The sequence below is a fragment of the Conger conger genome, chromosome 5, assembly GCF_963514075.1.
Source record: "Conger conger chromosome 5, fConCon1.1, whole genome shotgun sequence".
Lineage (NCBI taxonomy): Eukaryota > Metazoa > Chordata > Actinopteri > Anguilliformes > Congridae > Conger > Conger conger.
This window is the reverse complement of record NC_083764.1, coordinates 15184395-15239308: the sequence shown is the minus strand read 5'-3', so window position 1 is coordinate 15239308 and position 54914 is coordinate 15184395. Positions and strand designations below refer to the sequence as shown.

Here is a 54914-nt window from a genome sequence, read left to right as displayed (position 1 = left end):
GTTAGCAATTGCCTACAATATTTTCTGAGAACTTGTGATAATTCGTTAAACTGTTCAACCTGGTGTTTAAACCACTTGACCACCAAGTGCAGGCCTAAAGACCTACTCGCTGGTGAAACTTCCTCTTAATGACATTTCAGTTAAGGAAACCAATGGTTCGGAATGGCATGTAGCCCATTTAGAAAAATATCTTACAATTTCGATGAAAAACAGAATAGGAATTAAAGTTAACATCATTTATACGTATATTCTGTCCGTGTGGTTTGGTTTATGGCGCAAGCATTCCACACCAAATACAAAAAAATACTTTGTATTGCAGTAACTGTACTGTTCAAGATCGTGTCGGTTCATGTAATATTCATATAATATGTATGCATATATTAGCTGGGTGCATGCAGGTCCAGGTTAGGCTACTATGAATTGGTACAGGTCACCAACCACACCACCTAACTTGTTTACAAATCCACCGCCCCCCTACAGGAATATATCTGACAATTCAATTGGCTCCGCGCCTTGTCAGTTACGCCATTGGTCCCGTTAGTTTCATTGTGGATCTGCAGCAGCTACGCCATCGTCTGTTACGCTCAGCAGCAAGGGCGAGGAACCAGTGGAAGCTTTATTATAGCCTAAGCGAATCTGTAAAATATTGCAAACTTGAAATAATATCCATGCAGAAGTATTTACGATGGAATACCTATGCCTAATGTATTAGACGGCTTCGGTTCGGGTAAGCGGCTGTTTTGTCAATTAAACTAGCCAGTTTTGCAACCTGTGCTTCATTTGATGTGTTTGTTTGCTGGCCAGCAAGCCAAATCAGTCAATGTCTTTAGGGTGAATCCAATATATTATATAGCTAATGGTTTTCAATGAAAGATTGCTTAATGAGCCTACTGTCTCACGTAGCCCAAATATTAGCCTTGATGCAGGCTATCCCGTCAACGCTGTGATGTTCTCTTGCGTGCTGAGATTTCTTTGAACGCGGCTTTATTGCAGTTATGCTTGTGCTGAAGATGGAATATATCGCGTAAAATTCATGACATTTGGGACTTGAAGGAAAAAAACGCTATCGAAAGACCGTCTTCGTCTCAGTAGCCAAGGAGATGTGTTGGTGCACTGTCTGCAAACGCAGAGCAATGAAACATGTAGGCTAGCACACCGCATTCAGCTATTTAGCTAGCTAGTGCTGGGATTGTTGATCAGCAGTTCGCTCCCATTGTCGTAAACTTGGTCGCTAGGCTATTTATTTCAGACATGTAGGCTATTCTATTGCTGTCTCGCTGGGCTTTTTTTCCTCAGTTGGTTAAATCACGATGTGCGCCTTTTTAAAGTGTGATTCTCTAATGGGTCAACTGATGGTTAATTAATGCTCAAGCCAGCCAGCCAGCCAGCCAGCTAGCTAGCTAACTCTGCGTAGGAGACACATTCTTAGATGCTGTAGCCTGATGACATTCCCCAGCCCACCCTTGTCCCATTAGACAATAGTCTACAGTTTGTTAGTTTGTGTCCTTAACAGCATCCTTATTGTATTCAAGGCGGTGGAACTTGCATGCGCACACCCGGCCAGGCCGTTGTGGGAATTTAAAAACACTGCTATGCCAGTTCAATTGACCGTCTTTCATTAATATACAATGAATATTGTTCATATTAATATTGTTTTCCGGTTAGCGAAATTATCTAGAATCGGACTACGCATCACTTATGTCTATTGATCACAGTGGCACATGACATAATATTTCAAAACATTTTCATGTCAATTTATGTGGGCAATAGTAACCGCTGGCATATGTAAATGTTCAATAGACATAAGATAAGGCTCCCATAATGTAGGCCATATGAAAGTTGCACTTCACCTCCAGATTTGTAAACCGATGATGCGTTTCTGTTCCCATATCTAAAGTAGCTATATGTTACACTGTTTCTAATGGTTTCCAAAGTTCAAACGCTCCCTCGTCGAAATAATTTGTAACAATATATTTGTCTGTAACGTTAGGCGTCTGGTAGATTATATTTGGTTTTATACCTTCTATATATTAACGCTTGTCGCACGAAATATGAATGTATATTTTCTTGGTTGTTGGATAATACTGTAAGTGGAAGTGTGAGTGCACAGGGTGTCAGCTTCCTTTTTTAAGATCGGCATTCCTCTTGTAATTGGGGTCAATTGAGATGGCAGGCCCTCGCATCCTCCTTTCCAGCATACATCCTTCCTTTTCCAGCCTTGATGAACATTTAGAAGGTCACTTTCTCATAGCTTATGCCTTTGAGATGTTGTTTCATCGTGTGTATTGCTTTTCCCAATGAGCAAAATAGAATATAGAGAGAAACTGAACGAAATGCAGAGAATAATAGGCTACCCTACGGTTTTTTTTTGTATTTCATATTAAGTTTATGCTGACGCTGCAAATATTGCACTTGAAAGTCGGATAGCCAAATTTTCTGGATAGGCTACTGGGTGCCAATTTTGTAATTGGTGAATAATTGACCTTAGCAGTCAGTTGTCGTGCCTATTACCTAAAATTACCTTTATTTTTTACCTGTTTGAGTGACTTTCTGCAAGGGAAGAGATTTCAGAAGTGATATCTTGTCTCTGGCCTGTGGATTTCCGCTTGCTGTATCTGCAGCTCCTCACAAACAGTTTACATGTGTCATGGTATTTTACTTTTGCTAGTGTGCTTGAGAAAAAGTCACAATGATGCCTGCAGTTAATTCTTCACTGGCTTATAGGGTTCGCATAAAGCCCCTCAATATTTAGATAATATCTTTCAGTTCTGAACTCAATTGTTTTACTTGAGTTTTACCCACAATTGTGAACCCCTTTGCATTATACTACACTTTGGAATGGATATTTGATGACGGATGTTCAAGTTCCATGTACGGATGTTGTATTGCAGTATGTAAAGCTGTCCAGTGTGGCATCTGTATGTGGTATACAAAGGTAACCAAGGGAACCTTTAACTTCATTCTTTGGCGTCGCCTTACAAAGCTCTCCACAGACGCACTTCTGCAAGTTCAATGTTGGCACTCAAAGTTACAATCCTGACACATGAGACCGAATGTGGAGTATAGCATTTAAACTCATTTAGGTAACATCATTTCACCAGGTTGCTTGGTCAGTGATCTATGTTTAGTGTGCTAGTGTGCTTAGTGTGCACCTCTACAGTCGTAGTAGGCCTGCTTTGACCCAAGCTAATATACAAATGGAGGCATTCAAACTTATGCTACAAAAAGTGAATTTGGCTTTTAAGTACTGCTGTTGTACCCTTGAGCAAGGTGCTTAAGCTGAATTTCTTCAGTATTGGCAATACCAAGCAGTATAAAGTCTATAAATGTATAATGTGAAAAAATGTAAAATTGCCGCTTAAGGCAAAAATTCTGCTCAGAGTGTCTGCTCAATGGCAGTAATGTAATGTGTTGTAATTATTAGTTTAAATCATGCTGTGTGTGTGACCACTGAAGTGTCTCTTTATACAGTATAAAGTATACGGGCAGCCTGTAGCATAGTGGTTAAGGTACGTGCCTGGGACCTGCAAGGTTGTGGCTAATCAACTGTAAGTTGCTTTAGATAAAAAGCATCAGACATGTAATGCAATAAAGGGACAGTGCCTTTCTGAATGTTATTGCTATTTAAGACGGTGATGCATGTATCACTTGCATCTTATTGTTGGAAATCCTAGGAGAAATTTTAAGAAACCTTAAACATTTAGATTTGTTGTTAACCTCACAGGAACTTGTATTCTTATTAGAAGAACTAGTTTGATTATATTACAACAAGAGCAATGTCTACTGCATGTAAATGAGCTTGTATTACACACTATTTGTGCCCCAACTGTATTGTATTTAAATTAAATGTATTCTGTGCAGTAGAAAATGGTTATCTTCAGTACTCACTTAAAAGGTAACCTTTTGGAGCTTGTTTTTTTTTTTTCCCATGTGGTCTCTGTCTGGTTTGGGTTGTTTGGCTCGAAAATTAGACATTCAAATCTAGCTATATGAAAATGAGTTTTAATTGACACCAGAAGTGATAATTTGAAGTTTTCCATTATTCCATTTAGTTGAAATGCCACTATTCATTAAACAAACCTGTGGCAATGTCCAGAAAGCTATCAGTTTGGAAATGGATGTAGGAAATGAATACACAGTATGAATATTCAGATCCCTTCTGAGCTTTCTTTCACTCAATAAATGGTAAATCTGTGTCCTCTCGTTTCTCGAATGTGACCTTTTGTGGCACTGTTTTAACGCTGGAGTTGTACTTGGAGAGATGTCAGGCTCAATATTTCTGCCTAAATGCGTGTGTTCCACATACACTTTTTCCTGCGGAGAAAAGAGCTTTTCTTTCTCACTGATTTAAGCATGAGCTGTGAGTCCCTGCAGCATTGATTCACTATCTGCACCCCGAGCTCAGTCAAGAAGGGGGTAGTTAGAGCAGATCCTGTCTGCCCCATTGGTTGCCCCATAACCCGCAGTGTTCCTGCACACCATTTAGTCCATGAGCGCAAGTTCACATTCCATGCTCCTGAGAACGGTAAAACACGGAGGCAGGCGCTTCGCTGCCATGGCTGCTTATTGTCTCGTGAGCCGGCCTCATTCCTGACAGCAGTTCACAGCTTTCCCATATCGCCGGACGAGCTGCTCCGCCTCTTCCCTGTTCTTGGCAGCCGCGTGCGGCTTTCCCGTGCCCCCGGATCGAATGGCAAACCTGGGCGGACGCTTTGAACGGAGCAGAGACGCGCACCCGGGTTCAACGCTGGTCTGCGAAATGGGGAAGGTTCCGGAGTGCCGTAAGCTGTGATGAAGCTGCCCACCTCCACTCTGCTGAAGGGGTCATTGTGATGTCATCAGCGTGGGCCCTCGGCCTTGTCACCCGTTCCACCCACTGAGCCTGCTCCCTCCCACACTGCCTCTCTGTAGCACTCCTTTGTACTGCCGCCTCCCCGTTACTATTGTGACCTCTCTCTGAACGCGCGCGCCGACAGAGGCCCGTTTCTCACTGCGTTCGCATCACTTCGCTATGGTGCAGCGCGAATGGAACTCGATTCGATTTGCTGTTTCTTGCATACGTCTCCGGCTGAACCGCAGACAGGGGGGCCTAAATATCAGTGCGGCGGATGATTAATAAGGTAACTTGAATATCAAGTAGTTTAACCCACATTTATGGAGTGTAGGCTGTTGGCAGGGGGCTGGGGTTGATCATGGAGCGTGTGGCGCGGCCTCGTAACTCCTCTCCCGGGCCCCGGCTTCTGAGGACACGGGTCATCTGAGCTTCAGCCACGTTTACATAAGGCCGACAGGCACTGAGTTTTTACGCGAGGTTACTACGCTCTTCTGACTAACACAGAGGATACATCTTATGGTTTCCTGTGTTCTCTTGTGGCAGGAGGCGTAAGAACGGAAGCATGGTGTGAGCGCTCGATTTCTCGTCCAGAAGAACAACATTTGCGTTTCTGCTCCACCTTTTGCAGTGCAGGAAGCACGATGCTTTTATAACCGTGCCACTTTTTTTTGCATGCGCTTCACGCACACGCTGAAAACGAATGCGCACTGCGCTTCAGTCTGGGACACGCAGTTCGTATGTCCCGAAACTACCTGCGCCCCCGATTAGAATACCAGGTGTCCCATCTGCTTCTGTGATGCAACCAGAGAAATGTATCAACATGGCTCCTGGTGTTCTATAATCCCGCCCACAGTGTGGCCTGTACAAGCCAGTGGCTAGTGCTGATGTAATAGCTCTGTGGCTTGCCCTCACGTTCACTTGGGTCATACTGTACAGACACGGGCTTTTCTGACGGCCTTTTCATTCAATGGCACTCTAGCGCTTGGCAGCAGGGAGTCTGAACAATGCCTTCTTTGAGGGCTCTTCTGGTGGGGATGCGTAATGTGTATGTGTGTGTTGCTGGTGGTGCACTGAGCAATTTGATTAAGCTCATGGATGGGCAAATATCATGCTGATATGGGGATTGGGAAACCCAAAGGCCTATGTCTGATATTGGAAGCAAATTTGCATTTCTTATGGTATGCCTTCAGGAAAATTCCTCATGTAATACAATATAAGTTTGTTGTTGTTGAATATTACAAAATGTATCGGAAAAAGTCCACTATCCATTCATCAGGAATAGGAAATGCCTGCTAGGTCACTAATATTGTGGAATCGGTTACTGTGTAACTGATATGTTTGCATGAAGGCCTGTCAAAATGAGCCATCGTCTATGGCCACCTCGGGAATAGTCTTTCAGTGGGATTCAATTAAGCAGAACAGTTTGTTTCCGTCAGGACCCCCTGAGCAACGGTCAGATTGCACCACGGCAATTGGGTCTTATCAGACCACCATTTTCATTGGGAGAGAATGTGAGAAGACACGTGTGGTTGAACATTACTCTGGGGAACAGGGGGGAACAAAGCATCTTTACCATTTTTATATAATTAAAAAATAAAAAATTTAATGGGCTTGAACACGTTGCAGTCGGCTTGCAAGATGGAGACTGGTGCTGTTATGGGATGTGTGGATGCCACTTCCATTACAACCCGAGCAGAAATGTTAAATTACTTATTTAAAATCTTTGTAATGATTCACTTTGATACAAGTTTGAATGATTAAGACTGTTAGAATATCACCTTTGTGTGGTGCTGGCAATAAAATTACACCATAATCTCATTCAGAATTCTTGACAATTAGTTGATTGCTGCTCTAATTCAGAATGTGACTCTCGTATCAAGCACAATAATCAGAATTTTATCCATTAGGTAGGCTACATGTTCAACACCACCAAATTCTTTTTAAACAATCTGTGTTTTCAAAGAGGGCATAGCTGAACTTAAAATAGCCTGATCCTTAAAAAGTGTTGCAAATATCACAATGAGGAAAATGCTCAGTATATTATATCTAGGATTAGGATCATTATTTTGATGATATTTGAGACAGTTTTAGCGTCTGAACATTTCAAATAATTAAGCCTCAGTTTTCCACATATAGTGAGGTTCTCCAGAAAAGAAAGGTATAAATACATGGTTAGCTGTAGTCTTGGCCCCAGATATGCCTACTACTGCTGAACTACTGAAATAACAACTGTTGGTTCCTGAGGTAGCTTTCCACTAAATGCTGTTGCTATTCTACTTTGTATTGCTCCTGTGAGTATGTAGAATAAGGTGCAAGGTGTGGTTAATTTCAGTCAGACTTATAATTTGCTACTCACACTTTGTTCAGACTATTTCTTCCTAAATTTTTCACAAAGAGAGTAAAGAATAGATAATGGTTATCTGACAGTGGTGAAAATCTACTCCTTAATACATTTATAACATTTATATTTTATTCATAAAAGAGACCTATACCAAAGGGGTAGTTGGCCAAAACCTCTCAAGCTTCTTAATGGCAATTTTTGTGGGTAAAATTAAAAAGAATACTGAGGCTGTTGCAGAAACTAAGCCATGTGCGATTTTAAATAAGGTTTTTTTGTGGTTTTGTAAGACTTTGTAGCCGCTATTTAGCATTCGCAACTCAATGTGTATTGCAGTCCCTTCAGACATTTTCTATGCTATGTTCCCCGGGCACTGCCGCAGCATGTTATGTGTTAATTTCTCTTTTTAAAGAAAAAAACAAAAACAAACAGTCTTCATGTGTGTTCCTCTAGAGACATTCATACATGTTTAATCTCGTGACTTTGTTTGTTTTGTTTAACGTTGTGTGTACATTTGTGCCACTGTTACTGCGTTGGCATAGCAGTGTACCAGACGGCTGTGAGCACTGACAGAATGTTACAGAATGGGGAAAAAAAACGCTAGCGTGGTGGTCTCTCTAACTTCAGACTACTGTAACCACAGCAGTAAGCTATGGGTAGCGGTAACCTCAAAGGCCTGCACTGCCCCCTGTCACCCTTACGACCGCTCTGTTGCCATAGAGTCCGTTCTGATTATTTCTGAGCCCATGCGCAGTGCTGGGTAACTTATCCCACAACCACAATTGCATTTTGCTCTTCCTTACAGCCGCATCGATACGGCTGGTCGCGGTAGCGTGCGTCTTTCAACAAAACACATTTATGAAGGCTTAGTGAGTATTTAGTTCCATGCAGAATCTATGTCTGAGTGACTGAGAGCCTCAGGCACCTCACTGTCTGGACCTCGGTGAATTAAGGGTATCCGGGACCAGATGGAAGCTCAGGGCCGCTCTCCGTTCTCTCCCCAAGATTACCTGAGAATCTCCCGACGTTTTTCCATCAATTCCTATTGCACCGGATAAAACCACCGAACTGGAGATTGGATAGAGAGTACCGTTTAGCCTGTAGCCTACACTGTGCCTATGGCTTATTCCATACCTGTTGGACTGCAGTTACAGAAGGTGGGGTGGAAGTGAGGTGGAAACTGAGAGAAAAGATTATTGGTAAAGATTGCCAGTAATAACCTGTAAGAAGCTATATAGGCTTATATAATTGCCGGAGCCGGGCCTGGGTGCCCTCTATGCTAAATAGGCTGACTCTCTTGACTCCTGAATGTAATTTCAGGACTGATGCAGCTGTCCCAGGCTGACAAAGCGGACGATTGCTCGCCCTGCCGTTGAAATCCTGGCACACACACAGCTTAAGCCTTCAACTTCCCCCACATTAAAATTCTTCAGCGATATCGCAGGATAAAGAAATATTGACCGCCTCTACCTTTCGGAATTTTGTTGAATGTCAGTGAAGATTATTCATTTTAACGCCACCTATTAATTGCTCCATGTCCAAGGCCGTTATATTATGCAAGTGCCGGCACAAGAATTTAACAAAACATTTTTCTATCACATCATTATTGTTACATTTGTATTTAGTGAAAAGAAGCCTATTGCACACATGGACACTCTTGATGGATTGCAGTGCAGTAGTGATGCAAGCATTTATAAAGGTGATATTCCACTAACAGAAAAACATGAAAAATTGTGGCATTCACGGTCCTATTCTGAATACAGATACTTGTAAGTTTTTTGTTCTATGAATTATTTATGTTCTTCGGTCATATTGGAGCAGAATCCCATTCATAATGACTGTGGCTTCCAGTAAGGTCAGTGTGACCTATTTTTCAAGAATAGCTATTGCCTCTAATCTTTTTTTATTTTTATTTGAATATTTGTCATTTCCATTAACAGTTTCAGTGCGGTGCATATATTAGGTGGATTATATCATTGAGTGTCACTGCCCACTTTCAATCTGTAGTGAATGCAGACCTGCGTTCAAGTAGTATTTGTTTTGGATTCAAATACATTTCTGCATTTGACTAAGCTTGCCTGGTTCATTGGAACGAATTAAGTGATCCTGAAAGTGTAAAACCCAGTAATCTCTGTTGGGCGATCTCTTGCTTCTGCGTTCTGTAGCTGCTCGTAACAGATCAAAGATCCTGGCGCCCAACCCTGCCAAGCGTAGGAGAGGGATGCGCACAGTATTGAAAATGGAGGATTGAGGCATTCTATCATCAAACGGCATGCCGTTTTATTCACCTGCCCAGAATTCACTTTAAATTCAGCAGTCCTTGCTATTAGCGTGTAGCAGTTCCTCTTTGCCGGGGTCTGTGTGAACCCTGAATGCAGGTAGGGAACAGGGAAGCCATGTAGCCTTGTGGCTAAAGTGCATAACTGGGACCTGGAAGGTTGGTGGTTCAAGCCTTGGTGTAACCACAGTAAGATTTGCATAAAATCCCCCCTTGAGGCCCCATTGCTCCAGGGGGGATTGTCCCCTGCATAGTCTAATCAATTGTAAATTGCTTTGGATTAAATAGTCTTATTGTAATTATTATTATTATTATTATTATTATTATTATTACTATTATTATTGGGTTGGGGCGAGCCAAGGCAAAGAGCCAGGGGACAGAATGGGGATAGGACCCCTCCCAGACTGAGACTGTAGGGAGAGGAGCAGGGGTACCTCTCCCAGGCTGATATTGTCAGCAGAGGAGCAAGGATACCCCTCCCAGGCTGATATTGTCAGCAGAGGAGCAGGGATACCCCTCCCAGGCTGATATTGTCAGCAGAGGAGCAGGGATACCCCTCCCAGGCTGAGGCTGGAGCAGGCTGTGTACTGTACTGTGGAGCTCACAGTGCAGTCTCTGTGCCAGTGCCACATGCTAGCTTTGTCTCCCCAGCAGGCGTTCTGGGGACTGTTCATCTGGGCCCAGTAAATGGCAATAATAATATCACTGCACTCATTGTGCCAAAGGGGTGATGTGACCAACCCCCCACCCCCACGTGTCACTATACGACTCTTCCCACACAGCTCTCACCCATTATCTTTTATTGGGGGGGCCACAGATGAAAGGGAACATGGTGTTGCCCCCGGGTTCCCCTCACGATGAGCAAAGCCTTCTGGGAGTTTCTAGTTTGAGGAAGAAGGCCCAATAGTAGTGATATTTGGGATAGCTAACTGCCCATTTTCTGCTTTCAGTGGGCAGAAAATCATGTTGCCCTGGTTTATACCCGATGAGTATGTTGCAATTATTGTTCCTCCACACAGTTTCATCCAGAAATGTGGGAAAATAAGCAAATAAAGATATATTATCATCACTTCTGCTCACCTTTAATAATGTGTTTTCGTTTTAAAATGATGCCTTTCAGAGTGTTTACGCCGCTGTGAATGGTGCAGACAAATTACGGCCATTTTCCCTTAATAGGATTTCAGGGGTTATTTTATGAATGATGCAGCTTGCGCTACAGACAGTTTCTGTTTTCTTGTTTGTGATTCTAATCAGATTTTGCTACCACCTCTTCAAATTGAACAGCCTGTCTTGTTCAATAGATGCAATGAACACACTGCATTGTGAAGGCGAACAGATTATGTGTCTTAATTTCTGCTACGGCAGAGTATCTTTGTCATTTTTATAGCATCTGTTGGTAAAGTATGACCTCACTTTACAGGTCAATGGAGAGATTACTTTTGATTTACCTTTTAACGTATTTAATATTTATAATATTATAATTAATTTCCACCATTATTTTTTATGAAGGGCATTGTGAATTCATATTTAATTGTTTGTCTGTGTGCTTTTGTTTGGGGCTGCACCAGCCTTGGATATTTGAGTTTGGTGGCATTTGCTTGGCATTATTCGTTTATGCATAGATTCTGAAGTCATTTCACTAAAGGCTGCATCAGTACAAAAATGCTAATACAGATTGAAGTAGTGAAGTTTGTCCCTATGCGGCAAGCTTGTGGAGAATGCATGAGTATTGGTTACTAACATATTTGGATTTGTGGACACTGACACTCTTGATTAAAAGTTTTGCTTATGTTTATTTCTCACTTTCACTTTCAACCGAGCCTGACCGTAAACAGCTGCAGCTCTGGATTACCAAATTTCTACCTTTCATTCCTTCACTTCAAAGTTAGTCATTTCTTTGATCATTGATTTTGCATTACAGGACAATTTCCTCAAGCAGAAAGAAGTCTCGCTGCAACGGTGTCACTTACTGCGGCCTAACCAGCTTTGTCTGAATGAGCTGTCATAGACTTGTCCAAGCCTGCTCTCTCTCTGACCAGCACCGTGTCTTCAGTATACTGGGTGTGATGTTCCTTTGGCTTATTTTAGCTCAAACTTGGCATGTGACGTTCCACTGTGGTTTGGGAAATGGGTTTGTGAGTATTCGTGCTGTACACGCTTTGTCAGTATGTGTGATGTGCACATTGAAAATGTACACACAAAATGGTTGTGTTGTATTTTATTGTTAGCTGTTTTGGTCTTCTTATTTAGAAGTGTCATTTTCAGCTTAAAGCCTGATGTGGATGAAATGTGGATGAAACTTCTGTTATCTTAACCGTTTCCTTATTGCCCGCTTTGATTTCCCTGGCCCTCAGCCCTCAGCACTCACTCAGTTGGTTGCTTGATGTGACAGACTAGCTGCAACCAGCAATTAAAGTCAGTATAATTCCATGTGTCCAGGATTGGCAGGAAACTCCATTAAATACAAAGTGTTGATTTTGGTGTGCTATTTATGAATTAAGTACCCCCGTTTCCTCAGACTAGAGAATGTGATTTTAGGCCTGAGTGAAGGATGGGGTTGGATACTTGACCAAAGAACATACCATTATCCTTATCACTCCATTTGATGTTGATGATTTGAGTCTAGGTCTTGGTTTTCACCTGGTTTACATTTAAGCTTTGGACACCAAAAAATGTCTTTCTGTATCCATTCCACGAGTTCCTGGAATAAATGTGAACCATCTGAAGAGCTTTCTCTTGATCTCGACATAGCCCTGCCTGCCAAAAAACGAACAAATCCAATCTGGGACCAAGGTGCGTAAGCGCCCACAACACACGAGGCCATTGCGTGTAGTTCTTTACTGTGGTTTAGCCTGGCACGTTACTCAAACCCGTTTGCAACCTGTTGTTTACAAAGCCATGCGCATTGAGGTCACTGTTGAGCAGAACCACTCCGCGTGTCCCGAACACCATCGGTATTATAGTCGGGCAAAAGTAAACGGCGAGAACCATTTTCGGAGCGGAGCGCGAAATGGCTTTCGCTAGCGCGTGGTTCATATTCATGTTTTATTGAATGCGCCGATGAATAATTAAAGTTTTTCTTCTTTTCCCCCCTGCAGGGCCTCTGTTTTTGCTGTACACAAAGCGATGTGGAGCAAATAAAGATCCTGATACGCTGAAACAAGAGGTAAGCACCGCCACTTTAATTACCGCTCGCGCGCCAGATGGGCTCCTGTAGGGTTCATCACAGGCCGGCCGCGTTTTAACGGCTGCAAACCAGGACCGAGAGCTACCATCTATTAACAAGATAGTCACACTTGGCCAAGTCTAATTGAACGCCACATTAGACAGGAAGTTTTTTTTCATGGTAGGGAAAGTGGATTATGGTGTTGCTGGGAAAGGATGTTCCAGTTTCGTAAGTATCCCTGTTCTGGGAGCAGCCTTTTCCTTCTTCGAAGAAATCTATTCCGCAGCTGTGCGGGTTAGAAATGTATGGCAGTTAAAAAAAGTGGATGTGAGAAGGGCCTCAGGTGTAAGTCATGTGCCCTGTGACGATGGGAGGGGTCCGGCAGTAATAACCTGAGGCTGAGAGCGGCTTCTCCCCTTCATTCGTGGCCTGATTTATCTCTGTAGCTCTTTGTTCCTGCAGTACGCATCTGATCCTCCGTGCCCCGGGCCACAGGCATTCTCTTCCCAGAGCGACCGTGACAAAGCTAACTGGTTTCTTTGCGGGGGAAAATAATCAAACCTATATGCGCGTACTGTACCTGCAAACACTCCCAGCTCTCACCCTGCTGCACAGACACATAAAAATACGTGTCAGTCACTGGAATAAGTGCAATAAATTGCCCTGGACAAGAACATCTGCTGTAAGCCAGCAATATAATGCATAATGAATGAGCTTATTTTTAGGTTTCCCGTTTCTAGCCTGTCATTCTTTTTTAAAAATATATATACCCAAAGAAGAGCAATATAACATTTGTTTTTCTAAACACAAGTTGTCGTTCGACAGTGGTTGTATATTTGCGAACGTGAACGTGCATAGTTGTGAACCTGAGTGTATGTTTTTAAAGTGTGGGGGAGACGTGTTGCACACTCCATAGGGCAGCTAACTCTCAAGCCATATGTGAAGCCCCCTGTATGGGCAGGGATTCGGTTCCCCCTTCCCCTCTACCATGGCACCTCTTGAGCTACCATCCTTTCTCTAAATGTCACTCTGCTTTCCCCCCATACCAAATAAAAAAAATGAAATGAAAGTAAGTGAAAGATTTGAACAAATGTGGTGCTTAGTCACAAGGCAGGTGTTAAGGCGAGACACGCATGTTTGCAAGTTTTCACGCCCTGCAAGAGGTAGACGGGCCACGTTGGGCCAGCCGTTACCATGCGACTGTTTAACACTTACTGTGCGTGGTACTTATGGGCTTGTCGTACAGATGCATCTCATAACATTTATTTTGAGTCATTTAACATTCATTTTGTGCATGATGAATATTGAAAAGTGATCTTTCGCCTCCAGGGAGAGACATAAATTGAAAAAGAAGCCAATAGATGTACTTTCAAAAAGAAAAATTTGTGTGTTTCGTGTCATTGAATGGGGTTCTTTTTTCCAGCTCATTAAAAGTTACTGCACGGCTGCCATCTTGCATTTTGCCAATGTGAAGTCATTTGCTTTCATGGTTCTGTCTTGTTCTCCGTTTTGGAAAATAAACTCTGGAGTCTCCCTTTCCTGTTTCAAGCTGCTTGTGCAAACCATTGACAGTCGGAAAGGCCCACTGCGGGTAGTCCTATGTAGACGTGTAAAAATGCTCTAAATGGAAATTATTTTTTTTTTAAAGGAATTTTGTTTCAGCATTCGCAGCACAGAGGGACATCTTCTCAGACAATGCCTAAGAAAAGGCAGTTATGCTGTCCCAATGCTTGTACTGTACATACTATGTTCCATTTTAGTGAGCAGGTTGTGTTGTACTGGGATTCTTGTCCAAAACAAACATGAAAGGGTACTGAGGTTGATCATAATGGACAGGCACTGGTGACCAGGGCACGGTGCCGGACAGACTGGAAAATCTGATTTTGATTCACTGACGGTATGTGTGGGGGAAATGAAAATGTGACGCTCTGACGCAGCCCATTCAGAGAGGAAGTGCGGGGTCGCGACGCGGGGTTAGTCATGTCATGTTGAAATTATTACGACCCGTGGCGGTGTGACCGCTCGCTGGAAACCGGCCCACCGCCTGTTACGCGTTCAGGGGGAAGAAGTCTGAAAATGATAAAATGACTCACTCATTCCAGGCAGTTTGCTGGATGCCGAGACCTCCTGCCACCACCCCAGGCTTCCACAAGCTCCCCAAAGGCTCCTGCTCGCTATTAAACACAGCTAAAGCCCTCATATTTACATCCCAGCACTTGTATATGGGTCGCCGCTGCAGATTAAGACACAGGGCTAATGCGTTCTGAAAACACCGCTGACCTCGGTTTGCGTTCTCATCCTGACTACTTAAAACAATGGCAGGCCACAGCGTTCATCCCCCCTCGGTCGGTGGGGGGAGAGAGAAGCGAGATTCGCGTTTCATTTCCAAATGGCGAGCGGACTTTGGGCTTTACTGGTGCTTTTAAATTGCAGCGTTTACTTTCCGTCGAGCGGCGGGCGGCTCCCTCCCCCGCTCCGGGATTAGAGGAGATGCGCCGATGGCAGAGGGCGGCCCGTTTTAGCTGCGGCTCTCTCGGTCGTCACATCTGTTTGCGTTCTTCATCCGCACGCGCCCTCCGTCCGCCCAGTTATTTTAACGAGGGAGTTTGTTACTGAGCAGGAAGAGACAAAGGTTGCCAGTTATGTCCCTGCTCCCCCTCGGGGCTTCTCCTGACCCGGAGCATGACTGTGCAGGAGAAGTGCACCTCAGTAACAGTTCTGTCCCTGGGTGCACGCCGGGACCAAACTGCTACGTACCTCCTCTCCTGCGAGAGACTTTGTGGCCTACAGAGACCACTCTCTATGGGATTTAGTGCAGAGGGTCTCTACAAGAGAGTTTTCCTGCATGCCCTACCCCCACGGTCTTCCCCACATTTTTGAATGGCCATTGAGGGGTATTTGCGGCAGACAGTGTTCTGATGACTTTTTTTTAGTCTTTTTTTCTTCTTTTTTATTACCTTTAAATGTTTACAAGTAGCCAGCCGAACAGAGGTCTGTTGTCAGCCATTTTGTGGGATTGTGTTGTGTTGTCTGTGTGGGATTTAGTGCCCTGGGTCCCTCCAAGAATATCCCATTTTCCTGCAACCCCCAACCCCTGGGGTCTTCCCCGCATTTTTGAGTGGCCGCCAGGTGAGAAAAGGAGCCAGCGAGGAGTATTTGCGGCAGACAAGTTGTTATGATGTAATTCTTTATCAATTCGCAAACTTTAATTGTATGTCTAAAAGTAGCCGGCTGAACAGAGGGTTGTTGTCGGCCATTTTGTTCACCACCGGCACTTGGGAAGCTCCTTGCACCCCCCCCAAAGCCCAACCCGTGCCCTCGCTTCCTCTTACTGCGGGGGAACTTTTGACAGCTCCCAGCCGACGTGACTGTCGCAGTGCCGAGGGAAAAATAGGGAACAAGACGGCGGCGAATAAAAGCTCTGGCGCACATCAGCCGGTGGGAGGCATGGGCTCTGGGGAAGATCAAAGGCCCTGCCGCCTTGGCTTTCAGGAGCCGAACCCGCTGACATGAGAAGTGCCTTCGCCATCTAAGGAGCGTTCGGGGGTCTTAAAGGGAGTAATCGATACCCGCGACACCCGCCGCAGCTTGTTAGGCTGAGCCAGAAAGCAGCCCTCCAACCTCGGGGCGGACCGCATTCGGACAGGGCAGGAAACGAGGGGGTCCAGTGAAGGATTGTGCCCGTGGTGATGATCGCTGTAATCCTGTCCTGGACCAGAGAGAAGTGGGTCTCTGCCTCACCCCCCCCCCCCCCCCCCCCATCCCTCCTTCCTGACACTTTTACAGTGCCGAGTAGAGTCCTGTTTTATGTTGTGTTTTTCTGAGAGGCGAACGTGGGCGATCTGTTGTTTTATTTGTTTGTTGTAATTGGGGAATACATAACGGCCTCGGGCTGAAGCTCTGTGGTATCACAGCCTGTGTGTTACCTGTGTGCGTGCGTGCGTGCGTGTGTGTGTGTGTGTGTGTGTGTGCGCGCTTGCCTGTGCGTGTGTGCTTGCCTGTGTGCTTGCCTGCGTGCGTGCGTGCGTGCGAGCGTGCGTGTGTACATGGTTGTCTGTGTGTGTGCATTTGCCTGTGTGTGTGTGTGTGTGTGTGTGTGTGTGTGTGTGAGTGATAGATCATTCAGTCCAACTCTGTAGGTAGAGAATGCAGAATGTAAAGCGGAATGAGTCAGCCATATTGGTTCTGTCCAGTCCATTGAAACCTTCCTACCGTATGCAGTGTTTACACATACGGCTCTCACACGACTTTTCACTCGCAGAAAACAACATTCTACAAATGTTTACTTTTGTACTCTGGAAGTCTGCAAGAGAATGCTGTTATCTAAAATGCTTCCCAGAGTGCATTTCTTCATGTGTTATTGGAGCACAGAGCTGAATAACAGGCACTGGTTACAGTGGAGCATCACTCTGCAGTCGTTTTATTGGCCAGCGTGAGAAGGCTTTTTTGTAGACATCTGAGTCGGGCACAATGGGAACTGCCTGGTTCCTTTGTGGGGCATAGACTTACTGCACACCCTGGTGAGAGGCCTGATAGGTATATTGTCTGAAGTATTCAGTGCAGGCTTTAAACTGGCCCAGGCAGACTAATGGCTTTACACATCGATGGACTTATTCTGAAACGAGGGAGGGTAGTGACAATCGTTTCTTTCACTCGCCCGGGACTCGACTGACACCCTCGCATGGTTCACTGACGGGCTCCAAATTAGCCTCTAATCTGTACGATGCTCAAAATGGCCGCCCATTGTAAAACCACTAGAAGCAAAGCACGTTTAAGGTAATAATTCCACTGTAATATCAGCAGAAAGGGATTAGGGAGACTTTAACGATGACCCGATTCACTGTTGTTGTGTCTGCTTTGTCTTAGAGAACAACATTTGTGCATAATGGCTCACTGGAAAATACCAAACTAATTTTCCCTCCCCTTTAATATAGTATTGATCCATATTCAATTGTGTTTTTGTACTTAAAACAACACAAAGTAATTTGCCCTCTTTTTGTAGGTTTTCATCGGACATAACCAGACTAAACTTCCTTGATCCACCTCCCATTCTCTGCACAAAATCAAAATACATACTGCAAACACTTGTGTGACACTCTGTTTGTTATCTTTTTAAAATGCATCAATTTTTTTTTTTTTTTTAACAAATTGCTTTAGTGTTTTTGAAAGGCCATATTACATTGGAGCTCATATAGAGATTGGGCAAAAAAAATGACTAGCTGCAGGAAATTAATAATGTATTGCCGTGTCATAATGTATTCCTTTATCACACGTTAATGGTAAAAACAAGTTCATTGTTTTGAAATATGCTTGTATTCTAAACTAAAAACTAAAAAACATGTCCCCATTTAAACGATGAATGAAATTACACTTTGAGATAGATTAAACTATAACTGCTGTTATTATTGTAGCTCAGTCAGATAAAACCGTGCTGTTGGGAACAGTTTGCAGATGAGATCATTAGTGTCGCATTTGTGTCAACCTTAAATTAAGGCCTTGAGAGGGGGGCGGGGGGGGGGAATCTATGTTGGTTGCTTGATTGAACCCGTTCAGTTGAAAACAGTATAGTTTACCTTTGAACCGCCAATCAAATAAAACCTCTCCCTGGTATAATGGCTGATTACATCAGCCCATTTCTGCAGCCATAAAGTTGATGTACAGCACGCTTCTTCCGGCTGAGTGTGGAAGGCCGGGAATCAATCTCCTAAATGAGCAGTAACTCACGGGTTCTGAGGAGTACAGATGAAGTGAATTTCACAGCAAAGTAACAACAGCAGCAGCAGGAGAAGCGCCACAGGGTGTGTGCGTTCTCCTTCAGCCCCGGTGCTCCTGACGCAATCGGAAACAAACCTGCCATTCGCGTGTGAAGCAGGGAACGCGCTAAAACCGTAGCACCAGTGGTGCGGTTGTGGCGAGATGGGCTAGTGACAGGGGTCCGCTCATATGTTTCGTTCATGCACTGTTAGCGCGCTAGGCTATCGATTTAACAGGGAGCAGTGTGGGATTTCGGACGGCCGCCCCCCTGCACAAGTGTTGAGTCTGGCTGGAGAACCAACCCCCCCCCCCCCCACCAGCTGACTCAGAATGGTTCTTGCATGCCGACCAAAATGGAATGGAAATTTCCATTGGAAGTTCTCAGTCGGGGGAACCCTGGGTGTATTTGGGCCCCCCCCCGCCTATAAAACTGCGACAACCTGTAAATCACTTTCGGAGACCGCAAACATTTTTTTCAGGTAATGATTTAATGGCGCTCGTCTTAGCCATATATGTTTGTGCAATGATAAAGAAACGTGTGCGCACCATTGGTATGTTTTTATCACTGTTGATAATTAATTAAGAAATTAGTACATAATGCACTAAACCAGGAGAAGGAAACTCAACTCCTTTGTTTCCATTAGCTTTTTGTGCATTTTTATTATTGAATTTTTATTGGTTGGTAACCTCATCACTTGTTGGGTGCACTATACAGCAATAATTAAGAATCGTAATTGAACTTATTAAACTTTAGTATGTGGGGCAGATTGCTGTAATCTAATGTCTAATTTATTTACTCATCTTTAAAAGAACGGAGAGGGTAAGTAGCCAAACTTGTGCGTCACTGTATTGATTTTCCCTTAATGAGTTGGAAAATAGCACTCTGTCGTTAAAAGCAGTGTCCCATGGATATTTGGTAAAGAACGGGGTCAACAAAGTCCTCTTTGTTATATTACGTAAGCAACCTTCATCATACTATCATGCGCATTTCCACATCAGATTTTTGTTACATTTTTGATCACTTCTAGGAGTTTAAAGCAGGCTTGTGTCGGATTAGGTCATATGTGATGGGAATGTAACACGCACACACACACACACACACACACACACACACACACACACAGCAGCCTGTAGCGTAGTGGTTAAGGTACATGACTGGTTGGTGGTTCAATCCCTGGTGTAGCCACGATAAGCTCCGCACAGCTGTTGGGCCCAAGAACAAGGCTCTTAGCCCTGCATTGCTTCAGGGGGCATCAACTGTAAGTTGCTTGGGATAAAAGTGTCAGCCAAATAACATGTAATGTAATACACATACACACACACAATTGTTCCTTCAGCTTTCAAATTGTTCTAGTCCTGTTTGCAGCATGTTGTATGTGTTCATTTGAACACATTCCAGTGCTGGTGTGTTTGAACCACATTGGAACTATTTTGTTGTGTTAAATAATGGATAACAAGTATCTGTGGTCCAGCTTTCCTTTCCGGGAGCAATTGTGGAATTGAGGGAGGAGGAATGTGCGGTCCGCTCTCAGCAGCTGCCTGAAAACAACAGCTGCCCGAGTCTGCTTCATCATAACATTTATGGAGCGTTTTGTATCTCGCCGTGCCAGATCTCTGTGTGTCCGAGTACACACAGAAGAGAGGAAGGAGGAGGCCTTTACCTGAAATGAAAGAAAATGTAAGCCCTAGCATGCAGTGGACATCACTGGGGCCTCATGCAGATGCTCAAATGCCGGGGCCTAAGGGACTCTGAGGTGCAGCCACACGTGGCAGTGCCCAGGACTAAGATGGCTTCTGGAATGATCTTTGAAAGGAAACCCGTTATTAAATCTCCAGCCTGTCTCGAGCCAATGAGGGGTGTCTTGGCCTCGAACAGAAGGCTTGGAGAAGCATAATTTTTGATGCACGCCCTCCGTTTCCATAAAAATAAGCTGTTTTAAATCCAGAATCATTTCTGTAGCTACATCTGTCCAGGACCTTTTTCAATAAAGTAAACTATGCTTTTGTCTTCTTTCAAAATTCTTAAATTAGCCCGTATCGGAAACTGGCTACAGATAAATCAATTTTTGACATACAATGTGTCTGTGACATTCTAAGATTGAATTCTGACCCTTGATTGACCTTTTTCTGTAACAAAAGGTTTGTAAGATTGGGTTGTTCAAGCTGTTCAAAACTTATAGACACACAATAAAGTAATTGATTAATTAGATTTTTGGAGTGTATGAATCATTCACATTTCGGAAAAGTTTGTACTACAGTTAATTTTGTTACATGACTGGTATGTCACTTACATATGTGTGTGGGTGGGTGTGTGTGTGCATGTAGGTATGCGTGTGTTCACATGTATGCATGTTCACACGCATACATATTGACAGGAATTTCTTTATATATGGCTGGATATTTATTGTTTTCGGCTAAATGGCATCCATCCTATGTCTCTGAATTCAAGCCATTAGATAACTCACATTATTATTTGCAGGCTATGATATCTGAAGTGGTATTGAAGGTAAAAGAGGCGAAGTTCAAACATTTCATTGTCATTATAGGTCAATGATGATGAACTAATCTACATGTTGATCCATTATATTTTTCTGCTCCACACTCAGTGACCACTTTATTAGGTAGACCTGTACACCAGCTTGTGAATGCAAATATTTAATCAGCCAATTATGTGAGAGCAACTAAATGCATAAAAGCATGCAGATGTGGTAAAGAGATTTAGCTGTTTTTCAGACCAAATGTCAGAATAGGGAAGAGATCTGTGATGTAAAGTGTAAAGTGATCTAAGTGACTTTGACAGTGGAATGATTGTTGGTGCCAGACAGGGTGGTTTGAGTATCTCAGAAATTGGTGAATGGTGTGAAAAACAAAAAACAAAAGACATCCAGTTAGCAGCAGTTCTCCGTAAAAAAATGTGTTCTTAATGAGAGAGGCCAGTGGAGAAGACAGGACAGTGATGCAAATAACCACGCATTACAACAGTGGTGTGCAGAAGAGCATCTCTGAACACACAATGTCAAACCTCTAAGTGGATAGGCTACAGCAGCACCAATACGTCTAAAAAATAAGTCTTATAAATGCCTAATAAAGTGCTCACTGAGTGTATATACAGTACATTAATCAACCCCTAAACAGCAAATCATTCTTTTTTTTTTTTCTTTTTTTTTTCGGTAAAGTATGTGAGAGGCACATTCCTCCAGAGAGGCTGATGTCAGCTTGGTGACATTTGCATGCTGTAGGTGTGCAGAAGAGGTGTAAAATGTGGTTTTTTCCCCTCTGTGCATCTCAAACAATGGTGTTAAAGCTGGCACATCTAGCTACCGTTTGACTTTTTACCATGGTCCCTGTGTGAAAGAATCGACTGAATTTTGTTTCACGTTTTCTTTCTTTTTTCCGATATGATCTCACATAAGTTGTGTATGTTAGGGGTACAGCATGATGATTGCAACAGTGTCTAGAACATACAGCTGGCACCTCATAAAAGAACAGCTTGCTCCTCAGTCTGCTGGAGGATTTGTAAATGGCTCTGTGAAAAGAAGGTAAGAACATAAGAAAATAATCCTGTCTGTAGAGTGTCTTGCACTGTGTCAAGCCTGGTCTTGAATACTCCCAAGTCTGTGATTCTTTCATATGACCTGGCAGCATTAACAATAATCTATCCAAAAAATACTTTCTCAGATGGCCTTTTAAAATTGTATACAGACTCTCTTTTTATATATCTGTTTCATATTTTAGTAACATATTTCTTTATTATTTTTAGCGTTATACATAGGGCTGTTTTTTACATGTCAGGAAGACAAGGTATAACATCACCTACTGATAATGTTTAAAAATACTTTTTAAACTAAATGAAAGTAAATCATTTTGAACACTACACTCCCTCTGCTTGTCTGCTCATATAGTGTGTGTATATTTGTGTGTGTGTGTGTGTGTGTGTGTGTGTGTGTGTGTGTGTGTGTGTGAGAGTGTGCATGCAGCATCGATCAATGACCCAGTTTGCAGGCTTTTCCTCCCATTTCAGCTGAACCAAAGAGTGGCCTAAAATAAAAACATCCACATCCACGAACCGTGCCCTGTGTGTCGAGGACCACTGAAGGGGCTGCATCGTGCTGTTGCCGGCCATTTTAGCTGACAGAGGTGATCCCCTAGATTGATAATCACATTTGCTAATGTCTCCTTGTGCAGAAACCTAATTCGTAAACAGAAATGACTGCGTCTGATAAGCATGCAAGCGTTGCATCTCTTCTCAAGCTTTGCAACTGGGTCATGGCGGTAACTCAACTGGTTTGTTTATTTGGGGGGATTTTTTTTTAATGCGCATACAGGAATTGTCTGCTGTCTATTGAGCGGTGCAGTGTAGCACATGGTGGTTAGGGGGGGGGGGGGGGATTGAACACGCCCATCGTGGGCTGCAGTTGTCTCTGGTCTTCTCAGGCCCTGCAGTGGCCCTGTACTCTGCCGCACAGCTGTCGCTGTCCCTGGGCCTCTACTACGTCTCGCCACTGAAAGCCGTAACGGTTCTGCTGGGAGGAGTACCTGGTGCAGTGGAATTCCGTAACCTGGCAACAGAGCTAGAGTGGCAGATGTTGCCGTTAGTCGGTGGAGGGAGGGAGGGGGCAGAACATGCTCCAAGCCTGAAATGTCTGCCTTTAGTGAAGCAGGTACAATGCATAACATTACGTGCAGTGCATTGATGTCTATTTCTGTAGGTATGGGAACGGTCTTAGGTTCAGGAGATCAAATATTTCCTGTCCACTATGGGTAGAAATGAGGCCGGGGATATGATGCTTTAGTGAAATTTTATTTTCTTAAAAAAACATATAGGGAATGAAACTTTATATATTTATGTTTTTAATTATTTCATTTTATTTATTTTTTTACACTTTGTTGCCAAATAAAAACCTTTGGAATATATTCACCTGAAAGAATGGGTCAGCTTCCTCTGTATTAAGCTGGTAGTCATTTGGCTAACGTTATGCAAACTGTAGGATAAAAGGCTAATTCACACTAGTTACTGTTACCCGTGTTGTCGAATCTTTTCCATTTCTCCAAAAGTGGTTCAATGATCATGTGAAGATGCTAGGTAGAATGCTTTTCTGTCGTCTGGTGGGGAACCATGTTATGTAGCACAACTTGCATCCCCTTTTATTTTTGTAGATGCTATTCACAGAAAAGCAAATGGAAAGTAATTGGAATGTGGCCAGCACGTGAAGGTTAACCACATCCACCCTGCAGCCTAATCGTTTCTGTAAAGAGACGATGATTGCAGAGATAGACAAAGCTTGCTCATTTTGTACCAAACATAGGTAAAAAAAGAAGGCTGAATGGTGTTTCAGCGAGGAAACATAGATTCCATTAACCTTCGTGATCAACACAGACCTAACATGAGTAAAATAAGATGCTGTTTAAATGCAGTGTGGTTGTCACCGGTTGCTCTTTTCTTTTTTACACGGTTCGTTTTCATATGTCTTGCGTTGTTTTCGTTTCTTTTTATAGCTCAAATACGTGGTGAAATGGGAAGCATTAAAAAAGATGATGTTAATGCCGATTAACCTAGTTAATATCCCCTCGCTCTATATCCTGCCCAGCCTAATGTGCCGTTTCTTCTTTTAAAAAACACTCGCAACGGGTTCCAGGGTTCAATTAATCGCATTGAAATCGCAGCCCACATAGCGACAGAAAAATAAACCGGGTTCAGCTGCATCGTTAGTTTTCTCCTGGCTGGTTAACGGTGTCTTTCTAATGTACGCTTTTGCTTGTCAGACTATCCAAGAGTCCTCTTTTAAAGCCGTTTCCATTACCGTGTGACACTGGAGTTCGATGTTTTCTCACACGGGTGTTTACCTGTGGCTACGTTGCTTGACTACAGGGCATGATTACGGATTTCTTTCAAAGAAGGAAAGTCTCTTGCTGATGTGCTGTCACAACATCGTACAGTATCACTAGCTTCCTCTCTCCTCTCTCCTCTCTTCACAAAGTGCTCTCTCACTCTCCCTCCCTCTTTTGCTCTCTCCCTCCTACACCGTAGCCTGTCTCCTTCCTCTCTCCTATCAAACTATAGTCTCTCTCCCCTCCTACACTTGTCTCTCTCTCCCTCCTCCTACAGTGTAGTCTGTTTCTCCCTCTCATCTCAAACTATTCTCTCCCACTCCTCCTACACTGGTCTGTCTCTCCTCCTCTCCTCTCAAACTACAGTCTCTCTCTCCCTCTATTCACATACAGGCTTTTCTTTAGAACAAAGTTACAAGATGGTATCGATGAAATGGTTGGCTATAATTGGAAATGCTTTTCACTTGCTCATTTTTTCAGAAGAATAAGCGTATTAAGGTATTCTGGTATTCTTGAAATACAATTGCCTGGTTTTTCCTTCATTCACAAAGATGGTTGAATGCTTGTAATAGGTTCTTAACTGTGGGAAGATAAGACTCAAATCATGACTTTTATGGGAAGAAAATCTGTACAGTGACTCTGCTGCGGAGATTAAATCTGCCTTAACAATCCTCCTTCACTAGAACTTTACTCATTTAGAAAGATTTCTGTTTCCTTGTCTTGCTCCATTTTGATCTACGAAAGCTTGCAGACTAACAGCACTCCAAAATAATGTTACCGCTTTCGAAAGTATGGAAATACCCATGCCAATGGGTACCTTTTTTAATTTCTTTTTTTCAACTGTCTCATGGTCGCATATCTGGAGGAGGCTGAGTCATTTCTGGTAAAGCATCATTTTTAGTTTTCATGAGAATTTCATTAATAGATTCTCCAGGAAATATTTGAGAGGGTCATAAGTTTAAGTTAGGCGGCACGGATGGTGCAGTGGGTAGCACTGCCGCCTCACAGCAAGGAGGTCCTGGGTTCGAATCCCCGTCGGCCGGGGCCTCTCTGTGTGGAGTTTGCATGTTCTCCCCGTGTCTGCGTGGGTTTCCTCCGGGTACTCCGGTTTCCTCCCACAGTCCAAAGACATGCACGTTAGGCTGATTGGAGAGTCTAAATTGCCCGTAGGTATGAGTGTGTGAGTGAATGGTGTGTGTGCCCTGCGATAGACTGGCGACCTGTCCAGGGTGTATTCCTGCCTTTCGCCCAATGTATGCTGGGATAGGCTCCAGCCCCCTGCGACCCTGATCAGGATAAGCGGGTTCAGATAATGGATGGATGGATGGATGGATAAGTTTAAGTTGCAGATATATACAGTCAGGTCCATAAATATTGGGACATCGACACAATTCTCCTCTTTTTCTGCAGTTAAAGCACATTTTGTTCGTTTCATTTCAAATCCATTGTGGTGATGTATAGAGCCAAAAAGATGAGAATTGTCGATGTCCCAATATTTATGGACCAGACTGTATATATATATTTTTTAATGGAAATTGGCCCGTATCTTTTTAAACTGTGAATGTGCATTTGAGGTGTTGGGTCTATTTCATGAAACGTATCTTTCTTCATGATTTATGTTTAAATAGTTTTGATAACTTTATTTACCGTTAGTTGAAAAGGGCATAGGGTAAATTAATTTCAAATTAAACAATATTATACAACAGGGAAGAGAGTGACTTCCAGTACGGTAGGCTAATCCTCTTCCATTAACTGTGTGTGTGCTCGTGTTTGTGGTTGTGTATTTGTGTGTGAAATACGTATTTGTGCCATATTTAACTTGAACTTGTGACACCGCCCTCTTTGTGTCACCTCTTCGTTTAGAGGAAAGGAAGAGAAGGGAAATTCCATTGGAGAAGTCCCCCGCGTTGTTTCCTGTGCTGTTTTTCTGTCTCTCCAGTGGTCCCACAGGTTTAATAAAAACCTGATTCTCGGGCGCAGCTAACACACAGCCGTCATCCAGGCCACAGAAATGGACAGGGCTCGTTAGTCACGCTCTCCACTGACTTACACGTTTTGGTTATTACAATGTGTCCTGTACATGCAACAGATATCACTTCCTTACACTGAGTGTCTCATTGGACCTGCTTACTCATCCTAATACAGAGGTATAGCCTGCCTAGCATCTCATACAAAATGGCCGCTTTCCAATGGTATCATAATGAAGGATTCACTTATGGTGCATGAGTTAGGCTCATCCTCCATTTGCCCTCTTGTATCAGTCATGCCTGGGTCAAATATACATTTCTTTTGATTCATTTACTTTTCTAAGCTTCACTGAGCTTGTCTGGTGTATTGAAACCCATGAAATGCTATCTAAAAGTGCAAAACTTGCCTTCTGGTTGTCTTGGTTTGCTTAATTGCACCAGGCAAAATATTTGAATTCAAAACAGTTAGGTATTTGACCGAGGTCAGGTGTCAATGTTAAGATATTCACTGAAACTTCCCCCTCCCTCTCTCTTTCTCACGAACAAAAAGACCGGTCATTCACACAACACTCCATAAATAATTCAACCTCGCATCCGTGCCCACCTCGTCCTCCATAATGAGTCCAGACCTTCAATTTTGTTCTGGTCCATTTTTCATCCTTGGAAAGTTTCAACTTGAAGGAGGTGAGAAAAGTTAGCCATAGCTGAATTTGAAATGAAGTGGAAATTCTGAGATGTGCCACCTGCTGTTTGGCCCCAGATGTGAATTAGCAGGCGATTGTGAATAGGCATACCCTATTATAGGTAACGGAGCAGAAGGGTGGGCAGTAAATCATTAATTGCTGCGATTTGCTTTGCACCGCGACATCCGTCCGTTTTATGACCTCAGGCTTGAATTTAAAGGTAGTTTAGCCTGTGAGGAGAGGACATTTTGGCCTGAAAAGTAATAAATATTTCATTCTGCTGGGCAGCTTTGATTTGTGCGGTGTCTGATTTATATGGCGTCCTGCGGGATTTTGAATGCGTAGGTTTAGAGGTCAAGCCCAGGCCACGGCTGTATTGTGAATACAAGGTCACCCTTTCTCTCTCTCTAGCTCAGAATTAGAAAAGTTGGCTCTGCGAGCAGTTTGACACAAAATGGCGCCCTTTTATGACCCGCGTGGGGTCATTGTGCATGAGAGAGACCCACTTATGCGTACGTTTGTGTGAATGTTTTTTATGCCTTTCCGATCTGTGACTTAATTGTGTTTGCTGATATTGTACAATACCAGGTTTCAAATTCAGAGAGAACTCCCAATTCTGAGGAGCCCTTAAAAAGCTATGAAGCTTGACACTGAGATCCAAAGAGTTGTAAGTCAATTGAACACGCGCACACAGAAACTTGTGCAAGCTCTCACACACACACACAGAAACACACATGTACAAGCAACACACACCTACATGCATTTTATGCATATCCAAACACATGTACACGCTTATTTACACACACACACTCTCTCTCACACACTCACACACACACACACACACACACACACACACACACAGACAAATCATTTGTTGTCTCCCACAGTCCCCCTGCACTCTCTTTTGGTTGGGGGCTGCCATCACCAGCATTGATGTTGAGTCGCTGTGACATAATGGTGCCAGTGCAGAATGGACCGCACGGAGAGCCCTTCCCCACAGTGGCATCCTTCCTGCCGGGGCAGCGGAGGAGGAGGTCGGCCCAGTGTTGTGATCCCTGCTCAGGCAGTGGAAGCGATGCGAAGGAACGTGCGTCCAATCGGCACTCTCCAGGGATTGCGCCTAGCTAATGGGGCCACTATCGACCTGCCGACTGCACCCAGCCCTCCCAACCACAGGGGGCGCTGCAGCCCAGAGCGCGAATGTGCGGTTAAACAGCGGCTCAGCGTAAACAAGGCCCTTCAACTCAGAAAGAAAGCGACTGCACCGTTACTCGAGAGAGACAATCTCCCCAGTGTTACTCGGAGAGAGACAATCAGGCGCATGAAGGGCCTCTTATGGTGTCCATGGGGAAGAGCATTAGAGAGCGAAAGGGTTTGTTGTAGGGAATGGGACGGTCCCTGCCTACTATTTAATTAAAGAATCTGAAGTGTCTCAGAGAACCATGTAGCGGGAAGGTACGGAGTCCCATATACAAGATAATTGAGAACGAGGGAGGGAGGAAAGGGTGATTCTCATCTTCTGACGGTCTCGAAAGACGACGGTCGAAGGAAACCATGTTCATTCTCCTGTGGGTCAACGTTAGCAGAGGCCTCAAGCGTCCAGCTTGTGATTCCCGATCCAAAAGGGATTGTTGTTAGGACGTTACAATACCACGTTTCTTTTTTCACCACTTTTCCCCTCCGTTCATTTTGCTTTCTCCCCCTATCCCGAGTTCCGACAGGGAGTGAGACTAATCCGCTGCTTCACGCGGGCCCTCAAAAGGCGAGGGAAGCGCAGCATGCTATTTCTTCCTCCTTCCCTTTCGGCCCGGAGCCGGTCTTGGGAAAATAGAAAATAAAAACGGGGGGAGTGAGGGTGACGGTGAGGGCGGGGACAGGCCGAGCACTCCCCCTTGTGGACTGCAGGAGAGGAGGGGCGAGTGCTCCCTTCTTTCAGACGCCCCAGCAGCGGGGTGGTTTTGATTACGCCCCGCTCAAGCGCCGGCATTGTGCGCCAGTGTTTCCCTCCAGCAGTGCCAGGCGACCCCCGCGACCTCCCGGCAGTGGGCCAGTCCTGACAGAACAACTGGCCCTCAGAAAGAGAGAGACAGCCAGCGCAGTCAATCCCGGAAGGGCCGCTAGCTCCCGCTTCCTCTGAGCCCACAATGAATAAAATTAAACCAGGCCATTTACAAGCCACGAAGGGGGTGGGGGGGTGGCTGGAGGTAGTGGCGCAGGGAGGGGGGGTCGTTAAGCTTAACATGTGAGAAATGACTGCAAACATGGTCAGGTTTCAAAATTCTTATCCGCACGTCTGATCGAGAAACAACCGCCCAGCTCTCAGTCTGGACGTTGCCACGGCGATGCGTCGACAGATACGCAGCTTGCAGGGAATTGGACAGTGCGCTAATTGCTTTCGCTCTGTTATTGTCTTTGTTGTTGTTGTCGTTTGGTCGGACTTGTTTGTTTTTCGTGGGAGCGGGCGGTCCGGGCATTGTTTGACACGAATGCGGGGGGAGGCTGAGCGTCGGTGTGATGGCGTGACGCAGAGCGGGTTGTGACTGCGTGACAGGGTGTCGCAGGGTGTGGTGGGCTGATCATCCCGCTGCTCTGTGCAATGTACGGTGCAGCAAGGAGGGGAGGCAGACTCACACTGCTCTCCAGCTGCAGACGGGCGTTGTCTGTTCAGCGGCGATCTATCTGTCACATCCCTCTTCTTCTCCTTTGCCTCTCTCTCTCCCTTACCCTCTCTCTCTGTTTCTCTCTGCCTTATCCAGTTACCTCATCTCCCCTCGTTTTCTCTCCTTTCCTGTTCTCTCTGCGGTTTCTCCATCATCCCGTCTGTCTAAAAGAGCTCCTGAAAGGTATCGCCTGGACGTGGAGTCTGCCCCAGCTGTAGCCGGGCCTACGGGAGACCAGAGAGCTACGCTCAGCACACTCCCATCACGTGTCCCGCGTCTCAAATTAGCGTCCATCTTGTCCACTTCTCCTTCCATTACTCCAGTGGTGTCCCTCGTGTCAAATGTGCGTCCACGGCCATCTTGTCCACACCTCCTTCCAACACCCCAACATGTGTCCCCGTCTGAAACATGCGTCCACAGCCATCTTGTCTGCTTCTCCTTCTAACACTCTCAAGAGTTGTCTGTGTCTCAAACCTGCATCTACAGCCATCTTGTCTGCTTCTGTTTCCAACACCCCAACAGTTGTACTGCGTCTTAAACCTGTGTCTACAGCAATGTTGTCTGCTCCTCTTCCTATCACACGAACACGTGTCCCCATCTCAAACATACATCTACGCCCATCTTGTCCGCTCCTCCTTCCCTGATGTGTCCTATTCAGAGACGGCCCCGAGGAGGAAGGCGAAAAGATGGTCTGGGCCCCCAGGGGCCTCTTGTTTAACCGACGCTGCACCTGTGATCTGGCCATGAAATATAGATGCATTCTGGGAGCTTTTAACAGCTTGTCCCAGTGTGGTGGCATACCTTCAGGTTTGAGCAACTGTTCCATGAATAATTCAGGAGTGTGTGCGTGCGTGTATGTGTTTGTGTGCGTGTATGTGTGTGTGTGTGTTTGTGTTTTCCTGCTTTTCTGCTGTTTTGTGTCAGTAACTGGTTGTGGTATAATGGCTTGCTACTATGGGCTCTATTGGAGCATTGATGTTTTTAGGTTACATTGAGTATTTTAAGCATCTTAATGCAGTTATCAGTGAGGGATCTTTCTGGATCTTTGCTTTGAGCTGTCTTACGGAGTATAATTATGTTTTGATAATATTATTAGCTAGTGTAATAATTCAACAAATATTAACAGTAGCAAATATAATCAAGTAACCATAACCTTTCAAATCTGTGGTATAGACTTCAGAATGCAAAACATTCTGCATCCATTCTTTTCTTTCCAATCGTAAATATCCACGGTCGCCTAACTGGCTGAAAGCCCACTTCCTCTTCCTGTTGAGCGTGGGTGACAGATGGGCTGCTCGGTTCTCGTAAAACCGACCGGAGAAACCGACGGCTTTGTGTCTGAATGAATGCACCACAACAAAGTCGCGAAGAGGAGCGCTGACTGTGAAAGGTTACACTGCAGAGGTCAAAATGTTCCGGAACAAAACATAATCCGCGCCAGCTAAATTCTTGTGGTGCTCCTTCTGGGTGCCTTACTTTGCGTGTTTGTGAGAGATGAAATTTGGTGTGTGTTTGTCCGCAGCGAAAACCACCTGCGCACAGGTGAGGGGGGGCTCGATGCATCAAAAAAAGGAGGGGGTAAATAATCGTGGAGAGAGATGGAAGGGGAGAGAGATGAAAGGGGGCCGAGTCCATGTATAGTTCAAACGAAATATTGACTCAGCTCGTTCCCATCTTGCAGTAGTCCCAAGGGCCTGTTGCCTTGATCCTGATGTAGTACCTGTTGCATTTTTCGGCAACCCTCTTCGCATCCAGCCACCTCCCCGCCCGAAATGGCGCGGCTCCCCCACAGCGGTCCCAGCGGGGTCCGTAATCTACGCTCCGCTCCCGCACGGTGGGGCTGGAGTCTACCGCCCAGGAAGCCGTCACGGTTTATCCCTCGTCCTTGCCCCCTACGACGAGAAATGACCGTGCGTGAAAAAATAAACCTCCCGCTTCAACCTCTTAACGCTCCAAGTAACCGTTTTTTCACATTGGTAATGACGTTAAGTCCCCGAAAGCCATTTCCTGGCGCTTCGGAGTCATGAGTCGTCTCTCGGGAATGGGTTGAGGGTATTTGAGCATTTCGATCGAGCTTTGGGCCGAGATTCACCCAGATTCTGTATGCGGGTCCACTCCGGCCAACAAGTGCTATTAGCCAAAGAGCTGATGCTGCTGTACCGTCCTGACTGCTGAGTTATACAGTGTCAGAGATGCTGTAATGCTACAGGCCTGGTCTAGGTGCGGTTCGTACTGTTGTGTATGACTGTTATTTCAGAAGCATACTATGGGCCCATGTGCAGTGGCCATGCACAGCTAGCACAAAACATTGTCACAATGTTTCTGCAATGTAATGGTAGTCTTATAACATTGTCAAAGCATTCCAAATAGCATTGTGAGAACATTTTGCTTTAGCTGGCTCTGCCTACAGCTTTTCCGCCACCTGGAGAGAGCCGGCCATACACACCGCAGGGGAGCTCTCTATAATTATAATTTGTTATTTAGCCGACACTTTTATCCAAAGCGACTTGCTTTTGATTAGACTAAGCAGGGGATAATCCCCCTTGGAGCAATATGGGGTTAAGGGCCTTGCTCAAGGGTCCAACAGCTGCATGGATCTTGGCTATACCAGGGCTTGAACCACCAACGTTCCAGGTCTCAGTCAAGACATGCTGCCCTGCCCTCTGAGAGAAGCCCTCTCCAATTAGCATAAAGAACTAAAATTACTTGCCCCACACACACTCCCCCCAGTCACAATTACCAAAGCGGTGTCACCTCAAGCCAGATATGTGCAGGTAAAACCACCTCTCCCACCTCATGCTTTGTCCCACGGAGTGACACACTTCTGCCGTGGGCCACGCCGGATTCTTCTTTTTCCGGCGGTGTGTTAATTTAAGCTATGAAAAAAAAACATTAGTCTCCGACTTGGTTGCTTTGCTGTGCATCAGAGGCAAGGGTAAGTCTCGATCGCTTGGTAGCGCTCCACCGCCTTTAATGCCGCTAAACCAATCACATTCAAGGGGGTGTGGTTAGCAGTTTATTAACATTTGTGCAGATATGATAAAGAGCTTATTTGTTAATGGGGTTTTTTTTTTTTTTTTTTTTTTTTTTGGGCTTGATTGACACTTGTTTTCCTCCTGGGCGTTGGGTCAGGAGGTGATGTCAGAGGAGAGGGCCGGGCGGTACGGGTGGTCATTGTCTCCCAGTCAGACCGCAGCCATACTGTTGATTAACAGAGTTAATTTTTTTTTTTTTTCTCCCTGTTTTCACGTTGTGTTGCGGCGAGGAGGGGGGAATTTCTTCCTCTCTGCGTGTGTCTTTGGTTCTGCTGCTTCCTGCTCCTCTCGGGCCGTAGCCGGGAGAGAGTGAAAGAGAAAATCTGTCATTGAAAAGAACTGCGAGTGGCATATCTGGGATTGTGCGCAATTTCTGTTTAGCCCTTCAGGGTCTTTCTGTCCTCCCGTAATTTGGGGATTTATACCAAGCGTATCACCGCTGTGATGCACTGCGCAAGCAGCTATGCGCCCTTTTTATTGGAAGAGCAGCGGTTTGATGACGCCGTTTTCCCAATGCGCAGTCACACCGCCCGGTGTTTATCTCCGTCTCCAATGACAACGGGTGATCAATAGCAGAGCCCTGCTGAGCAGAATAGAGCAGCCTAGTATTTACCAGCGAACGTGGCCACACGAAAACCGACTTTTTAGCAGGACCGGCGAGAATGATGTTACCGCGTAACTAATATGAATGTTTCACTCTTCACGTTGTTCACGCGGTTCTTATTTATGGACCGCCATTCACGCCAGTAAAAGCAGCTTTGCAGGCTGAACGCAGGACGCGTGAATGAATCGACAGTGATAAGATTACGATCTGGTGCCCAGTGGGAAACGGGCAGGGTCTTTTTCTCTGAAAGCGCTGCTGCACATGAGCGGTCATCGCTGAGATCTGCCTTCTGCCTTTATTGCGTACAAGAGGGTCGATGCCAGCGATGCAATCATGGAATAATCAATGAGTAAACATCGCTCTCCTTTGGTTGTGCAACCGGCTTGGTGCGCGGATGCAGTGTGTGAAAAGGTTTTTTTTATTTTTTTATTATAATTTTTCTGTTCGCAATTTGCAGACAACACCCCATGTTGTTTCAGAGTGCTGTTAAAATCACGCACACACACAAACACACACACTTGCACACACCAGTGACCCACTGTTGCGTTTTTTTCTCTCCTACATAATATAATTGCCTTAGTTTTCTCCTCCATAACATAATTGCTTTAGTTCTCTACTCTAAAGCATAATTGCCTTTCATGCCACTTTTTTAGCTGCAGTCATCAGCTTGGAATTATTCTCGCTAAAGTGATGATGTAATATTTTAGTCAAGGTTAATAATACATATTAAATACATGTTATGAGTACAGCTGTATCGGATGAAATTTCAGTGCAAAAAAGAATATCACTGCATCATTGTTTTGATGTTAATACCATCACTTGTTGAGTGATACCAACCCTCATGTTTGTAATTATTGGGTTGTCTAATGTTTCTAAGCTTATAATAATACACATTTTGTCACTATGGCAAATTCATTTGTCAGTTAGTCTACACTTTAGATATTCTGCATTAGCATTGCTAAGACATTGCCAAAGCGCATTTGTTAAAAGATAAACAGAAATATTACAACAAGGAATGAGTAGTAGCAGTAATAAATTGGCAAAAAATAGCAGCAGTAATATTGTGAATGTTGAAACGGTTTGCTGTAGATCCTGACATTGATCGACGTGTCCCCTGTCTGTCTCCCTGCAGAACATAGATAATGGGCTGTGTGCAATGCAGGGATAAGGAGGCCTCGAAACTGACGGACGACAGAGACACCAGCATCTCGCAGAGCGCGGGCTACCGATATGGGGCCGACCCCACGCCACAGCACTACCCCAACTTCGGGGTCACCGCCATCCCCAACTTCAACAACTTCCACGCGCCCGGGGGCCAGGGGATGACCGTCTTCGGCGGGGTCAACTCGTCCTCCCACACGGGCACCCTGCGGTCCCGCGGCGGAACAGGTGGGGTAACCCCGTCGCTCCTCTCCCCGCCCCCCCCGCCCGCCCGCCGCCCTGCGGAATGTCCGGTCAGCGGCGGGGCTTTGAACCCCCCGGCTTTGTGTTGGCAGAGGGAGCGCGCGGTACTCAGGAAATCCTCCTTGTTTTTTACGGCCCTGCCCCAACGAGCCAGAAAACAACCCCAGAGCTTAATGACCACGGTATTGACCCTTTCAGTCCCAAGCCCAGTATGAAGTGGCTATTCCACCCAAATCCCAAGAGGTTCTGGCTTTGGTCGATGTTTTAATAGATGTTCAAAACAATAGTATAGCGGTCATTTTGATTGGTATAAAAGGTCGGGGGTGCCATGTTGCACTCAGGATTTTATGGTACTGGGACTGAAAGGGTTAAAGCCCCACTCAGTTATTTCCTTAGAGGTTTTGGGTGCTGTAACCTGAAAATAATACATTTTATTTATATTACATTCATACATATACACGTTTTAAATTATATCGACATTTTTTGTGAATACTAATGTAGTGGGTGTAGCAATGCACAGTGAAATGCAGTAAAGCGAATGCCTAACAGGTCACTGTGATGGCACACAACACAATTGATTCAAATTGATGTGGCTGCCCTTGGCTAGGGACGCCTTTTGTCTGTCTGGTAACGCTTTTGCCTATGAAATCTTTGGACGACTGAGAGGCCGACTCATTGCACTAATAAAAATTTGACAGAGGAGCAATTATTTAAAGCGAACCCTAAATTGATATCAGAGGACACAGGGGTCGTGGTTGTTAATTCACACTCTCCGGTTCTTTGTGGGCGGGACCGGAGTGTTGTGCGCGAACAGGCTCTTTGCAGGAGAAGACGAGCTCAGCCAATAAGAGCGCGTCTCCGAAACGCCCCCGCCCGTCTCCGCCGCTCGACACCGTGTCAGAGGTGTCTCCGCTCCGGAGCTTAACGAGCTCCCGCTCTCAGCGTCGACTGCGCTTCCTCGCCCCGGGTCCGAGGCCCTTTGAAGTCACCTGTGTGAAGCAGTGCATGCTGGATCCTGCCCAGGAGGAGGCCCTGCTCCGGCTGCATCTCACCTCTCATCAGCTGTCTTCTCTCTCTTTTATCTCTCCCTCTCTTACTCCCTCTTTCTATCTCTTTCGCTGTCCTAATCTCTCTCCCTCTCCCTATCCTTCTCTCTCCCTCTCTCCTTCTTAAAAGTCAATACTCTCCCTCCCTCTCTCTCTTCCGCCCTAGATCTCTCCCTCTCTGTCTCTGTCTCATGAGTATAGGAGAAGGCTGCCTGATCGTATTCACTGCTTGTAGTTTCATGTGTGGTGAGAGGCTATTGTATACTGAAGCAAAGCAGCTCCCTGATTTTACTTATGTACTTTTCCCCTCTCTGATATTAGGTAGCAGTGGGGTGGGAGGCAAGATGTCACCTGGTTAACCCTGTCAACAACAGCCTGTTATGGGTTGTCGGGCTCTATGTCATTCTTCCCTGGTTCTAAACTTGGATGCATTTGCCTTTCAGAGCAGTTTTATGTTAAAATAGTGGCGTGTGTTGTGTGTTTCTTTTTTCCACCAGAAAAAAACCCAGCGTGGGTGACATTTCTGTACTTTCCGCAGATAAGGTGTCTGCCGCTCCATTTCAGTATTCTGACTGCGGTCGGTAACAAGCAGCATAAAATCCAAAAAGTCTGGCTTTGGCTCCCCCTCAATCTACAGTCCCCCCCCCCCCCCCCCCTTCTCTTCTGAGGGGAGACTAAGCTTACGCCACTCTCTCAGTACATCCAGGGTGCAGTCTGACTTTGTGGCTAATTTGTTCCTAATTGTCGGCGTGCTGACTGCTGCTCTTTCTCTGCCCCTCCCCTGTTCCGCAGGAGTCACACTCTTCGTGGCGCTTTACGACTACGAGGCCAGGACTGAGGACGACCTCACCTTCAGGAAAGGCGAGAAGTTCCAGATTCTCAACAGCACGTAAGTGTGGCTATGCAGCTAACAAGCCAGTGTCCTCAACATCTATGGTTCCTCTGGTTCCAGTTCTTCACTTTCAAAGATGTCAGTATTTACACATGTATCACTGTCGAATAGGGAGTGTTCCGGGATGTGGCATAAGTGGCGACATGGCTCAGGCAGTAAGAGCAGTCGTCTGGCAGTCGGAGGGTTGCCGGTTCGATCTCCTGCCCGGGCTATGTCGAAGTGTCCCTGAGCAAGACACCTAACCCCTAAATGCTCCTGACGAGCTGGACCTTGCGTGGCAGCCAATCGCCTTTGGTGTGTGAGTGTGTGTATGAAAGGGTAAATGAGAAGCATCAATTGTACAGTGCTTTGGATAAAGGCGCTATATAAATGCCAACCATTTACCATAGTTCTGTAACCCAGCGTTATTTACCCTGGTGTAAAATACCAGCTACCAGCTGTTTCAAAACCTAGCTTGAGCTGTTTTTGTCAGCAGGTTAAACCTTCATTTAGACAGTAGTGGCAGGCTTATTATAGCTGGTTATTGTACATATGTACAATGTGCTTTTGTGTAGTAGGATTTCAGCTGTCCGGATGCTGACTGGATGTGTGTTCCTGTTGCAGAAGTTTTCAGTGTAAATTCTACCTTGTCGAGAGTTGCTGTGTGGTGACTTGTCTGTTCCACGTGGGGTTCAGGTCTGCATTATGCTTTTGAGAAGCTGACTGAGCTGAGTGTGCTCTCTCTTTCTCTCATTCTCTCGATGGCTCACTCCCACGCAACAAGCGAGCGGTGAGGCGCTGCGTTGTTTTTGAGCCCTCTGCTTTTAACCATGACAGGAAGTGCCACCGCCTCATTTCCTGCCCCTGCCGCAGCCTTGGGTACCATTACCCTTTGTCAGCAGTATTTGCCGACCCTGGCTCTACATTAGGAGGCCACGGAGGGCCAAGGCCCACGGACAGCTCCGGAACATTCTCCTCAGAACACATGTCGAGACGTAGACTGCACAGGCAGATAAATCAGATGGGGAGGGACGAGACTAAACCTCAGAGTAGGAGCAGCATATGCTTGTATATGCACTTTCTGTTAAACCCAAACACTCCCTGTGTGCTGTTTATTTTACCTCCTGGCATGCTCTCAATTCCTCAGGCTGCAGGTTAGGTTCTGGGGTTTTGGCTGATGGTCTGTGAATACAGGTTTTAAACTGGTAGCTGTGTGTCTGTAGGCTGCAGCCCCAACCCCCCTCCCCCCACTCCCCACTCACGAGGAGCAAGAGCCCCCTCTGCTTGTCTCTTTCTGTCGTGACAGGAAGCTCACCAGGCAAGTGAAATACCTGTGTTTACAGGAGGGGGAGGGGGAGGGGGCTAGCATTAATCATTAGCATTAGCCCTGTTTCTCGTGTCACGTTCATCGAGGGCTGGTTGAAACACCTGGTTTTCCACCCTCCTTTTACCCGGTAGTCAGGTGTGTCAGACAGTCTGACCAAACGGTAGCGCTAATTGTTGAGTTACTTACCCGGGAGGAGAGAAAACCAGGATTTGGATTTGAGGGCCAGATATGAGTATCCCCGCATTAGAGCATTCTTCCTTCACACGGGCCAGACAGAACAGCATCTCCAGCCCTCTCTCCTGCTCCTCGTGTGGGCCCTGCAGGGGAAGAGAGGAATAGCAGGCACACAGCCCTCCTCAGCATCACCCGCCTCCCCTCGCCCTCTCTCCTGGGAGCCTGGCGAACGCGACATCACAGACGCCGCCCGCGTCCGGCGGTCACATGACGGGCAGGAGGTGATGTCGCTGCGGAGCTACAGAAGGGAAGGATAGAGTAGCACCAGCATCCCACAGAAGTTTCCGGTAACGTTCGATAGACGTTTTATTTTACGCAATTATAAATGAGCTCCTCGCAGGAAAAGCGCTAAATCGCCCGCGGTTCGATAAACGGTTTAGCGAGGTGCTTCTCTCCGGGCATTTGCAGATACGGGGTCGTGGATGGTTCAGCAGAACTGAAAAAAAGAAAGCCTTCCTGCTTTACTGATTTTATTTAAGCTCTGGGCATCTGTGATCAAATCATCAGAACAAGGCAGTGTTCGCCCCATAGTATTTCCTTTGACAGTATAAGTGTTAAGTAATACACAGACTCCCAATGCACAGATTGCTAATCTCCTCCCTTCCAGTGAGACGGATTAGCTTTTTCGTGACCGGTTTTTCTTTAGTTTAGCACCCCACCGCTGCCTCGTGTTGAATACAGCACATCTCCAGCGGAAAGCCAGAATGTTCTTCTGTGTGCTGTTTATGGGGGCCAGTAGCCACTCTGCCCCAATGGTGCCATTTTGTGTCCAGAAGTTTATCTGTTGTGTTTGACGAGACCCTCTGTTCTTATTTATCGGCGCTAATGAGGATCTCCTAGAGGGAGATGGAGTCGGCCTGTGTTTAATGCTGTTCTGGTCCTTGTGAAGCCGGGGTAGATTAAGGGGTTTGTTTAAGGCAGGAAGCTCGTAAAAACGGGGACCGTGGGGGTCGGAGCCCCCTTCCACCGCAGAGGCTCCCCATAAACTGGGCAGCTGAGCAGCAGGCTGGAGCCTTTCTGTCCTTTTTTTCTGATGTTCCTCCAGAACCAAAGGGTATAAAATCACATTCACATCTTCAGACTGCGCAGCTTGTTTTGCTGTTGAAATGAAAGGGTGGATATGGCTCCCTCCTGCCTCTCATCACAGCCCGTATAGCCTTCTGCTTTCTGCCCCCAGAAGGAGCTCTGGCGTGTTGGTGAATGATGCAGCGTGATGCTACTTACAGGGTGGAGTGCCTGGGGGCTGTGGTGTGTCTGTCCGTGCGTGTGTGTGTGTGTGCGTGCATGAGTGTGCGCGCGTGTGTGTGTGTGTGTGTGAGAGCGTGTGGGTCCATGTGTTTGTGTGGGTGTGACTGCATGTGTGTCTGTTTGTGTGTGTGTGTGTGTGTGTGTGTGTGTGTGTGTGTGTGTGTGTGTGTGTGTGTGTGTGTGTGTGTGTGAGAGCGTGTGGGTCCGTGTGTTTGTGTGGGTGTGACTGCATGTGTGTCTGTTTGTGTGTGTGTGTGTGTGTGTGTGTGTGTGTTTGTGAATGTGACTGCTTGTGGGTGTGTGTGTTTTTGTGAGTGTGTGCGCGTGTGTGTGTGTGAGAGCGTGTTGGGCCATGTGTTTGTCTCTGCATGTGTGTCTGTTTGTGTGTGCGTGTGTGTTTGTGAATGCGACTGCGTGTGGGTGTGTGTGTTTTTGTGAGCGTGTGAGCGTGTGTGCGTGTGTGTGTGTACACCAGCACATAGTTGAGTGCTCCCGTCACTCATTCAGCCTGTGACTCATTCGCATGCCGAGCCGAGGAGGAGAGGGAGGTGAAGAGTGGGAGAGAGGGTGAGAAAAGAAGGAGATGATAGAGGAGGAAGGGAGAGAAGAGCGCGGGAGGCAGGAGGGGAGCGGAGAGGGGAGAGGGGACTCAGGGAGCGGGATTCAGACCTGTCAGTAATGGACAGGCGGCCATGTCGCGACCTTCTTCAGTCAGCCCTGGACAGGAGAGCCACTCCCCTCTGCAGCAAGAGCACAGCCTTGCTCACGTTCAGCTACTCCAGCATCACGCAGCTGTCCCTGCTGATTCTGCGTGAAACGAGCACAGGGTGTTGTGCCTTTAATATTCAAATGTGAGATAAATAATTGAATTGTGCTGTATGTAGCATACAGACGAGGGCCTCCATAATGCATGAGCGAATGCACAGGGCTCTCATCCTACAGCTTGCCCTTGGTTCTCAGGACTGACTGTGTTGAGCAGAACGAACGCTCATGGGATTTTTTGTTTTCTTCGGTGCATTTAAGAGGTTAATCACATTCTCTCTCCCTGTTCCTGTCTTTCCTCTTTCCTTCAACTCTCATTCTCTGACCACGTGTTGATCTCTACTCATCTCCCGTATTCTCATGGTCCTGATTCCCTTCCCTTGATTTCACTTCTCACCTTACTTCTGTCCTTTCATCTCATCGCAAACTAATTATCACTGCTCTCTCTCTCTCCCCTCTCTCTCTCTCCCTCTCTCTTGCTCCCTCTTTCCCTCTCTCCCTCTCCCTTTCTCCCTCTCTCCCTCTCTCTCTCTCTCTCTCTCTCTCTCTCTCACACACATTCTCTCCTTCCCTCTCTCTCTCTCTCTCTCTCACACACATTCTCTCCTTCCCTCTCTCTCTCTCTCTCTCTCTCTCTCTCTCTCAGTGAGGGGGACTGGTGGGAGGCTCGCTCACTCACCACCGGTGGGTCCGGCTACATCCCCAGCAACTACGTGGCTCCGGTGGACTCCATCCAGGCCGAAGAGTGAGTACTCTCTCCTCAGCCTGCACACACACACTCACACACACACACACACATGCACACACACCTCCACTTACACACACACACACACACACACACACACACACATTTACAGGGCGGAGAAGCTTATAGCTCTGGTTGGGAGCAGCACAAACATTTGCCGGTTTTCAGAGAGCGCGGTTAATGGGGTAGGACGTCTGTAAAAAGAAATGAAATTACAAAGTGATTTATGCCTCTGGACCGCCTGCAGAGGCGTGTGCCTGCTAATGTGTATTTTATTCGACACGGTTACCTTAAAATTGGGTTAAATGCAGGATGTTCAGGATGTAAAGTATGGTACAACATGCGCCGGGCCCTTCCCTGCATGACTGTACAGCCTGGTGCGGTCACGTGATCCAAGGAGTTACTGCCTGCCCAGCTACCCCTCGCCGGCTCCAGCACTCCCGCAGATGATTAATGATGCGGCCATTTTATTGGTACACAGCGCGACAGCTCATTATGCACACGGTATAGCTGGCTGAGAGTAACCGCGGGCTGGAGGGTGGGGATGATGCAATTTCCAAACGAACAAAGGGCTGTCGGGCACGTGGGAGACGTGTCGCGCCTCTTGAGGGTTCCGTTCACTGTTAACGGTGGCTGTCATAACAAGCGTTACTCTCAATTAGAAAATATGAGCTTGTTTTAAGTTGATGTTTGCTTGACAAGTGAAATTTTCTTATTCCCATGCCAAATCTTGAAATGAGTCAAACTGTCTTTCCTCAGTACAATGTTTGTCTTTTGTAGCGTAATGGTAAAAGAAATAAGATTTTAAGTCTTAATATAAGACTAAAATGCTTGTTTGTTTTTTGGGTTTTGTAGTGTTTATTACCCGTCTGTATTTTAGATTCAGTGTGGGCGTGCCTTTGGCGAATAGTAATTTTGTCCCTTTCGTGTGGTGTTGCCATGTAAATTTAGCAAGCCTCAGTCTCTCAAAGAAAACAAAATAATGGCCTAGGCTGTCCCAGTGTATGTTGGGACGTGGGTCTTCCCGCTCAGAGAGTGTTGCTGCTTCCCCATTGCTTTGCGCTGTGCACGGCCCCCTTAAATGGAGCCGTAATGGCCGTCTCTGCTTCCCATAGCTGGTACTTTGGGAAACTTGGCCGGAAGGATGCGGAGAGGCAGCTGCTGTCGAACGGCAACCCCCGAGGCACCTTCCTCATCCGGGAGAGTGAAACCACCAAAGGTAACCATGACGCCACACTCGGGCCGCACACCCGAGTGGCTCTTGTGCCATTGTCTACAGAGAATGAGGGACCAGGCAGTGAGGCACTAAGCAGAATAAATGAAAACTCACCGCATCAGGAAGTACATTTTTTAGACACGCTGCCAGATGCGCTTTTGAATGAAACGGGCCGAAGCTAAGAATGCGATCAAAGCTTGTGACGGCCAGCTTCCCAGTTTTCATTGTTGGAGTAAATCACTGAATGAAAAAGCCAGAACTGATGATGTATTGTGGTTTGTACCCTGTAGCCCGATCAAACTGATGCAATATTACAGTTCTGCTACCAGAACCGGTGATTTTTCTAAAGAATATATAGTTTTTGTATCGGATCCACTGGTAGTGATTATGGTAGTTGTATGTAGTTGGAAGAAATTGGCAAAATGCCGCACAAGACCGGAATTTATTCAAAGAACAGCTGTGCGCGTGTGTGGTTGCCTGCATGTTTGTGTGCATGTGTGTGCGTGTGTATGTGAGCATGCATTTGTATTTGTCCATCTGTTAGCATCCACTATCAAATCAGGTCAAATTTCTTGATTTGTTATTGCTCTAATGCTTCATTTCAATATGTTTCATTGGCTTTTGAAGCTCTGAATTGCAGAATGTCCCAAAAGTGTGCATTAAAGTGCACCTCATTGATCAAATATTCTTATCGACCTGCGTTTCATATAAAATTTCATACCAATGGAGTTATATTTACTCTGAGGGGAAACTGCTATTGGGTGTTCTGGTATGTAGTGGCAGACATCCGGGTGAAATGTAGACATTGCTGCGTCACTGTTTCCTGTACACAGGGGCATCACAGTGGGGGGGCAATAATGGAACTGACTACCCAGGGCCCAGGCAGGAAGGGGGCTTGGGGGGCTAAAAAGGGAAGGAAGACCACAGAGACCATGTTAGCCCAGGGTCTAGAATTTTGTGCTGCACCCCTGGCTGTACAGTATCTACTGTACCCAGCCTGGTTCTAAAATGGCTGCCCCTCAGTGTCCTCTCCTCTCTTCCAGGCGCCTTCTCCTTATCCATACGAGACTGGGACGACGTGAAAGGAGACCACGTCAAACATTATAAGATCCGCAAGCTGGACAGCGGAGGGTATTACATAACCACCAGGGCCCAGTTCGACACACTGCAGCAGCTAGTGCAGCACTACTCAGGTGAGACTGGGAAGAGGCCACCATGACCCTGTTCAGCTGTGGTGTTATGTCATATGTTATGTCAGTTATGACTCGGACAGATACTGCTACCGTTCCACCAATGATGTCATCGTTAAATAAAGGGCTGTGGGCTGTGTTCGAAACCGCATTCTACTTAAGTGATTTTCATTGAAATGCAGTACGAGTAATACGCTTAGTATGAGGTTTCGAACACAACCAAAAAGTGTAACTTCCCGTACAGGCTCAGATTTGGACATATACTGCTATTTAGGTCTTTTTCTTATGTGTATGTAGCTCCAGCAGTTTACCTGGTCACCATTTTGTCTATCTGTTTTATCGTGCTGAGCAGATAATGTAACAGGGGTCTACTGGGACCTTTTCAAATGGCACAAATTTTAAGTAAAATGAACAGCAGAAGCCATATTTCCGTGGAGTTCAGTGCCCAGACAGACAGGGTGGGAAGATGGTAATCAGTCTTGTTCCACGGGGCATGAATTCAGCAGTAAATCACAAGGAACAAAATCAGCACTCTTTAATGTCCTATAATGTCATATGCAGAACATGTAAACAGTCGTATTTGCTAACGATAGTCCCTCATACGTATCCTTGTTTTGTGTAGGCCAGGAACTAGCGGAAGCTGCTGGCTGGACCATCACTATGATATGTCAGCAGACTGCGTTTGTGGTCACGTCTGTAATATTAGAGAGCTCTTTCTCTCCCTCGGTCTCTGTGACACAAAATGGCGTGGTATTTTTTTTCAGCACGCTCCAGTTAGCACATTGACATATTGATGTTTTAATGCTTTGAAAATGAACGCCATGGATTTTTTTGTTCGCTGTGCATTGTAAAGCGCATTCTGTCGCTTATCAGCCAGCGTCTACGCACCGTCGCTTTTGTGTTTCTTTGAACGCCCTTCGCTTGGGTTCGGTAGTTTCTCAGCCGTTCCACGAGAGTTACTTCATCTCGCAAGCTTTCTTTCTCTCCATCTCCGGTCTTTGTCCATGTGTTGTGTGGCTTCTCACTGTATACTGTGTTTTACATTGTTACACATACAAAGCTTATGCGTACAAATTTCTCTTCTTGTTGTGTACCCAGCTTTTCATTTCAACCTGGAAGTATGACCTCACTGTTTGTTGTACATGGAGCATTTCCACAACCCCCCAAGTCAATATTCCTGTTCAGACCTGGGAGATAGAGAAAAGTGGGGGTCACTATGTGTACCTAGACGGCGATAACTGGAGACATCCTGCCTTTTTTCGCTGCGTTCATGCAACCCACTTAGCCTCCCCGATCCATCTTATCGACAAGTTTTATTACAGAAGATGAGACATGAAGTGCAGCATCGATGCCCACGTCTGCTCTCCGGCCCCCGAGCACAGATGGGTCTAATTGCGGAGGTGTAAACCGGCCGAGAGAACGCCGGCCTTATCTGGGGTTTTTACAGCCCGGAGCAAACAGCTCCATCCATCCTCCCAGGTCCGCTTGGTCGAGGAGGAACACACGTTTTGGTTAAATGCCAGGGTGGAAAACCAGTGAACACCAGGGGGTAAAACCTGTAAATGTCACCCGGAGCGGGGCAGTTGGCTTGCAAGCCCCAAACAGGTGTTTCAGTAAAGCCAAAGGGAGACATTTTTGGGCACCATTTTGATGCAGAAGCACAAGATTGAGTTCTGATTCCAGGGAAAAGAAACAACTGACATGTGGGTCAAGGTGTGGAGTGCGCAGCAGCTAAAATGGATGTTCTAGTTGTTACACGCCATTGTCCCTGACCTGAATAAAATAGATTTATCGTGTTTTCTTTATTCTCCAAATCGCATAAGCAGTTATGTGCTTGTCGAAGTTTTATGCCCACATCTGTATAATGTGACGTTAATTGCAATACGCAGTGGACCGTAAGCAGAAGATGGTGGGCGTTAACATGACACATTTTTTCTGTCATAGTCCGGAGCAGCAGTCAGTGTTAAGACAAGGCTTTAAGTCATGAATGTCGTAAAAGAAATTTAGCCCGTGTTTGCTGACATTGGTCCATCTTAATAAACCGTTATGTTGTTATGTCCGGTCTCATAAATGTTTAAATGTTCAGCGCGAATCATGACATGAGTTTGAGCGGCTTTGTTTTCGCTGAGATTACGAGTAGAGATTAATCTCCCTCGTCCAGATTAAGACTCTGTTACCTGGCAGAGCACCTGCAGTCGAATGGAAATTAAAGGCATGATTAAATCTGTTGTATGTTTGTAACCAGCGGAAATGAAACCACAGAACAGTGTTCAGCCTCGAGTCGATGTAGTCAGCAATGGTGTTAATACACTGCAGCTTTGAGCAAGGCTTGCTGTGTTGGGCTTTGCTGGCGAGAGTGCTGTCACTCTGCCTTTCCCTCTTTCCATCTTTCTTTCCCTCTTTCAATCTCCCTTTCCTTCTCCATTTCCATGTCCCCCTCCCCCTCCTTTTTTACCTCCCTCTCTCTTCCTCTGTCTATCTTTCCCCCTTTCCCTCTCTTTCTACCTCCCTCACGGTTTTTTCTGTCATTATCTTTATATTCCTTTCTCTCTACCTCTACTCTCTCTTTCTACCTCTCTCCCTCATCCTGTTTCTCTCTACTTCTCTCTGCCACTCCCTTTCAGCGTGTTTCCCTTCATTCCGTATGTCTTTTCCTCTCCGTCTTCCTGTCTCTAGTTCTCTGTGCCCCTCCCCTTCTGCATCTTCTCCCTTCATTTCTTACATTACTCTCTCTTCCTTTCTCCTGTAACTCCCTCCCTCATTCCTGCTGTATCTCTGTGCTTCTCTCTCACCCTCTCCTGTCTCTCCTCTGTAACTCTCTCCCTCTCTCTCTATCTCTGTGCATCTTTCTCTCTCCCTCCCTTTGTATCTCTGTGCTTCTCTCTCTCTCTCCCTCCCTCCATCTTTATCTCTGCTTCTCTCTCTCTCCTGCCTCTCCTCTATAACTCTCTCCCTCTCTCTGTATCTCTGTGCTTCTTTCTCTCTCTCTCCCTCCCTTTGTATCTCTGTGCTTCTCTCTTTCTCTCTCCCTCTCTCCCTCTCTCTCTCCCTCCATCTGTATATCTGTGCTTCTCTCTCTCTCTCACCCTGTGCACCTATGCTTCCTGTGCTTGTGTGCAGAGCGGGCAGCTGGCCTGTGCTGTCGCTTGGTGGTGCCCTGCCACAAAGGGATGCCCCGCCTGGCCGACCTGTCCGTCAAAACCAAAGACGTGTGGGAGATCCCGCGGGAGTCGCTGCAGCTCATCAAACGTCTGGGGAACGGGCAGTTTGGGGAGGTCTGGATGGGTACGGGAAGAATTACCACAGTAATGTAACCACCAGAGGCTATGGAGGTTATGGTCTGGATGGGCAGGGTCATGTGACCAGGGTACACCACTCCGGGCCTTTCTCCCTCCTATGTGACCTCACAGAACAGAAATTAAATCACCAGGTGCACACTGGGAAATGTAGTATTGATAGCATTTCAGAATAGAACATATAGACTTTGGAATGATAACTGGGAGACCACATTCACACCAAAGAGAAACGGGGAGAAAGGTCGTAAGGTGGTTACCGTGGAAACTGCCCCCTCCAGCCCCAGACGATACCCCTCCATCTCCCTCTTTGCATGTTCCTCTCCCCATTAGTTAACCCTCTTGCCTTGCCTTGCCTTCCCTTCCCTCCCTGTAGTGAGTGCGGACGGTTTGTGCTTTAATTTAACGGGAGTGTGTGTGAACGACTCGCCTGACACTGTGGGTCTGGGCCACGATGCCTGGGAGGTTTCCCGCGACTCCCTTGTGATGGAGGTAAAGCTGGGGGCAGGATGTTTTGCTGAGGTGTGGTCTGGTAAGGCAAAAAAAGTTCAATACATTCACTTTTTTTTTTTTACTGAGGGATATCTGGGGAAAACGTCAACAGCCCACGATGGTTAATAACCATTTAATTGCCACCTGAATCCTGAGGTGCGCTACAGCAGTTTAGAGACACTGATACTGACAGGAAAGACAATTTCGTGATAATAGCATGGGATTGAGAAGAAATTCAATGTGGGTTATTGACTTTTTCACAGATACACTGAAGTCTTCCAGTTCCAACCTTCAGAACCTCCTTTCCATACTTTCTCTTTTTATTAATATAAAATGTATATAGTCATATAAATATTACAACCTGCTCATACTTTCCCTTTTTCTCTTAAAACAATGGCAAAAATGTAATGTTATGATTTCATTATCCCAGTGCTATTACGCTTTCCCATGTACCCAGTGGAGAAGGTGGAATTATTTGCTGTTGTAAAGCTTATGACTTAACCCCAGAGGTGTGGCATCAGCTAGCTCCACAGCTAGTATGAGTCTGCCTGATGGCTCCCTTGCCAATGTCCCTGACACCATCTGCAGCAATTTGCAGTTCCATTACTTCATAGAGCCAGAATGTGCCTTTAGAAAGTTCCAACAGTTATTACAGAAGAATATAGTTGTGTTGTGATCATATGGACTCAATAATGGGCGTTACTGTTCAACCCACCCCCACCCCACCTCCAACTCAAAAGTCTGAACCCAGAACAGCATGGGAATTATTTCTTAATTATGGACATTATACAAACAGACCTTTAAGCAACATTTGCCTTAAGATAATTACATTGGTTCTTCACAAACACGGTTCCGTGCATTCGGAAACTGAATTTGCAAAACTGTGTTTGTGAAAAGAAAAGCACTTGCATTTAACTGGGAAATCAAAGTTAAGGATGAATGTTGATTGGATCCAGACTGAGCTTGCTTGCCTTTTGTTGTCGTCTGTTGTTATTTTTAATCTACATCAGTATGAGGAAAAAGTTGTTGAGCCAAAATGGCGTAGTTTATTAGCAACTGGCCTTGCAATGAAAATGTGTCATCTCTCCCCAAGCTGTAGCAGCTGGCAGAGGTTCAGATAAAGGCATTAGGGTGCCTATTGCTTTTAGTAATCATCCTACAATGGATTATCCACTCTGACACGGGTGCTTTGTGTATGTGTATTTTAATCATGGCGGATCTTCATCTGGTCTGCTTACTGATGTTAAAGTTAGTCACACTTGCATACATTATAACAGCTTTGGCAAATAGAAAATAAAGGCAAGCAAACTCAAACCCCCCTCTCCACCCCCCAGTTTGCATGTTTGGTACTTTTTCCCATGCAAGATGTGCCCCCTAGTTTTCCAGCAATCAGTTTATTGCAAATTGTAGATTAAACTAAATTGGTCCAGTCAGGTTTTGTTTTCCTTTGGGGACCAAAGGAAAATCTGAAAATGGGAGGCTAATCTTGCACTGGTTGTTGACTTGTTTGTCATAATGTAACATATTTGATTTTGTGCATGCATGCATGTGCGTGCGTGTTTGCGTGTTCTTGCGCATCACGCTAACCTGTGCCCCGCTGGCGTTTGGCAGGAACGTGGAACGGCACCACTAAGGTGGCGGTAAAGACCCTGAAACCGGGCACCATGTCACCAGAATCCTTCCTGGAGGAGGCCCAGATCATGAAGAAGCTCCGACACGACAAGCTGGTCCAGCTGTACGCTGTGGTGTCCGAGGAGCCCATCTACATCGTCACCGAGTACATGGGAAAAGGTCAGAGGTCACCGACTGGGTGTAACCCAGCCACCGGTCATATGTGTAGAGGAAATGGGTATAGTGGGTATAAGGTCCCATATTGTGGAAAATGATATTTCCCTTGCTAAGTGTATTGTAAAGGAGTTGAAGGTGCTATAATGAAACACCGTGAAATTATCAAAACCAATCAGAACAGATGTTCATTGATATTAATGTGCCTTAAAGACACAATCGCTAAAACAGCCTGTTCTTGGTAAAGTTCATGAGATGCACTGGAGAATGGACATGGAAAACTGTACAGAGATTGTTTTTGGTACTTAAAACCACATAAACGTGCTGTTCTTATTCATAGTAAAATAAAACACTGGAAATGTATACAATATGGGACCTTTAAAGATGTGATTGCTTTTTAGCAGCGCATTGAGCTAAGAGAGCTAGCAATAAAATTAAATCCAGACCATGCCAGGAAGCTATTGCCAAGAAACCCAGAAAGTGATTCACAATTGCACATTGAAGGGAGGGATTCAATCAACTGGGTATGGTCCACCCCCTTGCACAACAGTGACCCCTCTGGTCATTCAGATATTTGCAATCAGCATGCACTGTTCACTGTGTCCCAGCAAAATAACTGCACAGCTCAGCTATTGGAGTGCAGAGAAGTAGTTAGACAGGCTGGGTTCATTTCAGAGGACATTCATGCTGAGGTGATAGAGGACATTGGAGCAGTCAGTGACTACAAGCTCAGAGTCCTAGACAGTGGCGTGGCTGAAACCAGGACTGACAGGCCAGAAGAGACGGGTCCAAATATAGAGTACGTGCCAGTCAGCCAAGAAAATCTCCCTGTAATTGAGTCAGGAATGGACATAGTCCAGAGCAGTCTGACATTTCCACATATAGAATCTTGGTCGGATATTGAAAAAAATGGCCACAAACCACTGAACCAATCAGAGTGCAAGAGGGTGTGGCTTGTGCGCCATTAGAGTTCCCACATGATAAACACTGCAGTAGAAGCAGCGCTGGCAACATTTCAGCATTTACTGGAAGCAACCATGCACTATACCTAAAATAAGTTTGCAATGCTGCATTTGCAAGGCTTAAATATAGGCACTTGGATGCAAAGGCATTCGTGAAGCCCTTTAAATTATACACATTTTAAGTTGCACATTTAAATAAAATGTCTTCCAGTTGCTTGGCTGTGCCGCAATTGGCATTACATTTGCATGGTTACTGAATGAATAGGTGACTGAGTAGGTTTATTTTCCTTACATTCAAATTTTTATGAGATTGATCATCTGCCATGTGTGCCGTTTTATTTAGACCAGGGCTGCCCTGCCCTGTTCCTGGAAGTCTACGATCCCTGCAGGTTTTCACTCCAACGCCAACGACGCACGCCTCATTCACCAGCTGGAGATATCATTTAACAGTTAATTAGTAGAATCAAGTGTGCCCAAATTAGGTTTGCAATGAAAACCTACAGGACTGTAGATCTCCAGGAACAGGGTTGGGCAGCCCTGATTTAGATCTACCGGTACAGATAGTCCCAGCGGAATCAGGAAATAAACAGGTTGGCCTTTTCTGCCCTGGTTCATACTGTACTGTACAACATTGGTGATTCGTTTCCAAGATATTGAGTTGGCATTTAACAAGGTCCCAAAGTCTGCTCAGGCCCAACAGTCAGTCGGTTACTTACTATTATAGAAGTAGTTGAAGGGCAAAGGTTTTGATTAAATCCCACACTGTTTTTAAATGGATTGAATGGAGTTTAATGAAACTGCTGTCAGCATTTAGGGTATTACCAAAATAGCCCTGATATTAATTAATGGCCCTAAATGGAGTGTGTTGGTCTCCTGGACTCTGCTTGTGCTAATTAACTGATTTGCTCATTTCCAGCAAAAGAAACAGAATATATTATCTGCATTCCAGTACAAACCTGGAAATGAATATACATATTTCTCATGTAATGATAAAACGAAGTACAGCTTGGGTTGACGTGGAGGAAAATGTGTTAACTTTGTGGCCCAGCGATGTATATGCAGCGTAAAACTCAGACCTCAACATCCTCTATACTCATCAAACCCTTCTCCTCTTTCGAGAAATAGACGGTCCTCTTTGTCCCTCGAGCAATTCCCTCGGAGTGCGTCACCGCACTGTACTTTTAACGTTCTCTGTTTCGCTTCACTCTGCACCGACTGCACTCAGCGAGCCCATAATTAGGCCCCATATTTAACTTGGGTGGAAGTCTTCCAGGAAACTGCCACTGCAGAGATCCACATGAAACACGCCTCTTTAACTATTAATGCATATGCAGGCGCACAAAGAGAAGGAGCGAGAGGCGGGTTAGTGTTTGATATATTGATATATATTATATAGCTCGACGCCCCGGCTGAAAACCCGGTGTTGACATTCAGGCTGTGATCTCGCTTCAAAGGGAAATGCGGAGTTAATCGGAGGTTTGCGAGAGGGCTGATGTGAAATTTATTTGCGTTGTTGCTCTGCACTCCCCTTCTCAGGAAGCTTGCTGGATTTCCTGAAAGACGGAGAGGGTCGAGTGCTGAAGCTACCCAACCTGGTAGACATGGCGGCGCAGGTAAGTGCAGCACTGCCGGACTGTGGTCTGGGACCACGTGAAGGGCCTGCCCATTTCGAATTCAAGAACGAAAGGTGGGTTTTTAAAACTGGGATATCTCCACACTACATTTCCATTTTCCCGCCTTCTTGCTTCCAGGTGGCCGCGGGCATGGCGTACATCGAGAGGATGAACTACATCCACAGGGACCTGCGCTCCGCCAACATCCTGGTGGGAGACAACCTGGTGTGCAAGATCGCCGATTTCGGCCTGGCCCGGCTGATCGAGGACAACGAGTACACGGCCCGGCAAGGTAGAGGAGCTCCGCGGCACGACGTCAGGGGGCGTCATTTCATTTCTCCAAAACGTCCCTGGGGGGTCACTTCCTCATCTGTACGGTCACCCCACCCCTGCTCACTCACCACTGGCCCTCGAGCCAGCTGCCTGAGCTCACTGTGGGAGAAGCTCCAGAGGCCATCACAGGGCCGCTCATGCTGAGAACATTTCCCTCAGTCACCCAGAACATGTCTGGGTTGGTCTTATTTATTGTTTTCCCTTGCACAATGTCAGAGTGGCCTCCCATGCAGGTACACCAAAGCCCTTAATAGCTAAAGGCGACCAGTGTCCATTAGTCTTGGACCCGATGTGTCCTATCTATCAGGCCTGGTCCTGGAGCAGCACTCTAATCACTGGCTTTGCTAACATCTGGATTCTGTTAATCAGGATAGGCCATGGTTCAAATTGAATTATGCTTGATTTTGAGAAATCTTGGCAGGTAGTTGATTGCTCTGAAACTTAGGAAGTGTGTTTTATGTAAAACGGTAAAGGTAGCATATTTATATTTACTCGAGTAAATACAGGCGAGAAATCTCAGTTTATGGAGCTTAATTGCCCGTTTAACTGTTCAAGGACATATTTAATTGGTAGAACTAATTAATGTTTGTTCATTACTAATTGCTTTGATGGTAATCTTTACTGTTTGTCTAAAAGGCGTAAAGGAACAGTAAATCACGATAACAATGTCAATTTCAGATCAAGTGAACCAGCTGTTGAAGTTTATATTCCAGAAGTAACTAGAGCAGCATGCACTGTGGTCTTTTATTAATCTCTTTTTGCTTTTTAACTTTTGAATGAACATTGAAAAATAAAGAATGAATTTAGCACCTTTAGCCAAGTGCATCATCTCTTACCAGGTCGTACAGATATGGCAATTCTCTAGTACCTGCACACACAGAAATCCACCAGTCCCATATTGGTGATCTAGCACGCCAAATATAAGACAGCAATGACAGTGAAGGTCCAGTTTATAATGACTGAAATGGCATCATGCATGACTCATTTCTCATTCCCCTCCCTGTTGCGGCTTCAGGCGCTAAATTCCCCATTAAGTGGACAGCCCCGGAGGCGGCGCTCTACGGGAAGTTCACCATCAAATCGGACGTGTGGTCGTTCGGAATCCTGCTCACGGAGCTGGTGACCAAAGGACGGGTACCTTATCCAGGTGAGAGGGCTGATGTTCAATATCAGTGGGACCCAAATCTGTGAAACCGTGAAAACTCATGTGAGCACACTGACATGTTGCTGGTGGTAAGCTTTCACGTCACGTGTTCAGTGTACGGTTTAACATATGGCCATATTGCTGCTGGCCATTAGCCATGTCCATCTCGGTTGAGTGAATGGCTGTTTTGAGTAGACCGGCTTTGAGGTTTAAGTCACGTAATCCAGGTCTTGCCTTCAGGAGAACCACCCTCGTGTTGATGATAAATGTGTAATGATAGCCACATACTCGGGCATACTGATGTCAGGGAGGGCTTTCCAGGAGGAAAACACATGTTTGTCCAGATGGAGTGCACTTGGCTGGTGTGCAGGAGCGAGAGAAGGGAGTTGGGGGGAGTGAGGGGGTTTTGACATCACTCTGGCAGATGTATCCGTATATTTCTTATGTCTGGTCCAGATGCTTGTTGATGTTGAGGTCTCGCTTGTGTCAAGTCCAGTATAAATGCGAGGACCCTTTCAGCAGGCAGTAGTCATAATGACCAAAAGCGGCTTCCTCATCATGAGTCATGACCTCTGTATCCCCTTGGTGGAGAAGGTTTATGGTTGTTCTGTGAAGCTGTGTAAGATCTTTTGCCTTACCACTCAACCTATGCTTCTTCTTTGTTACTTTTTTTCCACTTTGTGTGTGTGTGTGTGTTTGTGTCTCTGTGTGCATGTGCCTTCATGCGTGCTCATGCGTTTGCACTTGCGTTCATGCGTGTGCACATCTCTGCGTGTACATGTGCATGTCCGTACCCATCCATGTGTGTGTGTGTGTACATCGCGTGTGCGTCTGTGCGCGTCCTGGTCCGCGTGTGTCCTCACGCGTCTCGCAGGGATGAACAACCGGGAGGTGCTGGAGCAGGTGGAGCGAGGGTACCGGATGCCATGCCCGCAGGACTGCCCCAGCTCCCTGCACGAGCTCATGGTCCAGTGCTGGAAGAAGGACCCCGAGGAGCGGCCCACCTTCGAGTACCTGCAGGCCTTCCTGGAGGACTACTTCACTGCCACCGAGCCACAATACCAGCCCGGGGACAACCTGTAAACCGGGCTTCCGGTACCGCCATGGACTGCCCCCGGCCCCCAGCGGGGCTGCGGGTACAGCGGCCCCCTGCCTGTTGAATATGTACAGTACAGCTTCCAAATCTGTCCATACCTCCGCCCTCTCCCCCTCTGCTCCCCACACACAAACTCTGGCCCGGGGGAGGAGCGGACCGAACTGACTTTTTCAGCCCGGAGGTGTTTGCGGTTCTGGTGTTGGATCTTTGTAGGTTAAAGGGAGGGGGGAGGGGTGGGTGGGCTGGGGATCGGGTGTTGTAAGGAGTTTGTGATGATGCAATGATGAAATGCCTGTATTCAGTGTAAATATTAATTGCTTGTGTACTTATCCTTTGTTTATTTGTCAATGGTTTTTTTCCACTTATATGTCTGTCGTTTTGATTTTGAATTTTTTTTTTTCTTTCTTTTTTTTTTTTTGTCCAGGACAGTTATAATGACAATGGTAATCATTATCACAAAAAAAGTTATATTCATGAGATCTTCGGTCTTGGACGTCTGCCAATCCTCGTTGCAATGTTAGGAATTTTTTAATTGTTTTTATTTTATTTTACGTAGAGAAACTGGATGAATTTCCACTTGCCATTTGTTATTTTGCCTTTTTCCATAATGCTCCTAATATGTAAAGAGAAAAGTCTTAAAAAAAGCTTACCTCTACATTGTATTAATTCTCTTTTTGATTTGCTGTATCTGACTCACAGGTGCTTCAGCATGACTATGTCCTCATGATTTTGCACTGCCTTTTACCTTTTTGGTTTAGCCATGTAAAATAGCCGTTCCTCTCTTTGAAAGCATAGATGTTAGGCTAATGCTGTAACAAAGTTATTTTACAAATAATATATGTTACATTTTGTAATTACAGCAAAATGTGCAAGAATGATACTTTTAAACATATCTCTCACAAAAATGGAAGAAAAAAAAAACCTAGCAGTACTGCCGTAAGGTAGGAATGCCACCCGTATAACTGGAATAATGCAAAACTTTCTACCACAGATAATGTAGTGTAT

At 45.6% G+C, this 54914-nt stretch overlaps 1 protein-coding gene across 4 annotated transcripts; it reads left to right on the top strand.

Annotated features, from left to right (window-relative positions):
* Window positions 1-527: 527 nt before the first annotated feature.
* Window positions 528-54130, top strand: fynb (FYN proto-oncogene, Src family tyrosine kinase b). Of its 4 annotated transcripts, XM_061243615.1 has the most exons (14): window positions 528-727; window positions 12549-12616; window positions 34281-34537; window positions 36391-36487; window positions 40687-40785; window positions 41901-42004; window positions 43045-43194; window positions 46312-46476; window positions 46861-47016; window positions 48588-48767; window positions 51260-51336; window positions 51475-51628; window positions 52685-52816; window positions 53688-54130. In XM_061243615.1, exons 3-14 carry the CDS (start codon window positions 34291-34293, stop codon window positions 53894-53896), a joined length of 1770 nt encoding a protein of 589 aa, XP_061099599.1. In that variant the 5' UTR covers window positions 528-727; window positions 12549-12616; window positions 34281-34290; the 3' UTR covers window positions 53897-54130. The 4 variants fall into 4 exon arrangements, with proteins under 4 accessions (XP_061099599.1, XP_061099602.1, XP_061099601.1 ...); XM_061243618.1 differs by lacking the exon at window positions 46312-46476 and having other exon boundaries at window positions 529-727; XM_061243617.1 differs by lacking the exon at window positions 46861-47016 and having other exon boundaries at window positions 529-727.
* The last annotated feature ends 784 nt before the right edge of the window (window positions 54131-54914 follow it).

Coding starts and splice junctions, on each gene's coding strand:
- fynb (XM_061243615.1), top strand. CDS start 34,291: ATGGGCTGTGTGCAATGCAGGGATAAGGAGGCCTCGAAACTGACGGAC. Junction 46,477..46,860: donor GTTTGGGGAGGTCTGGATGG/GTACGGGAAGAA, acceptor CCCTCCCTGTAG/TGAGTGCGGACGGTTTGTGC. Junction 47,017..48,587: donor TTTTGCTGAGGTGTGGTCTG/GTAAGGCAAAAA, acceptor GGCGTTTGGCAG/GAACGTGGAACGGCACCACT.